Source organism: Carassius auratus, unplaced genomic scaffold (genome assembly GCF_003368295.1).
Source record: "Carassius auratus strain Wakin unplaced genomic scaffold, ASM336829v1 scaf_tig00217350, whole genome shotgun sequence".
Lineage (NCBI taxonomy): Eukaryota > Metazoa > Chordata > Actinopteri > Cypriniformes > Cyprinidae > Carassius > Carassius auratus.
Window position 1 is genome coordinate 7,546 of NW_020529019.1, and position 72,089 is coordinate 79,634.

Here is a 72,089-nt window from a genome sequence, read left to right on the forward strand (position 1 = left end):
CAAAATGGGCGCCAATTTATTTGGATTATCCATCCCTAAACTTTTCTCCTGTTTATGTCTTGTTAGTCAGGGAGAGAGGTAAGATGACTGTCTTTATTTTTCTTTTCTTTTGTTAGGTAATTTATCTGGGTTTAAACTTTAGAAAGCCCCCGTTTTGTTTATTTTGGCCTGGCCCTCTCCTGATGATTTGGTTATTCAAACTTGTTTTGTTTGTTTGTTGATCATTTGTCTGCTTTATAAATATTTGGATACTTTTTATTTAAATAAAAGAGACGTTTAGTAAGCGTATTTTTCTTCAGTTTTCTTTTGTTATAAGGTGTGAAGCAAAAGGTGTTGTGTAGCCTTCTGGATCTAACTTGATGAGAGGTATTTAGAGCTGGGATAGACGGAAAGGAGTTTTCTCACATTTATTTATGTTACAACACTTGTTACTCCCCCTTGAAACCCCCTAGACCAAAAAAAAGAAGGGGAACGTAACACTAGCATTTGTAAAACTGCATTTTTCCATCTCAAAAATATATCTAAATTACGGCCTATGTTCTCAATGTCAAATGCAGAAATGTTAATTCATGCATTTATGACCTCAAGGTTAGATTATTGTAATGCTTTATTGGGTGGTTGTTCTGCACGCTTAGTAAACAAACTACAGCTAGTCCAAAATGCAGCAGCAAGAGTTCTTACTAGAACCAGGAAGTATGACCATATTAGCCCGGTCCTGTCAACACTGCACTGGCTCCCTATCAAACATCGTATAGATTTTAAAATATTGCTTATTACTTATAAAGCCCTGAATGGTTTAGCACCTCAGTATTTGAATGAGCTCCTTTTACATTATAATCCTCTACGTCCACTAGGTTCTCAAAACTCAGGCAATTTGATAATACCTAGAATATCAAAATCAACTGCGGGCGGCAGATCATTTTCCTATTTGGCGCCTAAACTCTGGAATAACCTTCCTAACACTGATCGGGAGGCAGACACACTCCTGCAGTTTAAATCTAGATTAAAGACCCATCTCTTTAACAAGGCCACAGGACACAATCAGGACAAGACCACAGCAGACGGATGATTCTTCAGCCTTGAATTGAACTACTGGTTTCGTCTAGTCATAGGAGAACTGTCCCCCCAACTGAGCCTGGTTTCTCCCAAGGTTTTTTTCTCCATTCTGTTACCGATGGAGTTTTGGTTCCTTGCCGCTGTCGCCTCTGGCTTGCTTAGCTGGGGTCACTTCATCTACAGCGATATCATTGACTTGATTGCAAATAAATACATATTTATTAAACTGAACAGAGATGACATCACTGAATTCAATGATGAACTGCCTTTAACTGTCATTTTGCATTATTGACACACTGTTTTGCCAATGAATGTTGTTCAGTTTAGAGCTGCAACAAATGATTATTTTTTCTGTCGACTAATCTAACAATTATTTTTCGATTAGTCGACTAATCTAGCGATTATTTTTATTACAATAAATAATTAATATAATTTTTTTTTTTAATTAGCTAATGAATCCTTTGGATAACTTTACAAAAATATAAGTATAACTTCTAATATAATATTTCAACCTTTATTCATTTTCAACCCATGTGGTTGAGGTTTTTACAGTAATAAATAAAAGGCAAAGAAAATTATTTCACTATGGTAAATATGAGTTTATGATAGCGTTTATAATTAAACCACAGTAGCCATGAATTTACAGTTGTCTGAGACGTCATGAAATGTTCTTTAGCATCACAAACCATAAAATGTAGTCAGGGTTCTGCTATGGTTTAGCATGGTTTCCAGAGATATGGAGCTGATTCGGGGTAACTTAGCTCGGTGGTTTGTGACTGTTGTCTCGCGGCGCGCTGTCTTTTAAGGGGCCGTTCACATATCACGTCTTTTGCACGCTCAAGTTCGTTATTTCCAATGTAGGCACGCGATAAGCGAGCTCATAATGGAAGCGACGCAGTCGCGACGCACACATTTTTTCAGGCGCGTCCGCACTGCATCGAGTTAAAAACATCTCAACTTTTCAGAATGCCGCAAGCGCAAGAATATCAGACCTGAACCAGGAAGTTGGTCACCAGATCACACGGTAACCAGTTAAACCGTAACACCGGAGATCGCCAAGATGTTTTCATCTGAGGTGCTCGCGCATTGCAGCTGTGCTGCCGTGGTACACCTACATCGGTTTTGCAAAGGGAACAAAGGGCCATTTTATTTGTCCTCTGTTTAAAGTATTCCCATACTTTTGATAACAGTGGTCTCTGTTTTTGTGATAGAATGCAGCTTTCTCCATTCCCAGTATGCCATTACGCGAGATGTAAACAAACAGTGTGATGCGTCAACGTATTTTTGTAGTCGACGTAATCTATGACGTCGACGCGTCGTTGCAGCACTAGTTCAGTTGCTTTGACGCAATGTATTTTGGTTTAAAGCGCTATATAAATAAAGGTGACTTGACTTTAATCAAGCTAGCTAGCTTCTTGCCTTGTTATCATACGTAAACATGCTGTATAATTTAGGGAAACGATAATTTGACTTTTATTCATTTTATTTTTTTGCAGCAACCATGTGTGTCTCCTTAGAGGAACTCTGTCAGATGCAGCCTTTATTCAGACCACTTGAAGATCAAAGAGCTGAAATTCAAACACCTCCACTTTCACAGCTTTTATGACAATTTACTTCACTAGATTAATATAAGATGCAGTATTAACAGTCAGTATGATGCCAATGTTACCTGTGTTACTTATTATGCTTATTATGCATGTGCATTGAAGTTTTAAAATGTATCTAATATTATATTTGAATTAAATTGGATGTTTTGGATACCACCATTAAATTGTTGTTTTTATTATTACTGACTTTAAGTTCAATTGTTAGGCCTACTTATAGACTATGGCCCAATCCCAATTCCAATAAACTTGTCAACGCTGCCCCACGACTTTTATTAAATACAGTTTAAATACTGAATCACTACATTATATTTTCCAGCGACGAGAGGATACAAACGTATTTTTTAAGTAAACTAACTCGAAAAAGATAAACGCACAGACGTGAATACATGCAACTTCCATTTCTCTCTCTCTCTCTCTCTTTTTCGAATAGGCAATATTTGAGAAAATGGTTTAGCGATTTCTAATTATTGGGGGGATTAGCCCCCATCAAAGTCTATGGTGGTTATCGCCCTGATCGGACATATGCTGTGGCACTATCATGCAGTCTGTAATGATATGAGATTAGCAAATAGCGATTTTTTGCAAACATTTATTTGAGTAACATGACCGTTAATATTAACTCACAATTAAATCTAACATAAAACAAATGATTACTTTTCGTTAAAATCTTTATTTATGCCAAAAAAGCTTACATTTATGTGTCTTTTTGTTCGCTGTAGCAGCCATGTTGCCAAGATAATTCATACCCCTTAGTTTGAAGTGTGATCCCGAAAAATCTTTGTTTGAAGGGCTTTCTGGCCATTCCCCTTACCCCTCCAACCAAAAGAGAATTGAGACACCCCTACCCCTTCATGTGAACGCGCGAAATGGAGGGATAGGGGATAGGGGATAGGGGATAGGGGAAAGGGGAAAGGGGAAGGGCTAAGGGGTACAATTGGGATTGGGCCTATGCCTCTCTTGGCACTGTGCATGTAAAACACCCCAAGTAGCAAGGTTTTTATTTATGGGCTGTCTACTGGCACCAAGTAAGCCTATTTGGATACAATAACGAGTGAAAATAGTTAGGCTAGATACAATTTGACTAGACCTTTTGTGTTAAAAATCAATCGCTGTAATGCTTCAGTGCAGAAGGAAGCCCGTGAGCATCGAAGGTAAATTTGCGAGCAGATAAGACTAATTTCTACCTAATAGACATCAGAGGTGTCAAGTAACAAAGTAAAAATACTTTGTTACCTTACTTAAGTAGAAATTTGGGGTATCTATACTTTACTTGAGTAATTATTTTTCAGCCGACTTTTTACTTCTACTCCTTTACATTTTCACGCAAGTATCTGTACTTTCTACTCCTTACATTTTAAAAACAGCTTCGTTATTGCTATTTCATTCCGGTTTGTCATCATTAAAAAAAAAAAAACCTATCCAGATAATAGCGCCATCTGGATGACGTGAATTTGATTGTGGTTGGATGAGAAGTATTAACATATACCATTCCGACACCCTATTGGTTTGTATGCAATCCATCGCACCTGCACATTACACAAATCACATCACACTCCAGCAAGGACATAGCCAGTTTTGGGTTAGTTTATCAAAAAATATATTTCTTAAAAGTAGGGTTGGGTATAGAACCGGTATCCGATCGCCTCAGAGTCAGCCCCGTTAAATTTCATATGAAACCGGTGTCAGACCGGTCTCCTCTCCGTCTTTCAGCGCACTCTTCAATCTGCAGAACGCAAGTGGTGCAGCGCAAGCGCACTTAAACACAAGCAGAGGACACAAGGTATGTGTTTATCGATAGATTGTTAGAATATCTGTATCTGTGCAGTTCTTTGTCATAAATACAGTTTACAAAAGGTCACGAGGGAGCAGTCGGTTTCTCATCTACAGTAAAGTTTTCACTTGTCACCGCTCATCACACAGCATCTGTTTCCTCGAGCGAAAATCTAGCCCTTAACACATATGAACGAACACATACTTTAATTACACTTATTTAAATATACTTAATTTAATCATACGTACTTTATACCAGTGTTTGGAATAACGGTGTTTCAAAGAACGGCGTTAGGTAACGACGTTATTTTTTCAGTAACGGGGTAATCTAACTAATTACTTTTCCTGTCGTTACAACGCCGTTACCATTACTGAAAGTTAAATGCGGTGCGTTACTATGCATTGATTTAATAAACGATGTAATCCGAACGCACCCCTGGCTCACACAGCGAGTGTGGAGGTGGGTTAAAAACGGGATAAGCGATTATGATTGGCTAAGGCAGACTCATGTGTTTCATGGTAGCCAATCAGAGCCAGTGTTTTTACACATATGCCAAACACACACACATGCAACAGCTACACAGATTCGCAGTAGCAGCAGAAATGGCGAGTCAGGAGCAATCCGATGAAAAGTTGGCATTTTCAAGGTGGAGATATAAGCACTACTTCAAATTCATTGTGGTCAAAGCCAAGAACGTGCATTTAATGTGTACATGTAATGTATGACACACGCATCTACAAATCTAGTGGCCCAAAACACTTTTCTTACAAAGATAATACTTGAAGTGCAGGATTAAAACTCTTGCTGTCTGTTGACGTGCAATAAATATTGAAAGTTACGTACAAACACCTGTCTGTTCTACTCATTTCAACTGACTTGTGAAATGTGTGTGTTTGCCAAAAGGCAGTTTTTGAACCTGGGTGGATCGCATTATCACTTTATCATCTACTCCGCTGAATCTGACGAGTGATGATCATCTTTTGTAATGTTGACTAATCCAATCACACTTTGGTGGATGAAGCATCTGCCAATGAGGTGACATATTTGCACTTAATGTAAATAGACACTCAGATTTTTATTATTATTACTTCCAACAGTTATACAGTTGCCCACAGGGGGAAAAAAATGTGGTGCTGAAGCTACACCTACGACTCTCTGTTAAATTTGGTGTAACATCAGGAATGGACTTGAACAGGTTTTTCTCTCTTATGCAGAAGACAATAAAGACACTAGAACAGAATCATTCATGATTCTGCTCATAAAAATACAGTTTTAAGCTTTAAACTGCACTTGGATCCAACACTGTTTCACTGAAACAGAACAACAGACACTCACAGATCCAGCGGTCACATTAATTCAGCTTCACTAAGAAACTCATTCACTCGAGGACCATCGAAGACTTGCTGGACGTTTCTAATCTAACTGACCTGCCTGACTTTGCTCTCATTGATTTCTTCATGGAATCAACAGCCGTTACAATCCACACTGATCTGTGATGATCCTCGAGGATCTCGGAGTGAGTTTCTACATTATTATACTCTTACGCTCTTTGTGTGACACTGATGTTAAAGAGGAGAGATGTGGAGAGGAGACTGATGCTCTCTCTTTTGTCTGATTCACTACAGGTTTAATGTGATTCAACATCAGATCATCTCAAACATTCATCAGACGAACAGTGAACAAGTAATATTTTAAGTTTTATATGTTATGATGAGATGGCAGCAGCTTGTAGATTGATGTAATGGTGACTATAACTAAATTCATTAATTGTACATTTATAATGCATCTTTATTTTGTGTTTAAAATTTTATTTCATGGTTTGTAAGTGCATCATTGTATCATGGCTTTAAGGTGCTCATCATTATTATTCATGTACCTTTTACTCTAATGTTACCTAGAGAGAGTTCAGGAGGACAATGATATTCAACTCACCCTTCACAGAGAGATGAACAGATCTTGATTGTGATGAGTTTGGTCTCTCATCTCTCCGTCCTCTACACCAGTACTGACCCTGATCAGATGTAATTACTCCTCTGATAGTGAGAGTGTCTCTGTTTACAGTGTAACGGCCAGACGTCTGTAACATTACACTGTCTGTGTCTTTATACCACTCATATCTCCAGTTACTGTGAGACTCAATCACACACTTCAGATTGACTGTCTCTCCAGTGAATACAGTTCTGTCTGGAGTCACAGTCAGTGTAGATCTGGGGGAATCTGTGAACAGAAGAAAAAGTCTCTGAACTGAAAATCTGACTTAATGTAGCTGATAGTGATGTTATAATGATTAAAAACAGATATGTTAAGATAAAAGTTCAAGTGAATGTAAAATGTTTTAATCATTTATTTGAGTAGTTTTTCAGGCTTGATTTTTTTTTATGGAATCTACCTGAATAAATCATGTGTAATCTCCTAAATTAATTAATCTATGACAGAATGAATTTAATATAATTAGGGAAATTTGCTCAATTGTTTTAAGTTTATTTTCAAAAGTCTGTGAATGTGAGTGAGGTATGTTTGTATTTTGTTCTTTTTTACATTTACAAGACTGTATTCAGCCAATCAGCTCAAGTAGAAAACTGCTTGAGAAATGCTGTAAAGTACTGCCCTAGAACTAGCAAAGCTATCTGCTCATTAAACAAGACTTAAAGCCTCAGAGGAGTAGAAACCATATCCACAAGCTCTGCTTTTCTGCACTGTGGTAACGATTACACTGTGCAATGTAACATAAACTCTTACAAATGTCAAACAAAACTGAACATTAAACATTAATAGATGTTTCCTTTCACTCAAAAACCTAACATAGCATTTCATTTAAAATTTACTCTCCATATATAGCCATATGCAAAGCATGCTGGGATCTAACAATCACCTCTAAAATAAAACTGTAAAATTGAGCTAATTCTCTTAAAATAAATAGGCAGCCTTTTTTCATTAATTATTTTAGTTTAATCAGTTCCCCAATTCAATCACCAAAACTGCTTTAAAAAATGAGGAAAACACATCTCTTGGTTTTATTAGTAAAAATTCTTCATTATTTTCTATACAACACTGAATCACAATTTCTTTAATGCAATCCACACATTATTTTTTAGTTATAACCTTATTTTTTCATGAAAGTTACAAGGCCCATGATTATTTTTTTTTACAGTGTTGTTGTGTAATTAGTATTTTGAAATAAGAAATTGGTTAAAACATCATTGATCAGTTCCTGTTCTGGCCGGTAGATGAGACTGTTTTCAGTCAGAGGTTTCAATAAAGCATCTGCTGTATTGACCCGAATATAAGACGACCCCCTTTTTCCAGATGTACCATCTCTCTCTCTCTCTCTCTCTCTCTCTCTCTCTCTCTCTCAATGATGTTAAACATATAAATATTGACAGCCAATCAAAGCCTACTTATGAGAACAATACTGCATTCAATTAAAGTTTGTGTTGATTACATTAAAAAAAGCTTCCAATTATTGGTAAAAACTACATGAAACATTGCAATTTATACTTAGTCTACATGTTTTATTTACAGTGTTCACATACTTTAAGAGGGCTTTTACACTGGGCTCGTTTACTGCGGTCTGAACGCGATTGTTTCCGGCACCACCAGCAACGTTGGTCTGCTTTCACACTCAATAGTTGTATCAAACCCATGTGCGTTTGCAGTCACTTTTTATTTTGTTTACGTCATCGCAAACACACACGGAAAATGCATGGTAATTTTTTTGTTATTTTGGTGCTATTATGCACAGCATAATAATTCATTTTTATTAAATTTTAATTAATTTAATTTTGACTTTTGTCTGTGGAATCAACCTCGGCTCTCTAGTGTGTTGAGGAAACAATGATATCGACAGTGTTACGCATGCGCAGGATACTTCACTTCCTGAACAAGTGCGCACCTGAGTCAGTGTTGCTTGCACATTCACTCGAACCGTGCCACAGTTCGGGAGCAACCGAACTCATACCACCTTTTCCAGGTAGTCTCGGTTTTTCATGCAAACCATGCCTTGTTCCGCACTAAACTGCCAGTGTGAAAGCCCCCTAAGAGTGTCATAAACTTTCATCATGATGAGTCAAATAAGCTTAAGAGGACAAAGATATCAAACTCACCGATCACAGAGAGAGAAACAGAGCTTGTGTGTAATGAGACTGATCTTCCATCTATGTGTCCTTTACACGTGTACAAACCAGCATCAGATGTTTGAGATTGTTTAATTGTGAGAGTGTCTCTATTTACAGTGTGATGTTGAGACACTTCTGTGCTGTCTTTATACCACTCATATCTCCAGCTACTGTAATCAGACTCAATCACACACTTCAGATTGACTGTCTCTCCAGAGAATATAGGACTGTCTGGAGTCACAGTCAGTGAAGATCTGGGGGAATCTGGGAAGAAAACAATATTTGACTCAAAACATATGACACAGAAGATGTGAGTTTGCAGTGCAGAGTGACAATCATATGACAAAATGTCATAAATATGTTATAAAACAAATCCACATGAATCTAGCAGTTTAATCCAAGTCTTGAGAAGAAATATGATCACTTTATACAATAAACAGTTCGTAATTTTATTCACATCTTAACATGCTTTTTGGATCTTCTAGGTTTTGGTTTCCAGGACTTTTAATGGAGGATGCAGTAAGTGAATTTTTTCTCCTTGTTTTTTTTTTTTTTTTTTTTTTTTGCGATCGATTCTATTTACACTAAGAATGTTAAAAAAAGCTGGATATTCTGCTAATTACTTATTGCGAATGTAACCAGCAGAGTAACTGCCATAGCAAGTTTGTCCCCTTGTTCTCACCCATTTCCTCTCAGCCACGCCCCCTAGTTAGCTTGCAGGTGGCTAGTCATTCATTAGCGTTAATGGCACTTCATATAAAACCGGCACATTGGGTCGAAGACAAAGTAATCCGCAGATCTGACTGCAAAGAATGCACTGAAACTAAAGGATGAGGAAATAATGAAAGTCCCATTTGGTAAAAGTGAGGCCAAATCGTTAATTAAAACAAAAATAAGAGAATCATGGCAGAAAAAGTGGGACATGGATAGCAAAGGGCGATATTATTATAATATTCAGAAATCAATTAATGTCAAGATTTTTAAACGAAAATGCAGAAAAGAAGAAGTGATTTTATCAAGATTAAGACTTGGACATACTGGTTTAAAATCAACCCTGTTTTTAATGGGAAAATGCATATCAGATAATTGTGATTATTGTAATATTCCAGAAAATGTGGAACATATCATTATGAGGTGTAAAAAATATAATGCAGAAAGGAGGATCTTGCAAGATAAGATTTATAAGTTGGAGCAAGAATGGAGTTTGAAGGGGATTTTGGGGGCAGATGAGAAAATGTGGGAATGTAGCAAAGCTATCTTTAAGTTTCTTAAATATACAGGGTTAAAGCACAGCATATAGGGTGTTTCCACAAGTATTTATTTATTTATTTATTTATTTTTTAATGCCAAGTACGTGAAGCCTTGAAGTTGCAAACCCCGGTACAGTAGGTGGCGGTATGCACCTGAACAAGTTGGTTGCGACCCGCCAATAAAATGAGAGCAAGAGAGAGAAGACAAAGTAATCCCTTGGCTTTTATGTCCTCCTGATATTGTGTTTTCTGTGTTGTCACCTATGAAAGACACTTCCGGGTAGCATATTGTTGATCTACCGAAGTGTCTTGGCTGGAATACGCTGTGCGCGCATTGTCATCGCCTCTTGGAATATGAGTTGAAGTAACATTGGCTGTATGGCTCACAGCAATAGAGTAGTGTTCGCCATGTAACGTGTTTGTATGTGTATGTTTATAGTAAGTTGATTTACTATATGATTGTTTCACTGTAAATCCTTGGGATGTGACTAACCAATGACCTTGATGTATAATGGGCTATTTTGTATGTGAACTATGCTTGTGTGTGTGATTTTCATGTAGGTTTGTATGTGGGGGAAGTAACCAGGGAGTCCCATTTCCATTTATGTTGGGTGTTGTATTCCTAGAGGTAAAAGGAAATCTTGGTTATTGTACCTGTATTCCCTATCATTGATTGATAATGGTTAGGTTATATTTGCTGTACATAATGGATTTTAATGGTGTTTGTTTCTCCTTTTAGAATGATTGTCACTGCTGCTTTGCCTCCTGTAGTTTTAATGTAATTGTAGCTTTTGCCTTATTTTGTTTTCTTTATTTTTGTTATTTTGTTTGCCCATTTGAGCTGGCCTAAACATAAGCCTGGTTGGTTCTCTTGTTTTTTTTTTTTTTTTTTTTGGGCCGTAACTGAAGTAATATTGGCTGCCCCAGTAGGTTTAATAGTAATATCAATTTTCCTTCTCATCTTTGGGGAAGTAGAGTGTTGAAGCTAGTTTGTGGAGCAGGTTGCCGGATTTGAGTCCTCTTTTTATATCGTGTGGCACACAGTATTTGCAGTGGTAACGTGCACCTCACTATTTGCAGTGATTGCTCTTGCAGTGTCTGTGCCTATGAGTGTGTGCGAGTATGTCTGTGTGAAAAGGCAACAGAATCAGCAGCATGGGTGGTGTGCTGGTCTCATTCCTTTTCTAGGACAGGCAACCTCTCCCCAAACGGCCGATCCATCGAAACATTAATTGGTTGTATTTTTTATATTTCAGGTGGCAGCCACTATCTATCTCTGGCTGGTCTAGGGTGTCTAATCTGTATCGTCCCATATTATTCTGAGAAACAAGCCCCAGACTGTTGTTGTATTGAATTACCTCTTAATAAATGGTTTTATTTTTATTGAAATCACGTCTCTGTCATTACTTTAGTATCTGTGTGTGAGAGCCCTCTTGTCTAAATCTAGGTGTTGGAGGCAAATCTTGGTGTGAAAAGGCCCCAGGTGGCGTATTCGAGCACCCTACAGACAATACTTTTTGTCACTTAGCTCCCGTAGGTTCACACAAATAATGGCAATCATCTGCACCTCGGCATCATAATACATTATTACGCTTTTCTGATGTGACTCAAAATTTGAAAAGGGAGAAAAAAAGTTTGCCAAAAGGCAGGTTTAAACCTGGGTGGATTGCATTATCACTTTATCATCTACTCCGCTGAATCTGATGAGTGATGATCATCTTTTGTAATGTTGACTAATCCAATCACACTTTGGTGGATGAAGCATCTGACAAGTTTTGTTTTTAATTATTACATCAATGGCATATGATTAACAATTAACATAAAATAATGTTCAGTGAAATTATAAATTTGGTGTAACATCAGGAATGGACTTTAACAGGTTTTTCTCTCTCATGCAGAAGACAATAAGGACACCAGAACAGAAACATTCATGATTCTGCTCATAAAAATACAGTTTTAAGCTTTAACCCCTTAAATGTCACTCACGTTTTTGAAGATAGATTTGAATGTGCATGATACAAACCTAAATTTTTATAATTCATGACTGAAAACATGTTGTAACATGATATTGATGTACCATTTACACGGTAATGCAATGTTTGATCTTAAAATGGGTTTTAAAGGATGAATTTTAAAATTTTAAGTTTTCAGTCGATATATAACTTCTGATGATTTCTAAAATGTGATAGGGCAAAAGGCAACGAAGAAGTCTTTTTTTTTTAAACAAAGGTCAAAAGGGTGCACTCTTGTCATAAATAAATCTATTACTTTTCCTACATCATTTTTAACAAAAAACATTGGCAAATATATACAAATATTAGTGGTGGGCCGTTATCGGCGTTAACGTGAGACTCTTATCGGGCGATAAAAAAAAATATCGCTGTTAATCTATTCTCAAAGTTGGGTTGGGAGCTGGGTCTATACTAAGCAAGCTATGATGACTTTCACCTTGATATTTTATATAACTGACTCGCTGAGGACAGCCTAAAAAGATGCTCAGGACAGTTGACGGGCCATTGCTGTGCATCGTCACGAAAGCTTATCTTTTTCAAGTGTTTTAAGCCTTACTGCTTGTCGATTTAAACATTAAAGCATCCAAACACAAGACGCGGAAAAGCTGAACAGAGTAGCTGGTCACTCGCACGCTGTGTTTGGTGCGGAGAGAGAGAGAGAGCCGCGTATCACGGACAGCGACACTGAACCGAGCTCTCTTCTGCGAAGTTCACCTCGAAGTCCCTCCTGCACCTGAACGAACAAATACAAATCACAGTTTGAAGAAACAAAAAGATGTGAAAGAGCCCAATTCAGTACTCGCGGTGTTTTGTTGTTCAGGGCTCATGCAGAGAAAGACGTCTCAAAACACTTGAACATCAAATTTGCTTATTTTTGCTCTTTTGCCGACAAATACATACAAAATGTGTCAAAATATCAACCTTGGAAATTATGCTCTAAAAAACTGTCAGTTATTTCTTAAGTGAAAGTAAACAGTTGAGGAAAAAAATGGGATGTGTATTATATTGGATGCGTTCATCGTCTCTTAAAGTGACCGCGCCTAATTTAGCTACTGGCTGCTGTAATGTTAATCCAAGAAAATGAAAGAAAATCACTCACTGCTCTTGACTCAATTACTTTGTAGTTTTAACAGTCAAACCAAAAATTATTCAGACACCAGATATAATTTTTGATATATATAGCAAAACTGTAAAAATGTGAGAAATTTTGAAGGTGTCTGAATAAATGTAGGTTTGATTGTATATTTCATTTTTACATTGAAGACTATCCAGTGCTATTTTACATTTAATTATTTGGTTTCTGTACCTTGACACCTACAAACTTGAAAAAAACTTAAACATTGTGTAAATAGCACAAATAAATAAAAATAAACTAACATACAAATTAAACAATTTCAAACAGGGCCTACTTTTTCAAGGACATTGTGATGCATTTTGGAAACAGGAGATGAGCCCCTTTTCTAATGCACCACCTAGCTTGATAAACCCCTTCTCAAAGACTTACTGTTTGTCAAATTTATTTGGGTAACACACATATTCAGAATGCCTTCGGCAGAATTCGAATGAGCCATTTTAATCTAGATTAATCTAGATTAATTTCAAGATCACAGTGAGATTACTCTAGATTAAAAAAATAATCTATGCCCACCACTAATAAATATATATAATAAATATAAATAATATATATATTTGGGAGTCTTAGACCTTTCCAATGATATATAGTTTGTCTAGATTAGATTAGATTTGATTGTAGTATAGTGAAGTAACCGTAGGCATCCCGTATTCAGGACGGGGTGACAGTTAAGGGGTTAAACTGCACTTGGATCCAACACTGTGTTTCACTGAAACAGAACAACAGACACTCACAGATCCAGCAGACACATTAATTCAGCTTCACCAAGAAACTCATTCACTCGAGGACCAGCGAAGAATTGCTGGACGTTTCTAATCTAACTGACCTGTCTGACTTTGATCTCATTGATTTCTTCTGTCATGGAATCAACAGCCGTTACAATCCACACTGATCTGTGATGATCCTCGAGGATCTCGGAGTGAGTTTCTACATCATTACACTCTTACGCCCTTTGTGTGACACTGATGTTAAAGAGGAGAGATGTGGAGAGGAGAGTGATGCTCTCTCTTTCATCTGATTCACTACAGCTTTAATGTGATTCAACATCAGATCATCTCAAACAATCACCAGACGAACAATGAACAAGTGATATTTTGTTTTATATGTTATGACAACACAGCGTGTAGATTCATGTAATAGAGTGAAGGTAATTAAATTAATTAATTATACATTTATAATTTATCTTTATTGTGTGTTGTTTAATAATTTAGTTCATGGTTTGTAAGTGCATCATTGTATCATGACTTTAAGGCGCTCATCATTATTATTCATGTACCTTTTATTGTAGTGTTAAGACCAAAAAAAATATTATTTTAATATTATTTATATGTATTTGTAAAGTTTTAGTGCACAAAGTTATATATACTGCATGAGTCTGCATGAACATGTTAGATCATATGACAGACACAGGGAGAAGAGCTCATTTTGACCATACCAGAATGTGTACATGAAGGAACGTGTGTACATGTAACATGTTCCACTGATGCCTAGGGTGGTTTGTTCTTTACACCAATGTATGTATGTATAAATATATCAACTGATGTAAGCATGAAGTATACATTCTATTTTAAACAAACCAACATGTTTCCGTACCTTGTAAGGAACTTTAGTCAGTGATATATAGGCTATGGTCACTGTTAAAGCCTCAGAGAAATGAACATACAGCTGGCAAAGACAACAAGTTTCTCTCCTATGCCTGATAAATATGACAATAAAGAGTTTTGACAAGGCAACTGGTATGCGGCCCTGTGATTGAATTGTAAAGGGGACAAGGAATGATTTTAGATCATCATTTGGCATCACGAACATGATCTCCATTCCAGACATTTGTCTCAATTATCACGATTCATCAGGTAAGATATTTTTATTTTTCCTAAAAATAAATCAAGTCTGTCTGATGATATATGTGATGTTGAGATAATGACTAAAACTGCTGAAAAGAACTGTGTAATTTTAAAATACTAGTTGTGTTGCCAATAAATGTGTCAGACATAGTTAAATTTAAGTAATTTAATTTGATGTAACTTATTGAGTTGTTCTGATCAGTGGACCTCCAAAATATTTGAATGAAGCTGGGGTAAAAGTGGATCTTTTAGAGGAAAAGAAAAATTTTCAGGAGAATAAGATGTAATGCGATTTAACAATTAGCTCATGTGACTGTAAAGTGGTGGAATGTGGCGAGTCTGCAAAAAGGGGCAGGTTAAACTCTAATGGCGCTTTTCCACTGCATGGTACGGCTCGGTTCGGCTCGGTACGGTTCGACTCGGTGCGGAACGGTTCGGCTCGCTTAGCTTTTCCACTGCTTGGTACGACTCGACTTGGTACGGCACGGTTCGGTTCGCTTTAGCTCGGTTGCTTTTCCACTGCAGTTAGTACCGTTTCAAAGTGGGTGGGACTGATCATTAATAGTTGACGCCTCTACTGTCATGACATCATCCTAAACGCGCCATATTTCAATCGCACAACACAGGAACAATGGAGCCTATCGAGGGGATGGTGTTCTTGATTCTCGGCATGTGGATGTTTTTAACTTCAAGACGGCGCACGAGGGTAAGCTAATTTTGTTTAGGGTCTCAATCGCTATATTGTCACAAAGCGTATAATGGATTTAGCTGACAATTGTAGGTATTAAAATGTGTACTCTGTGTATTTCAGATGTATCATATTTTGCAAAGTCGCCGTCACAGACCATCTGTTTGGACATTTAACAGAGCTTCTGAGTGGTGGGGTGTGATTGTTCCTGGGTTTACAAACACGCAGTAGTTGGAGAACTTTAGAATGTCGGAAGAAACGTTTATTTACTTGTGCAACAAACTGAGTCCTGCGATGGAGAGAAGGGACACAAACTTCCGCGTGTGTGTACCTCTAAAGAAGAGAGTAACCATTGCACTGTGGAAGCTTGCTACCGGCTCTGAGTACAGAAGTGTTGGACATCTTTTTGGAGCAAGCATTTCAACTGTGTGTTGGTTTGTTCAGGAGTTCTGTGCTGCAGCAGATACATTGTTGATACTAGAACAAATTCATTTTCCAGATCAGGAGAGGTTTAAAGAAATGGCTGCCTACATTGAGAACAGATGGGGACTTCCACAGTGTATTGGTGCTATTGATGGATACCCATAATAGCACCACAAGACTATCACTGTGACTATTTAAACCGTATAGGCTGGCACTCCATCATCCTTCAAGGTGTTGTGGATGGAAAGGGACTTTTCTGGAATGTGTTCACAGGACTGCCTGGAAGCCTGCATGATGCTCGGGTTTTGAGACTGTCCATACTGTGGGAGGTGGCAAGCCGTGGAAACCACATACCAGCTAGCACCAAAAACATTGCTGGGGTGAATGTTGGCTACTACATCCTTGGAGACTCTGCCTATCCCTTGCAGAACTGGCTATTAAAACCATTCATTGACACTGGACGAATAACAGCGAATCAGCGGGTCTACAACATGAAAATCTCCAGAGCACGTGTAGTGGTTGAAAATGCTTTTGGTAGATTAAAAGGAAGATGGCGCTGCCTTATGAAAAGAAATGACTGTGCGGTCGACCTTGTGAAATCTATGGTGCTGACATGCTGTGCTCTACATAACCTTTGTGAGAGTCATGGAGAGGCCTATGAGAGTGCATGGGATCCACCTTCAGCAGCAGAGCCTGTGCTGGGACTGGCACAGCCTGTAGAGGAGGAGGGCAGGGATGTCCGTGAGGCTCTGATGTGTTACTTGAATAGTTGACTCTGTCTGTTCTGTAAAGTGTATTGTAAATAAACTTTTGTGTAGTATTTGAAAAAGTTTCCCTTGCATATTTATTTACCCATTTATTATAAATATAATATTAATAATAAATAGCATCATTATAAAGAAGTAAGACTCCAGCTTTGATATTTGACCACTGTTTATCATAAATCTGCTTTGCAGTGACATTCAATTCTTAATTTATTCCAGGAGTGCAAAATTATTAATCTGTAACATTTGATATTTTGAATAGGAATTATCACTCATAATGCACTCAATCATGTTTTCTCAGGTTTGTGTTCTCTTACATGCAATATACAGCATTCATCAGGGCTCTTATCCAATTGTGTGCACATTTGGAGAAATAATTATCACATGTTCTTTTAAATATTTTGTCATACAGAATAGCATTTTTGTTCATTTTATGCCCAAACACTATTTTAAACCACAAGCAGAATATGATACAAATATTCAATAGCGGTTTAAAGTGAGTTTTAAGTAAAAGTGTACTATTAATCTTTTAAATTGTGACATTTAGCTTTATGATACCTGTTGCTCTAATCCACATGCACCATTAAAAAGGAAAGTACACATTTGACCAGTATATTTTATTGAAGAAAAATGTAAACAGATCAAACGTTAAACAAAGTACTAATGTATGTAGTGCAAAAACTGTATATAAAGAAAACATAAAGACATATATAAAGACAAATTTAAAAGTAAAGAATGTACACCAAGCAAACTTTAAATGTGTAAATGTATGTAGTGCAAAAAAATAAAAATATAAGACATATAAACATTTAAAAGTAAAAAAATTACACTAAACAAACTTTAAATGTTCTGCACAGACGTATGCAGTAGAAAAAAATTCACAGGAAAAACAAGTTAAAAAAATAACTTTCTGTGAGGTATGGACTAGGGAGGTTTTAGTCGGGCAGAGAGTTCTGTTCTTGTCGGTTCTGTCACTGTTCAGGGCCTGGTTCCCCAAAACGTTCTTATCGCTAAGTAGTTCTTAACCTATTCCTTAACCTCTCTCTTAACGTTATGGCACGATTCCCGACACGTTCGTACGCTAAGTATATCTTCTGTAAGTCACACTTTCGTAAGGTTGGTCTGGACCATTCGTAAGCTCTCTCTTAGCGTTGTTTGAGCTCACGACGCTACTGTACAGCAGTCTTTAGAAACCAGCGCAGCGAAGTACAAGTCAAACTATGGCATGTTGACAATGTTGTCGCTCAACAAAGATTTTATGTTTTTTTTTATGGCAGCGATCCAACGTGTCCTTGTATTGAATCAAAGACGGAGCCGGACGCGGAGCCGTTTAGTTCATGTCAATTTTTTTATTCGGCAAAACTTAAGCCCTTTTGACATTTTGCCTGACGTGGCTATATTAAAAAAAATTTGCCTCCCATGACAGCTCATTATGGAGCTGCTAGACCTTCTCAGACCTGCGATTGCCAGGATAACGCGGCGGAATTTTGCTTTAAGCCCTGAAGTCCAGCGCTACGTTTATTGCTACAGAGAGATTCATTGAGGTCGTGGGAGAGGGCTACGGCCTAATCAAGACCTCGGTGTGGAGGTGCGTCCACACTGTCACCAACGCCCTTCTGTGCCATGATGGGGATTACATCCTGGTGGATGGCACACTCATCCCTATCGCTAATTCAGTGATTAATCAGGCGCGAATACAATACATATCGCGAAAGGGAGATGCGGCCATAAACGTGCAGGTTATAGTGGACCATAGGGGTGTGATATCTGACCTGGTGGCAAGGTCCAGCAAAACTTCAAGTGCCTCTGACGAGAGGCTTGGTGCCCTTTTTTACGTTGCTTCCCCAGCATATTCTGTATCTAACTCTCTCTCTTTCTGTTCATTGTAGATAGGTTGCTTTTTATTAAAAACATAAACCAATTGCAATCAATACCGCATTAAACAGAAGTAACTGCAGCTGCTTGCCAATCAATTCTGATTGTAAAGTACCTTACCATTAATATAAAAGTGTATTATATAATTTTTATAAGTCATTAAACCCATGTCAAGAAGCGGCACAAGTGGCACAACAGGATAAGGAGGGTGGAAGATTAGCGAGGGATACCCGGTTCATCTAACCGTCACAACATATCGTGTGAACATATTAGGCCTACTGACCATTTGATAATTTCATTTATATTCTATATTCTGCTGATAACTTAAACTATGTTAAAATAAATTTTACTGTAATAATTTGAGGAATGTTTCATTTGCATAGAACGTGTTGTCTTTCTTAACGCTGTATTGCACCTTCGCGTGAAGTGGAATATATATGCATGAGCAATCGATGCCAACTAATTCAGCACCCTGACTTTGGACATCGCTCTCAAATGTAGCTTCCTCTGTGCCCGATTCAGTTCCTGCTGTTGAATATCAGCCACCTGCATCTCTCTTAAAACAGCAAGATGCTCCTGATGGTGCATGTTCCTTTTCCTCTTGCCTGGACACAGAGAAAGAAAATTTCTAATTGTGATTTTTTTTTTTTTCTAAAATAAAAAAATATATATTGACAGTTAAAATAAAGCTTTTCACATATCATTGATTAATTTATATCAAAGTTACATTAGCTAGCAATAATGTATTTATGGTGAGCAACAGGATTTCATGATATATCCAATTTTAATGCAGGCTTTCAAAACGACATAAGAAAAGGATTAGGTAAGCTTAGTCTAAATATATGATCTGTAACATTAAGTGTGTCAGTCATTTTCATCAGTGGTGGACCAAGTACACAAATCAAGTACTTGAGTAAAAGTACAGATACATATAATAAAATATTACTCCAGTAAATGTACTCCTTTTTCAATGTTACTCAAGTGAAAGTACAAAAGTACTCAATTTTTTATGTACTTAAGTAAAAAGTACTGAAAGATTGATGTTTGCAATTTTATATAGGCTACCTAATTTAATTTTATATTAGCACATATTTTTTTTTTATAATCCTACTGCTCAAAATACCTGGTATTTTTTCCAAAATAACCACTATATGGAGTCAAGATATATTTTTGTTGTTGATATAGAATATGTTGATGAGAGTAATGTTCACTGTGAAGCTTACACTGTGATGTACCTGAGAGAAAACAGAGATGACCATCTGATTTTCACCAGTAAGAAAAAAGTATTTTAAAGTTTGTTGTTTTACAGAACATCACAGTTATATATGACATGATAATAAGGCCTGAAGTTAGTATAATATAATTCAAAAACACCCATGGCCAAACGGGCTGCATCTCTTTCCACTTTGATAATTAATGTAGTTACCATATTCTGAACATCACATCCTTTCACATTTTTTTCTCCCCAGATGTAATATATATATATATATATATATATATATATATATATATATATATATATATATATATATATATATATATATATATATATATATATGTATGTGTGTGTGTGTGTGTGTGTGTGTGTGGGTGGGTGAATAAAAATATTTGGACTTTATTTTAAAAATTACCTCAACTTAGCACCAGCAAGGTTGTTAGCTATACAGTTAGCATCAGCTAACAATATTTACTTTTTTTCAGTACTGTTATGAATAAACATTCATGTCTGTCTACTCGTCAATTTAATCCACCACTGTATTCATACCTGTTACCACACGCTCTGGTGTCCTGCTGGTGCTGCTGGAGGTTGCTTGTGTCGATGGTCGTGCTGGTGGCGACGCTGCTATCACCAGTTGGGACGTTGAGGCATCACTGCACGGAGAAAGTGCTAATGAGTCAATCGTAGACAGTGCATCTGAAACAAAAAGTTTGTACAATGTTTGTTAATGCACAACTTACAGCAACACAAATCAAACTAGCAACAATAAAAAATCCAGAACATTTAAATAATAATTGAATAGGCATAACAAATAAATAAATAAATAAATAAATAAATAAAGCTTTACAGTATAGATGGTCAATAAAGTGAAGCTTTCAAACTTAATATATTGTACACAACTTTACATACCATCCTCGATTGTGTTGTCCAACAACGAGGTGGCTGAGTCCAGGGCACCCTCTGTCCCATTGCTCGCAGGTCGACTTCCGTAGATAGCGTCCATTTGGTCGAACCACTTCCATGTTCTTCTGTTTGCACCACTCTGGCCGTTGTGATCCTTTATGGCTTGGTAGTCACTTTTTAGTTTTTTTTATTTGTCCCTACACTGTTTGTAACCGTACCGTACCATGCAGTGGAAAAGCGCCATAAAACATGTCTATACACTAAAAAGCCACACTTAGAAGAAGTGTTGGGAAGTTATGAGTTGAAAGATTAGAGGCGGTTTACAGTGGCAAGTCCGCGCTAAAGGTAGTGCTGTTTTGAGAACCCTAAAACGTTTAAACACGCTAAAGTAAATGAATTATAGTGAATTATAGTGGCTAGCATCGTGGGCCTTCTGATTTTGACAGTAAAGCTGTTCAGTGTTTGGGAAAGAGACGGATCAGCTCAACTAAAAAGAAAAAAAGGGAATTATAAGAATATTAAGGATTTAACTTTGTTTTCTTTATCTTTTTTTATTTTTATTTTGAGTTGTCAGCTAGAGAGAGAGAAAGAGAGGGGAGGGGAGGACCCAGCCCTTCAGCATACACACACACACACACACACACACACACACACAGAATTAAATATATCCCTGCTGCTGAGAGCCTGAGACACAGATCCTCTGCAGAAATGACAGAGACTGGCTGCAACAGCAGAACCATTGCTGCTTGGTACTTGGAAAAGAAGAAGCAAGCCATGTTTTTTAAGAAAGGACTGAATGTTGATGCTTCTTTGGATGAACAGTTTAAATGGTTCATGATCCAAAAAGACTCTGTCAAGTTGAAAGCCTTTCCAATTTTGGCTGCCCACTGGATTGTAAAACAAGGTGGGATTTGTTGCAGTTCAGATGGGAGTCCAGTTCCACTTCTTGAAGCAATGAAGCCTCAGATTGAAGCACATAACAAGTTGAATAAAATAATTTCCATTACATGTTCAGAAAAAGATAACACAATGATCCAGATTGGACAAATATAATAGCCGAGTATGAAAAGAAAATATTTGCAAGCCATTCTTACAGCTCCTCTGAAGAGACCATAGATCCAAACACAGAGTTTTGGCGAGAATTAGATTGCTTGGTTGAAGCACATCAAATGTCACTAAAAGACATACACACCATTGTTAAAGCTAAAATCCCAAGAGACAGATGGGAATGCTTGCCAGCATCAATAACGTCAGCCCAATGGATAGACTTGTGGGTTGATGGCCAGGGACAACCCCTGGGTCTTTGGAGAGCCTTAGATGAGTTCTGAAAAGAAATCCAGGATAGCCTGGGCAGCGGTAAGATTCCTTTCACATCAGTTACATTGATTAAGCAAAAAGATGATGAATCTCCAGATAAATATGCCCTGCGTAAATGGAATGCTTATGAAAGATGGTCTCGCTGTGCTAAGAAAGAACCAGACATAGATGATGCACAGTTTACTGACACACTTGTGGATGGTTTTAGCATAAAATATCAACAAGCCTTATTACTTGGAGTCAATCCAGGAGAAGCATTTGACCAAATTATGCAATGGGCTGGTAATTTAGAGATGGCTATTACATCAAACAAGGATGAAGGAAACAGGCCAAATCGAAGAGGAGTGGCATTTGTTTAATCCAACAGTGATGCAGATAAAATGTTGAAGGTATGCCACAATTGTGTAAAGCCTGGCCACATCATAAAAGACTTTTGGGATAAAGGAGGTGGAGCAGAAGGTAAAGGCCCATCATTTAAACAGGTGTAGCACCCTCTTCCCTCTCAGTAATGACGTACTTGAGCGCGGGTACTTGGGTTCAAACTTTGCAGTCTCTCGACTAATTATAAGGGAACTCTCTTAACACCCTTCAGCACAAACACTATTCGCTATGTTTAGCTATAACCCTGACTTTCTATGTGAATGTAAATTAACACAATAGGAATATTCAGATTAACCTTCAACCCAACCAATTAGTGAAACTCGATGAAATCACTTCAAGTAAAACGATTACAATAAACGATGTTTATTAAAACAAATATGAATTTAAATGAAAAATAGAGAATATGAAACAAAAGGCAAAATAAATAAACAGTAAACTACAATGAACTGCCTCTTTTAAAATGAGCACAATTTGGCAGTTAGAATATTAAATGATACACAATCTCAGATAAATGTACTTTTAGAATTGTATGTCAATCTACAGAGGAATATAAAGTTGGCTGTTGAGTATGATTCTTTTTACCAAATAATAAATCAAATGTCTCTCAATATGGTTCTTACACGGTTTTAAAGGCCCATCTATTTACATGTAGAATATATGAAACTTCCCTTTAACAGAAAATGAATAAGAATAAATCAAACCCCTCGTAGGAAATACAACAGCAGTTATAATTTGACAGCTAAACACATTAACTCACATGGCCCCACACACGCACACACACATACAATCACGCTCACCCCTCGTTGCAGGCCTGTAACCGTTGCTCGCGTGCGTTGTGGCCGCAAACAAAAAAATAATTGGCCGCTTCACTCCGAAGAGCCAAATAAATATTAAATGGGATACCTTAACCGTGGTGAAGAGTCCTCCCTTGTTAGGAAATTTAATCCATCAGGTTCTCACTGATATGCAAGTCCTGGTGATCATCGCGATCCCTCGTTGCCATGGGAACCCTGAATCTCTCTGTAATTCAGGGCGCTACCTGGATGTCCAGTCGCTAAGCTTCTTCTTATCACCGTTATTCACGTTGATATTAAAAGTTCACTTTAGTATTCAGCTACTCAGTCACTATTTCGTTTGTAGTAAGCACTAACTCGTCTGGAACTCACACAAGTGTACTGACAAACAGAAAGTTAACTCAGCTTTCAGCTTACATCCAGCGAACCTTGTGAAAACAAAACAAATACTGACAAAATAAACTATTTCAATACTTTTCGTTGCTTAAATAAATAAAATCAACCAATCCTATTTGGATTAATCGCGATTCTCTCACACATACAACGGCGCGCTTTGACACACACCTATTCCATTCGCTTTCTCTCTTCTTCTCTCCTTTTCCCCCTCTAGTCTCAAGAACCAATTAAACTTCACATTACGTAGATATCAGGCGGGTTTATCCAATTATTCACCAATGAATAACAGACAAACACTAACTTGTTAGTAAAATCCACGTTTTGCACATGTACATTACAACGAAACTATAACAAAAACGATGCTCTTAAAGGGGTAGATGCCCATATACACATTTTAAAGAACTAAACATTATTATTAAGGGTCCTAAATACTTTTTATTTAACTTTGAGGGGAATATACCTGGGTTACACCCCCCCCCCCCCTTTAAAATTCTCATGTCCCCATGAGATTACAGGAAAAGTCAAACTCAAGTCTGTATTGTGGCCATTAAAGCTGAATTAGAGTTTACTTTGTTACACTTAGCACACTGGGCCAGTGGATGACACCAGAAGGTACCACAAACGTTCTCCCCAGAGTTCCCAAGATGTATGACCATACCCTTGTATACAATAGCTAAAGGTCTGTCTGAAGGCTTGCTGAGATTATCATATCTTAGCTTTATGACCGGTTTCACAGTTCTCCTTGAACGTCTATCCGTAGATGCTCTCTCCACTGTTGGAAGGTTGCTGACTTGAAATTTCTCTTTTGGTAACTCCTCCACTTCCATTTCAGGGTTTGAATATGAATTCTCTCTCATATTCTCTCTATATTCTCTCTCATATTCTCTCATATTCTCCAGACTTTCCTCAGACACACTGTCTTTTAAAGTTCTACTTCCATCAGCACTGTGCACAACTTCCTCACCAACAAGTTCAGGCAATAATGTGTGCAGTGGCTTGGTCTGCATTCTACTTCGGTCTCGTATATGGTAGCAAATATCATCCTCGCTCTCAGAAGACGTTTCCACTCTGTTCGGTTCATTAGTAGTAGCTACTTTTTCTCTTGATTGTTTTTTCTTCACACTTTGTGCCCTAGTTACTGGAGGTCTTATGTCTTCTCCACCACTCAGAGCAGGAATTCTGACACTGTCTCCAATTGGCAACAGATGATCTCTGTGGAGAGTCCTCAATCGTCCAGTTCCTGTCTCCGGTCTTAGCTTATATACAGGTAAGTGTCTTAACCTCTCCACTACTATGTAAGGCACAGAATTCCACCTGTCCTCCAATTTATGCTTTCCTGTTTGAGCCAGGTTTTGAATGAAAACACAATCTCCTTTTTCTAACATTTGATGTTTCACTCTCTTGTCATAATGTTGTTTATTCCTTTGATGATTTTTCAAAGAAGCCTCCTCTGCTAATTGGTAAGCTTTTTGAAGTTCATGTCTCATTCTTTCCACATACTGCTGATATGTACCTTCATTATCTCCATTTGGTGAAGTGGCAAAACAAAGATCCACAGGTAGGCGTGCCTCCCGTCCAAACAATAGATAGTACGGCGAGTAACCAGTCGATTCGTTCTTGGTACAATTATAAGCATGTACCAGCTGGCTAATATGTTGGCTCCATTTTGCTTTCTATGCAGGATCAAGGGTACCCAACATTGAAAGAAGGGTGCGATTGAATCGCTCAGGTTGAGGGTCACCCTGAGGATGGTAAGGTGAGGTACGAGATTTTCGGATCCCCAACATTCCCAGAAGCTCTCTAATGAGACGGCTCTCAAAGTCTCGGCCTTGATCAGAATGTATTCTTGCGGGCAATCCATAGTGGACAAAAAAATTATCATACAGAACCTTGGCCACGGTCACAGCTCTTTGATCCTTTGTAGGGAAGGCTTGAGCATAACGTGTAAAATAATCTGTTATGACCAGTATATTTGCAATCCCTTTTTAATCAGGTTCTATGGAGAGGAAATCCATACATGCAAGATCTAAAAGCCCAGTGCTTGTGATGCGATTCAGTGGGGATGACCTCTGTGGCAAAGTTTTCCTGACCACACACTTTCCAGTGTCTTCACATACCGCTCAATGTCCTGGTGCATTTTAGGCCAGTAGAACCTATCTCTTAGCAGTTTAAAAGTACGCTCAACCCCCAAGTGACCTGCATCATCATGCAAGGATTTCATTACCTGAAGATGGAACTTCTCAGGTAAAACCATTTGCCATGTTTCTTTTGCATCTTGATCAGTGGTTACTCTATATAGAATATTGTCTCTGATGGTTAATTTTTGGTTTTGACGCTGTAATAGTGCCACAGCTGGATTTGAGCTTTTGGGCATGGTAAGCACCTTGTTTGAAGCCACTTCGTTTTTTACTGCGTAATTATGGGGTCTTGGTCCTGAGCTGACCTCAGATCTTTGTGTGTCCACCACTCCATTTGACCAGTTTCAAGCTGGGCAGGACAAGCATACATTGTTGGAATACTTTGTGGAGAGACACAGATTTGGTCTATCAACCTTGAAGGAGACTCGCCACCTAAAGTCGAGCTGGGTAGTTGACATACAGCCTTCACTGCTGTTTGTGGTATTTCTGCCCACTCTTCAGACTCCATACTGGAAGGATATCGAGACAGTACGTCCGCATCCACATTTTGTTTTCCTGGCTTGTACTGTAAGCTAAAATCATAAGTGGCTAATGCAGCAAGCCATCAATGTCCAGTGGCATTCAACTTGGCACTGGTCAAGATGTGAGTGGATTATTATCAGTTCTCACAACAAACTTGACGCCATACAAGTAGTCATGGAACTTATCAACTACTACCCACTTGAGAGCCAGGAACTCAAGTTGGTGTGTGGGATAACGCTGCTCAGTAGAACTCAACTTTCGGCTTGCATAAGCCACTGGACGCAACCCCTCCGGGTATTCTTGATTCAGGACTGAACCTAAACCATTCAAACTGGCATCAACATGAAGCACATATGGCTTAGTGGAATCTGCAAAAGCCAAGACTGGGGCATTAGTAAGGCAGTGAACAATCTTCCTGTACATCCTCTGTACATGCTTGATTCCAGCTCTCACCAAAGGGTTCCGTCTCCTTGAAATACTTCCCTGTTGAAGCAGTGTCTCTTTTCCCTTTTACTGGTAGATAACCTTTGGTGAGGTCTGTCAGTGGTCTCACAATTGCGGAATAATCCTTAATAAAGCGCCGGTAAAACCTGCAAAATCCTAGGAAAGACCGCAAGGACTTGAGATCAGTCTGCATTTTCCAGCGAGTGACTGCTTCCACCTTCTCTGGGTCCGTGGCAATTCCAGAAGCAGAAACAATATGTCCCACATACTTAAAGCTGCAGTCTGTAACTTTTGACGCTCTAGCGGTTAATAAACAGAACTGCTTGTGACTTGCGGAAGAATACTGTAGCCGGATCTACTTCTCTCTGTTTATGTCTATGAAGAATCATAAAGGTACTGGGTTACTCCGCCGCGGTGCCCCCGAAGCAATCTAAAATAGTCTGAATATAAACACTTATTATAGGTGTACCCTAGTGATTCAGGACAGGCTAAAAACACTGTTTGGAAAATGGATTCATGGTGTACTCACTTATTATATACATTTTGTAAATTTTGAACAAATAAAAAAGTTACGGACCGCAGCTCTGATTGGTTGTTTCTAAATCATTTTTGTTGTTTCTGGGGTCATTTAATTGAATGTAATGTTTCACACCCTTTGCCAATCCAACATCCCACTCCTCAAGGGAGAACACATTTATCCTTGCAGACAGCTTTTGCCGTAACCTTTTTTCCCATTCAACAGGAATGACAGATGTGCCAAAATTAAACAAATCTGGGTCAATCTTCTTTGATTTGCTTCTCTCTCTGCAAGTCTCTGTGACAGTATCAGTTGGAAACATGTGAGCAAGAACAGTGCCAGGAGGCACAGTAACCTCTTTGGATGTTTCGTTATGCACAGGCAGCTGAAAGGTGTCCCTGTTTATAGCTGAGAAAGGCAGCACCACGGGGGGAATGAATAGTCCCGCAGGTAATTAATCATCATCGTTGGCCTCAACTACAAGAATGTCCTTCTTCAATGGTTTTTCATATTTTTCATATACCTCACCTCTCGGAAGAACAATAAGAGAGCGGGGCCCCACCCATTTGACCTTCGCTTCTGGCTCTTCGGTTAAGCAAACATCAGGGTAGTTGGACTGGATTCGTAGTGCATGCAACACATGAGGAGTATTAGGGTCTCCACTCAATGCAGCTAGTCTTCCAAAAAAACTGGAATTTGTCCCAATTATCACAGGGACTTGCTGAAAACCTTGGGGCTCAGGACAAACCAATGCTAGAATGGAGATTGGTTCTTCCACTCCAGTAAAAGGAACAGGAAATGAGACATCAATCACTATGTACCCATGTACAGATAGCTTGAGGAGCTCAGTCCCCAAATTGAAAGTCCATGAAGAGGCTGTAAAGGCACCTCAGATAGGTAATTGGAATACCAGGAGTCAAAAACAATTGTTACCTGAGACCCACTGTCTAGCAGCGCTTTGCACGGATGTCAATTTATCGTCAATGAAACAGTGGATGAAGGACCCACTAGCCCTTTTGGAAGGCAGTTTGCTCCTGAGACATCAACCTGACTTCTTGCAGAATAGCAATCACGGTTACTACCCTTAGAACTGTCTCCTGAGGCATCATTCCTTCCACTTTTCGCCTTTCTTAGCGAACGGACCAGTTCCTGAATAACCAATGAAAGATTCTCAGGAGCTTTACATTTTGTGGCAATGTGCCCATCTTCCCCACACCGGTAACAGAAGAAATCCTCCCTATCAGTGGAAGATCTGGTCCTTGACTGAGCAGAAACAGGTTTTGATTGCTGTTGCGGAGCATGGGTTACTGGCAAACCATAGCCTTCCTCCATTACTCCTAACTTCTGCTGCAGCTGTTGTATTTGTTGTTTCAGGTCTTCGACTTCATCTGGTGGTGTCTCTACACTTTTCTTAGTGGGCTTAGATTTTGACTCCAGCATCCTGTGAGCATTTGAAAGAGATTCATCACTTAATCGGGTTTTCAAGGCCTGGATCTCTGCTCTTAACTCACTTACAACTGCAAAGCTGAGTTTTTGTTCCTGACTCTGTACTGTCTTTACAGTAGTTCTGATTTTCTGTCTGGCGGCTTCACTCTCTTCTGCTTCTCGGATCTCATTTAACAGAGCTAAGAAGGTAGGTGGTTGCATTTTTCTCTCTCGCAGCCTTAACTGTAGAAGCATCAGATCTGACTCTACTGTTCCTCTAATCAATTGCTCTACTCTTACTCTATCTACCATCTGTGGGGAGAGTCCACCTCTTTGTACCACTTTAGTTAATGATTTCTCTACTCTGCGGAGGAAATCAAGAGCAGGCCCCTTTAAGCTCTCCACAATTCTTCTTCTTTTCTCTTTTTCAGAGCACTCGCACTGTGTGATCATCATGCGAGCTTGGTCCATCCAGTTCTCCATATTTTCTTCTCCTGTCGGTTTTGGAACAGAACCAGAAAGTTCGTAACCGTCTATATGCACTACTGTCAGTGGTTTGTCTGCCCGTTTTGTCCAAGAGATCCCCCACAGCCCGGATGATTGACTCAGGAGAACCAGCACTGTGACTGGAAGGAGAAACTAAGGATTGCAAATCCTGCATGGACTTCCCTTCTTTATTCTAAATTCCAAAAACAATGATAAAACATATTGAGGAAAAACATGGACCGAAGCACAAGTTCGTCTGCTCATTGAGGGAATTTTGCACCTACAATAGGAATAAGCGCCCCTCTGTGAGAGTAAGAAAAAAGAGACAATCGATCCATGTGACTGTCTAAAAGTTAAGAAGATATCTCACTATGCTGGACAGAGCTACCAAAGAAAACATCCAGAAGGTGCGAGAAGCTCAGCAGCAATGGGATGAAAAACACACCACTACTGACATGCCCCACATTCCCGAGTTAGGTAGTTTTGTTATGGTCAAACGAATTGCTAGGAAAGGTTTAGAGCATTGGTGTGAAGGACCATATAACAGATACAAGTGTGTGCCTTAAAGGGAAGGGTGTAGGAACAGATAGATATTAGCATTGGTCACAAGTTAAGCCTTGTTTAGTGAATAAACAAAATGACAGTGACAGCTTATGGCCTGAAATTGAGCAATGTTCATCCATTACTTTTAAAGATGGGGTAACAAAGAGTGATGTTTAATGATTTCCCTGCTTCCATTTCACAAATCAATGCCATTGACCATGATTAGGGATGGTTGCAATCGATCCATGTGACTGTCTAAAAGTTAAAAAGATATCTCACTATGCTGGACAGAACTACCAAAGAAAACATCCAGAAGGTGCGAGAAGCTCAGCAGCAATGGGATGAAAAACACACCACTACAGACATGCCCCACATTCCCGAGTTATGGAGTTGCAAGTTATAGAGTAAAATAGGATATTTCATACATTGCACACTTATAAACACAACCCCACAAACGATCAACACCTGCTTACTGATTTACAACCCCAAGGCATAGGTGTCTTTAACATGAACATTTATGTTAGTTTGTTATTTTGGCCAGGAACTGGAGGAGTCCAGGCACTGGTGAAGATTTATTATTTTCCCCTTTCCTTTAGATAACTGGGGTTCATTTTAAATACATACACATAGATGTAATTACACACATAGTATGCGGGAACATATCATGGATTGGGGTTATTTTGTTTTGTTTTGTTCTATTCCCGATTCCTTATGTTTCTATTCTTTTGTCCTTTGTGTTTTTTTGTTTGCTTTTTCTCTCCTTACTATCACTCCATTAGGTGGCGATGATGGTGTGAAACTGATGGCTGTAGTTTCAGGTGGGGGAGATGTAGACCAAAAATGTATTATTTTAATATTATTTATATGTATTTGTAAAGTTTTAGTGCATAATGAAGTTATAAATACTGCATGAGTCTGCATGAACATGTTAGATCATATGACAGACACAGGGAGAAGAGCTCATTTTGACCATACCAGAATGTGTACATGAAGGAACGTGTGTACATGTAACATGTTCCACTGATGCCTAGGGTGGTTTGTTCTTTCCACCAATGTATGTATGTATAAATATATCAACTGATGTAAGCATGAAGTATACATTCTATTTTAAACAAACCAACATGTTTCCGTACCTTGTAAGGAACTTTAGTCAGTGGTATATAAGCTATGGTCACTGTTAAAGCCTCAGAGAAACGAACATACAGCTGGCAAAGACAACAAGTTTCTCTCCTATGCCTGATAAATATGACAGTAAAAAGTTTTGACAAGGCAACTGGTATGTGGCCCTTTGATTGAATTGTAAAGGGGACAAAGCCTCATTTTAGATAAACAAGTGTTAACTAGAAAGAGTTCAGGAGGACAATGATATTTAACTCACCCTTCACAGAGAGAGAAATAGAGCTCCATTGTGATGAGTTTGGTCTCTCATCTCTCTGTCCTCTACACCAGTACTGACCCTGATCAGATGTAATTACTCCTCTGATAGTGAGAGTGTCTCTGTTTACAGTGTAATGACCAGACGTCTGTAACATTACACTGTATCTGTTTTCATATCTCCACTCATATCTCCAGCTAATGTAATCAGACACAATCACACACTTCATAGTGACTGTCTCTCCGGTGAATACTGTATTGTCTGGAGTCACAGTCAGTGAAGATCTGGGTGGATCTGTGAACAGAAGAAAAAAAACGTATTTTTACCTTATAGCTCATATACAGTGGGGCTCGAAAGTTTGGGCACCCCTTGCAGAATTTGTGAAAATGTAATTTTCTCAGTCTGAAAAGATGCATCTCAAAATCATAAAGTCACTGCTGGAAAGGGTTCAAATATGCAAAGATGCTGGAGAACTGAAGAATCAGCACAACCTTAAAGATTTTTTTCTGAAGAACGCTGCTCAGTTTAACTGTTCAGAACAAACAAGGGACTCATGCACAACCAACACAAAATAGAAAGACAGTCGAGGATCATCCAGGTAACAGCACACAGCATTAAAAACCAAGGGTTCCCAAACTTTTGAGTGGGGTTATTTTAATAATTTCAGCATTTTTTTTTTTTTTTGTCTTGTAGACTAACTGTTAACATCTTTTATGTATAATATCTTACTCAGGACAGTACTAAATAAAATATAACATGCATTTAGTATGATCTCTCTTATTTTTTGAAAATTACTCACATTTTCACAGATTCTGCAAGGGGTGCCCAAACTTTCGAGCCCCCCTGTGTGTATATATATATATATATATATATATATATATATATATATATATATATATATGAAATAAGGTAACAATACTACACAATATTTTTGAGTAGTTTTCAGGCTTGATTTTTTTTTTATGGAATCTACCTGAATAAATCATGTGAAATCTCCTAAATTAATTAATCTATGACACAATGAATTTAATATAATTATGGAAATCTGCTCATTTGTTTTAAGTTTATTCTCAAAATTCTGTGATTTTGAGTGAGGTCTGTTTGTGTTTTGTTATTTTATACATTTACAAGACTGTATACAACCAATCAGCTCAAGTAGAAAACTACTTGAGAAATCCTGGAAAGTACTGCACAAGCACGAGCAAAGCTATCTGCTCATTAAACAAGACTTAAAGCCTCAGAGGAGTAGAAACCATATCCACAAGCTCTGCTCTTCTGCACTGTGGTAACGATTACACTGTGCAATGTAACATAAACTCTTACAAATGTCAAACATAACTGAACATTAAACATTAATAGATATTTCCTTTCACTCAAAAACCTAACATAGCATTTCATTAAAAATTTACTCTCTATATATAGCCATATGCAAAGCATGCTGGGATCTAACAATCACCTCTAAAATAAAACTGCAAAATTGAGCTAATTCTCTTAAAATAAATAGGCAGCCCTCTTTCCTTCATTATTTTAGTTTAATCAGTTCCCCAATTCAATCACCAAAACTGCTTTAAAAAATGAGGCAAACACATCTCTTGGTTTTATTAGTAAAAAGTCCTCATTATTTTCTATACAACACTGAATCACAATTTCTTTAATGCAATCCACACATTTGTGTTTTTTAATTATCACCTTATTTGTTTAAACTAAAATGACAAGACCCATGATTCGTTGTGTTCAGTGTTGTTGTGTGATTTGTATTTTGAAATTAGAAAGTAGTTAAAACATCATTGATCAGTTCCTGTTCTGGCCGGTAGATGAGACTGTTTTTAGTCAGAGGTGTCAATAAAGCATCTGCCGTATTGACCCGAATATAAGACGACCCCCTTTTTGCAGATGTACCATCTCTGTCTATCTCACTATCTCTCTCTCTCTCTCTCTCTCTCTCTCTCTCTCTCTCTCTCTCTCTCTGTCTGTCTTTTAATGATGTTAAACATATAAATATTGACAGCCAATCAAAACCTACTTATGAGAACAATACTGCATTCAATTAAAGATCTACTTTGCTTGCAAGTTTGTGTTGATTACATAAAAAAGACTGAGCATGAAAGGAGAGTCAAACGAAGATCACATTTACCTGGTTCTGGACTCAATCTGTTTGTTTTGAGATGATGTAATGAGAAATGAACAGCCTCACCTAATACTGTCAGTGTAACTCCGTCACTCATCTGTGTGTGTGTTGGTGCTTGTGTCTGAGTTCCTCTACAGCTGTACACACCACTATGAGACGGATCCACAGATGGGATTTTATAGTTCTGGTCTCGTCCTATGATATAATCTTGTTTGTTGTCTTTATACCAGCTGTACTGCCAGACTCCTGTCTGCTGTATGTCACATGTGAGAGTGACCGTCTCTCCTCTGAACACACGTCTATCAGGATCAACACCAACTACAGGTTTGGGTCTCACTGTTAAACGAGCAAAAAAAAACACTTCACACACCTGAAAACATTTCAGATGATCTGTGATACCAAAATTATTATTATTTTATTTGACATGTAGTTTAACTGACAGCACATTGCTAATGTATGACAGTTTTTATCATGTTTTATGACAAACACATCAAGTTGTCTTCCACAGAATAAATAAGCGAGCACTGACCTGTTACTGTAATCTTAACTGTATTACTGAACTCGCTGTAGTAGTTTCCTCGTCGTGCTCTGCACCTGTATTCTCCTTCATCAGAGTCTCTCACAGACTTGATTGTTTTAGTTGCATCAGTCGTGGATTCAGGGTTTGAGTCTTTTCTCCAGTGAATTGTCCATCCAGTTAACTGTCCCACATCACAGCTCAGAGTAACTGTGTCTCCAGTGAACACTGAACTCTGGGGTTTTACAGTCAGAGTCGGCATCGGTTTATCTGTGAGTGTACAGTAATGCAGTCTTGAGTTCACTTTATTGGTTACTCCAATATAAATTAATTAATCCACTTTATTGATTAAACCAATATTAACTAACTGAGTAATGTCCATAAAAAACTTTAAACACTGTAAATTTCTTTAAACAATTTAGGTTTAAACTAATATTTACAATAATATTTACATCACATTACGACTGTGAATATTTTTCAATTTTAGTTCATGAAACAAAGGATATTTCTTGATATAAAATTAAACTAAACACTGCTGAAATACTTTGTTTATCTGGAACTGAATTAAGTGAAATAATTCAATCGTTAGCAAAAGAACACTCACACGAACATCACTGCATCAGCAAATACACACTTACTGACTTTTAATTAAAGCAACATTCAGCAAACAATGAACATGTTTTAGTCCGTCCTCAACCTAAACACAGACTTTATTCCACACAGCACAACTGTAACCACAAAACTCAACAGAAACTCTATTCAATACCTGCATTAAACACTAACAGATCTTCCTCATAATCAAAACAAACAAACAATAATATTATAAAATTACAAAAACAAAAAAGAAAGAGGCATTTTAACATTCATTATCTGTTCACACAATTTTCTTATGAGTTCGATTAACTTTCATTAATAGTTGAGTCAAATTAATTAATTTCATTTGGTAAATTTAGCTTTCACAGGAAATTACTGCATTATTTCTTTTTTTTTTTTTTAGGTATCATAAACTTAATTTACAGTGTGTTCAGTTGTTCAGAGTGCTTAATATAAAGGCTAATTTAAAGTTTCAACAGATTAATTTCCCTCCTGAAATCAACTCTACTGAATCATATTACTATAATATAGTGTGTTCCTGATTTTTTTTCTTTTTTTTTTACTAACATTTTTTGAACAACATAAACAATTTTAAATGTTTTAAATATGTTATGTTTTATATGTTATGATGATAATTGCAGCAGCTTGTAGATTCATGTAATAGAGTGAGGGTAACTAAAGTCATTAATGGTACATTTATAATGCATCTTTATTGTGTGTTGATTGATATTTTAGTTCATGGTTTGTAAGTGCATCATTTTATCATGACTTTAAGGTGCTCATCATTATTATTAATGTACCTTTTACTCTAATGTTACCTAGAGAGAGTTCAGGAGGACAATGATATTCAACTCACCCTTCACAGAGAGATGAACAGATCTTGATTGTGATGAGTTTGGTCTCTGATCTCTCCGTCCTCTACACCAGTACTGACCCTGATCAGATGTAATTACTCCTCTGATAGTGAGAGTGTCTCTGTTTACAGTGTAACGACCAGACGTCTGTAACATTACACTGTCTGTGTCTTTATACCACTCATATCTCCAGTTACTGTAAGACTCAATCACACACTTCAGATTGACTGTCTCTCCAGTGAATACAGGACTGTCTGGAGTCACAGTCAGTGAAGATCTGGGGGGATCTGTGAACAGAAGAAAAAGTCTGACTTAATGTAGCTGATAGTGATGTCATTATGATTAAAAACAGATATGTTAAGATAAAAGTTAAAATTAATGTAAAATGTTTTATTCACTTATTCACTGTAAAAAAAATAATAATAATGAGCTATTTACTTAAAAAAAAAAAAAAGATGTCAATATTACACAATATTTTTGAGTAGTTTTTCAGGCTTGTTTATTTTTTTTATGGAATCTACCTGAATAAATCATGTGAAATCTCCTAAATTAATTAATCTATGACACAATGAATTTAATATAATTATGGAAATGTGCTCATTTATTTTAAGTTTATTCTCAAAATTCTGTGATTTTGAGTGAGGTCTGTTTGTGTTTTGTTATTTTATACATTTACAAGACTGTATACAACCAATCAGCTCAAGTAGAAAACTACTTGAGAAATCCTGGAAAGTACTGCACAAGCACGAGCAAAGCTATCTGCTCATTAAACAAGACTTAAAGCCTCAGAGGAGTAGAAACCATATCCACAAGCTCTGCTCTTCTGCACTGTGGTAACGATTACACTGTGCAATGTAACATAAACTCTTACAAATGTCAAACATAACTGAACATTAAACATTAATAGATATTTCCTTTCACTCAAAAAACCTAACATAGCATTTCATTTCAAAATTGATTCTCCATATATAGCCATATGCAAAGCATGGTGGGAACCAACAATTACCTCTAAAATAAAACTGCAAAATTGAGCTAATTCTCTTAAAATAAATAGGTAGCCTTCTTTACTTAATTATTTTAGTTTAATCAGTTCCCCAATTCAATCACCAAAACTGCTTTGAAAAATGAGGAAACCACATCTCTTGGTTTTATTAGTAAAAAGTCCTCATTATTTTCTATACAACACTGAATCACAATTTCTTTAATGCAATCCACACATTTGTGTTTTTTAATTATCACCTTATTTGTTTAAACTAAAATGACAAGACCCATGATTCGTTGTGTTCAGTGTTGTTGTGTGATTTGTATTTTGAAATTAGAAAGTAGTTAAAACATCATTGATCAATTCCTGTTCTGGTCGGTAGATGAGACTGTTTTCAATCAGAGATTTCAAACAAAGCATCTGCCGTAATCACCCGAATATAAGACGACCCCCTTTTTCCAGATGTACCTTCTCTCTCTCTCTCTCTCTCTTGCTCTCTCAGGCCGGGTTCAAACCGCAAGCTGCAGCAGAGCAGAAGCAGCGCAAATTTTTTTTGGTGCCTATGTTAATAGACGAGAGCGTTCACACCGCACGCAGAGGCTGCGCGGCAGAGCGTTGCAGAAGCAGCAGTGCCTCGATCGTTCGGCACTGGGTCTATTTTTGCTGCGCTGCTGATGCTGTCACGGTTCATGAATGCACCGCCTCCTGCTCGTCTCATGTTACGTCATGTTGATTGATTCATGTGTGTCATCTGATCAGCGGCAGCTCATTCCACCAGCCTACTTAATGCCATGTCTTTCATCTGTTTTTTGTCAGATCATTGTTTGAGATCCTCCGTGGTTCATGTCTGTTCGTTCTCCAGCTCTACTGCTTCGTGCCTTGTTTACTGTTCAGTCTACCTTGGATTACTGCCATCACCTTGGATCTATCACCACCATCACCTCCACCAGCGCACTCAAAACACCAACTCACCTGTCTGTGCTGCTGTCAAGGTCCCTGTGTCACCCTCCAACATCTCCTCATCAATTACTTTCCACCAATAAACATTCTTACTTACATTTGCCTCCTGTCCTCCATTGTATCGTGACAGAATGATCTGACCAACTATGGAGGCAGCAATCAACCATCCGCCCTTGAAGAGTTTCTCAGCGCCAGTGTTAGGAGGATGGACTCCCAGGAGAGGAATCTTAACAACACTGGTCGCGAGGTTCAGGCTTTGGTGACGCAGGTGTCCTAGCTCACCCAACAACTACAGCTACTACGAGTTCCCACTGCGCCACTCACACCGCCCGTTCCTCCAGCACCATCGGAAGCCCCCTCCCAGCCGGAACCACGTCTCCCCATTCCGGAGTCCTACTCGGGTGAGCCCAACTTTTGTAGAGCTTTCTTAACCCGATGCGATATGCATTTTTCTCTCCAACCCTGAACCTTCGCCAACCAACGAGCCAAGGTGGCCTTCGTATTAACCCTGCTCACTGGGAGGGTGGCATTATGGGGAACAGCAGTGTGGGAGAACCAGGATCCATGCTGCGCCTCGTTCCAGACACTCTGCGCCGAGATGAGATGGGTCTTTGATCGGGCCGTCGCCGGGAGGGAGGCGGCGAGGATGCTCGCTGAACTAAGTCAGCATTAGAGATCCGTCTCGGATTATTCCATCGAGTTCCGAACACTGGCGGTGGACTGTCAATGGAATGAGGAGGCGCAGTGGGACATGTTCCAGCATGGGCTGGCTGACCGCGTCCAGAAGGAGATCTACGCCCTGGATCCTGTGCCTCTACTGCGGGGGAACCGGACATCACGCTTACACCTGTCCAGTAAAAGGCCAAGCCCGGTAGTACGTATGAGGCTACTATCGGGTGGGATCTCCGCCGAGAAGACCTCATCATCATCAACGCTCCTCCCGGTAAGACTAAGATGGTCAGCACAGATTCACGACTGTCAAAAACTACTGGACTCAGGGGCGCAAGGTAATTTCATGGACAGTACACTGGCACACAGACTACACATTTCCCTCAGAACCCTCCCGCATCACATCACGGTTCACGCCCTCAATAGACAGAACCTACCGGCAGATAAAACAGGCGAGGCTTTTAAAACCATAAATTTTCCCTTTGATGACCACCCATCCGGATGTCGCAAAAAAAAAAAACACAACAACAACGGATGCCGGCCATTGCCTCCCGGCCAGATAACCTTATCTTTTTTATCCTATGGACGGCGAGGCTTCTCTCTTCGATACCAGGAGCTCGAGCTCCCATCGGATGCTGACGAGAGCCTCCCGGCCAGACAACCACACCTTTTCCATTCTGCGGCCAGCAGGACATAGGTGAAAATTTTTGTTTAATTATGTTGCCCCCATAGTGTCTTTAACACCTTTATTACTGCCGACAAAAAAATTCAGTTTTAGCTCTTTCTCTGTTGCTGATGTTCATAAAGCCTTGAAACAATTGAATCCTCGAAAACCCTCCGGGCCCCGATCACTTAGAAGCTTTCTTTTTGAAATTGGCTGCAGATATACTAGCTGAACCTCTGACTCATCTTTTTAATCTTTCACTGGTCACAAACAAAATTCCCAAGGTATGGAAGTCTGTTTATGTTTTACCACTTTTGAAAGGAGATGACCCTACTTTGGCAAATAATTACAGACCCATCTCCAAACTTTCAGCTTGGGCTAAAGTGTTGGAATCTTTGGTTGGTGAACAAGTGAAAGAGTATTTAAATGCTCAATCAGTTTTATCTAAGCATCAATCTGGTTTTAGGAACAAACACAGCACTACCACTGTGGCTATAAAAGTAATTAATGATATAGTCAAAGCGCTTGATGATAAGAAACCCTGTGTGTCTATGTTCATTGATTTGTCCAAAGCATTTGACACTGTTGACCATAGTATACTAGTTCAGAGACTGATCAGTATAGGTATGTCTCAGCACTCTGTGGGCTGGTTTATCAACTACCTCGCTGATAGGACTCAAGCTACACAAGTTGATGGCCTAACGTCAAAATATACATCTATCTGTAAAGGGGTCCCGCAGGACTCCATTCTTGGGCCACTTTTATTTACTATTTATATAAACTGTCTTGGGGAAAATGTCCAACATGCATTTCCATTTTTATGCAGATGATACAGTCATTTATTGTTGTGCGGCTACCATTAGGAAGGCCTATGAATACTTGCAAACTGCTTTCGATAGAATGCAAGCACAGCTTTGTCATTTAAAGCTTGTGCTTAATGCAGAGAAGATCAAAGTAATGGTCTTTTCAAACTCAAGGAAAAATGAGTTAGACCTGAATATTGTTACTTATCAGGGTAAAACAATTGAGGTAGTTTCATCTTATAATTATTTAGGATTAAAACCTAATAAGCAAGCCGTCTGATGCCGCAAGCACCAAACACACAATAAACCCTCCTTCCTTCCTACGGTCGTCGAGGCTTACCTGTCTCATGCCGTGAGTAGCAAACTCCCATAAGACGTCGACAAGAGCCTCATGACTACACAAACTTACCTTTTCCATCCTATGGCCTGCGAGGCTTACCAAGTTGTTTCCGGGAACAGGAAGTTCCCGTTGGATGCTGGCGAGAGCCTCCTGGCCACTTAACGTTGCCTTTTCTGTCTCACATCCGGAGAGGCTTACCCGTTCGATGCGAGTGCTCCCTTCGGACACTGGCAAGAGCCTCCCGGTTACAGAACCTTACCTTTTCCTTTTCTATGGTCAGCGAGGCTTACCCGTTCGATGCGTGTGCTCCCTTCGGACGCCGGCAAGAGCCTCCTGGACAGACAACCTTTACCTTTCCACTCTACGGTCGGCGAGTCTTAACCCGTTCGATGCGTGTGCTCCCTTCGGACGCCGGTAAAAGTCTCTCGGCCACGCAACTTACCTTTCCATTTGACGGTAGGCGAGGCTTAACCATCCGACGCTACGAGTTTCGACCTCTCATCAAATCCTGCAAAAAAAACTAAAAAAAAACTCTTAGCTATCCTCACATTTTTTAACCCTGCCTGGCGAGGCTTACCCGTTCGATGTTCTGAGTTTATTGCCCCATCAGATGCCATGAGAGTCTTCCCAGTCGGGTTTTCCTTTCCACTCTCCCCGTCTGGCAAGGCTTACCCGTCTGATGCGTGCGCTCCCTTCAGACGTCTGGCGAGAGTTCTCCCGGTCGTGTCTATGCTTGCCTGCCGCAAGCAAGCCTCATCCATCGGATGCCGTGAGTCGGGATCTCCCTTCGGATGTCGCCAGAGTCCTCCTTGCTTTTTATCAGTCAAAGCGAGAGGACCCAGACGGCCTTCATCCTGAGTCTCATTCTCCTGTCAGAGGATTCATGGGCCCTCACGGTCAACATTAGGCCCTTTGCCCACTGAATAGCAGGGGCTATCAGCCAGTAGGGCCCATACGCCAACACCGTGACCTATTCCGGTCAAGGCAACTCGCGTCCTCCCGGTCAGGCACCACAACCATGCTGCTCCTCCTCATCGGCCGGTAGGGCTCACCGTTCCAATGCCACAAGCTCCCATTGAGCATCGGCTTGAGCCCTACCGACTGGGCGCCAACAACCACGTAGTTCACTATCTGCAGCCGGTAGGGCCTACACTTCCAACGCCTAAGTCGCTCCCACCGGAGTACGTAGGCCCTTTCGGCCTACCAACGAGACGACTTCTCAGAATATCAAAATCAGCCCGCCAGTACTCTATGCTATTTTGGGGGGGGGCGTTCTTTAAACTGGCGGCTGTCCTCTTGTATATTTGCTTTTTGGGGGGTACACTAGGTTCTGGCCATTCCCGAGCTCGGAGCCCTTCCCCGGAAAAGCACGCCAAATACGCATACCATACCTCAGCTAATTATATGTAAGCGTGAACTAGTGAAATGATGTTTTTATAAACAAGATTCGGGAGGAGCGCGTCAGATACTTAGCCTAATCAACACAGGTGGACCATAATCAAGTAATCAGTCCCATAGTATAAATATCGCTGACTTACCTCTATCCATTGACGGTTTATCAGCATCCCACTTCCACCCCATCTCCTCACTTTGAGTTCACTTTATAAATAGATGGGGAAGGGGGGGTAAGCTAAGTTCGGGCCATTCCCGAGCTCGGAAGCCTTCCCCGGACAGCACGCCAAATACGCATACCATACCTCAGCTAATTATATATAAGCGTTAACTAGTGAAATGGGTGTGAGTAATAAAGAAGTTATCCAGAGGTAAAAGAGGAAAAACCACACCCTCAAGATATCCTTTCATAAATTTATTCATACCATGTCTTACACAGACACATTTCAGCCTAAGCTATCATCACTGATAATATAATTTTGTATGTATTTATTTATTTATTTGCTCACAGCTGATTGGTCCAATATTTGTTGCAAACTCTTAACTAGATCATAATAACATAATCTGACTGTGAGCATGAAAGTAGAGTCAAACTAAGATCAAATTTACCTGGTTATGGACTCAATCTGTTTGTTGAGATGATGTAATGAGAAATTAACAGCCTCACCTAATACTGTCAGTGTAACTCCATCACTCATCTGTGTTTGTGTTGTTGCTAGTGTCTGAGTTCCACTACAGCTGTACACACCACGATGAGACGGATCCACAGATGGGATTTTATAGTTCTGGTCTCGTCCTATGATATAATCTTGTTTGTTGTCTTTATACCAGCTGTACTGCCAGACTCCTGTCTGCTGTATGTCACATGTGAGGGTGACCATCTCTCCTCTGAACACACGTCTATTAGGATCAACACCAACTACAGGTTTGGGTCTCGCTGTGAAACGAGCAAAAAACAGACTTCACACGTCTGAAAACATTTCAGATGATCTGTGATACCAAAATTATTATTATTTTATTTGACATTTAGTTTAACTGACAACACATTGTTAATGTATGACACTATTTATCATGTTTTATAACAAACACATCAAGTTGTCTTCCATTAAAAATTTATAGAAATTAAAATAGCACTGACCTGTTACTGTAATCTTAACTGTATTACTGAACTCGCTGTAGTAGTTTCCTCGTTGTGCTCTGCACCTGTATTCTCCTTCATCAGAGTATCTCACAGACTTGATTGTTTAGTTGCATCAGTCATGGATTCAGGGTTTGAGTCTTTTGTCCAATGAATTGTCCATCCAGTTAACTGTCCCACATCACAGCTCAGAGTAACTGTGTCTCCAGTGAACACTGAACTCTGGGGTTTTACAGTCAGAGTCGGCTTCGGTTTATCTGTGAGTGTACAGTGATGCAGTCTTGAGTTCACTTTATTGGTTACTCCAATATAAATTAATTAATCCACTTTATTGGTTAAACCAATATTAACTAACTGATCAATTTCCATAAACTCTAAAACTGTAAATTTCTTTAAACAATTTAAGTTTAAACTAATATTTACAATAATATTTACATCACATTATTACTGTGAACATTTTTCCATTTTAGTTCATTAAACAAAGGATATTTCTTGATATAAAAGTAAACTAAACACTGCTGAAATACTTTTTGTATCTGGAACTGAATTAAGTCAAATAATCCAACCATTAGCAACAGCACACACACATGAACATCACTGCATCAGCAAATACACACTTACTGACTTTTAATTAAAGCAACATGCAGCAAACAATGAACATGTTTTAGTCCGTCCTCAACCGAAACACACACTTTATTCCACCAAGCACAACTGTAACCACAAAACTCAACATAAACTCTATTCAATACCTGCATTACACACTAACAGATCTTCCTCATAATCAAAACAAACAAACAATAACTTTATAAAATTACAAAAAACAAAAATAAAGAGACATTTTAACATTTACTATCTGTTCACACAATTATCTTATGAGTTCAATTAACTTTCATTAATAGTTGAGTCAAATTATTACTTTCATTTGGTAGATTTAGCTTTCACATGAAATTACTGCATTATTTCTTTTTTTTTTTTTTTTAAGTATCATAAACTTAATTTACAGTGTGTTCAGTTGTTCAGAGTGCTTAATATGAAGGCTAATTTAAAGTTTCAAAAGATTAATTTCCTCCTGAAATCAACTCTACTGAATCATATTATTATAATATAGTGTATTCCTAATTTTTACTTTTTTTTTTTTTACTAAAAGTTTTTGAACAACACAAACTATTTTAAATGTTTTAAATATTCTATTTTATTAAAATATTGCATTCTATTTAAGTGATTGATAATAAATTAATAAACATGGAAACACAAATGTGTGACCTTCTGTCATTACAGTTTATGCATCATATTTGGTGCTAAACTAAATCTATTAAATGTTTGTTAATCTATGAACAAAACACACTGCTGTTATTCATGATACTCTTAGATGTTTGATCTTCTGATTATTTTTCTGGATAATGTTGTTTTCTCTTCTGTTTTAATGATGTATCTTTAGTAATCAAGAGCATGTTTAATGAAATCATAAAATGTGTACTTTACAATTTTTTTTTTTTTTTTTTTGGCACTTAGGTTTTATTAATTAATTATTAACCTTTTAATGTTAATTTTAACTTTGATTCATGGATATATCATGGATGAGGTGCTGGATTTGGTGGTGGATTGCAGCCATAAAATAAAAATAACATGAAATATTAACTAAAGTCACAAGATGGCAGAAATGATCACCTGCTCATGTTGAGCCATTACACAATCATTATTGTATCAATAATAATAAAAAAAAGACTCTTCATGTACTAAAGTACTACTTTTGTAATCAGGGCCGGCCCTGACCAATTTGCTGCCCTAGGCAAGATTTTACCTGGTGCCCCATGCATCACAGCCCATTTCACCCTGTCATTGTGTTCATGATTTAGCATATATATACACACATATATATATATATATACACACACACAAACACACACACACACACACACACACATTACAGCAGAACTGTTTCCAACACTCATAATAAATCATCATATTAGAATGATTTCTAAAGGATCATGTGATAGACTGGATGTCACATGTGACACTGAAGAATGGAGTAATGATGCTGAAAATTCAGCTTTGCATCACAGAAATAAATGATAATTTAAAGTATAATAAATTGAAAACAAATTATTTAAAATTGTAATAATAGATCACAATATTAATTTTTTTTTTCTGTATTTTTGGATCAAATAAATGCAGGCTTGATGAGCAGAAGAAACTTCTTTCAAAAACATTAAAAATAGTAATGTTTCCAAACTTTTGGCCTGTACTGTATGCCCCCAAAACTGCACAACTGTAGAGTAAAACATTACTAAAAAGGTGATAATAAAAAATGCGTCTTAAAACTGACATGATTGTACAAAATCACAGTCTGGGGACTCAGAACTCAGAACAACTGCTAACATTAATTTTAAGGTAAAAATACTCCTATGCAATAAATTGTTCTTTCACTACATCTCTTTACCTCAGTCTTTATCCTCTTCTCTTCTTTTTGGCACTGTATCTATCGCAGACTATGCTCATTTATAATGTGTCATGTAAATTCGGCCTTCCGTCACATTCAGGAAACTTTCACCGTGTCTAGAACTGGCGCGAGCTGCCAGGCCCGTTTCTACGAGCTGTGTGTTAACAAAAGCAGTGCTGTCTACATTGGATGCGGCGTCGGGCACGCTACACAACAAATTACCAGCAACTGATCGTGCGCGCGCTCTGTTTCTGACGCACTTCAAGCACTCGATGGGCGGGGGAAGATTGAAGAGCCGGACTTTTTTTTTTTTTTGCTTTATTTGGTAGTATTTCGAATTAATGGTTTTTAAATGGTAGCCCTATTATAAAAATAAAAAAATATGCAAAAAAAAAAAAAAAAAAAAAAATTCACTCGTTCACTCATTCTGGCGCCCCTATGGATGAGTGGCGCCCTTAGCATTTGCCTATACCGCCTATGCCGCGGGCCGGCCCTGTTTGTAATTATGTTACAATATTTAGACAAATTATGAAAGTATGAATTATTTTGTCATTTTTTATACATTTAATTTATGTTGTCATTATAAACATCTGTGTCTTATTAAATAAATAAATAAAAATTTACAACAAAATTGTCTGGCTTAAATGCTAATCATTTAGAATTATCTGATATGATTTATATAATTATTATGTGATATATATTAGTATTTAACCATTGCGCACAAGCAATTTTAGCACAACACTCAACTGTACAAGCGTGTGTGTCACATTCTTTAATGTTCTCTCCAGAAACAAAGATATTACCATGACACTAAACCCCCTAATGAAAGAAGAAATCCATCATGTTTACAACTGTGGTGACGAGCACTTATCAGGATCAGCTAAACACTGGAGTTTCAAAAGTATGTGAAATTATTACAATTTGCTTCATGGAGTCTTTTAAAAACGTCCGAGAGTTTTTTTTTTTTTTTTTTTTTTTTTTAGTAGAATTCAATTAACAATCATACAAACATCACAGTAATTCAAATTACAAACATACAGGCATCACAGTTCGTAAACAAATATTACACATAAAAAACAAAAACAGACTTACAGACTTCATTTTTTAATAAAAATAAAAGTAATTTCTATTTTCAGTTGAAAAGTTTTGAGTGAATATCAATTACTGACACAGCTTTCTTATTTTTTACAAATTTAAGAGACTCAAAATATATATCAGTTTCAATTTGGAAAAATTTAAAACATGGTCTTGATTGGGAAAATTTAGCTTTATGAATATGGAACTTACCTAGTAAAATAAAGAGATTTACAATATAAGTGTAGGCCGGTAGGGCCTACACTTCCAACGCCTAAGTCGCTCCGACTGGAGTATGTAGGCCCTTCCGGCCTGCCAACGAGATGACTTCTCAGAATATCAAAATCAGCCCCCGCCAGTACTCTATGCTATTTTGGTGGGGGGGGGGGGGCGTTCTTTAAACTGGCGTCTGCCCTCTTGTACATTTGCTTTTTGGGGGGTACGCTAGGTTCTGGCCATTCCCGAGCTCGGAGCCCTTCCCCGGAAAAGCACACCAAATACGCATACCATACCTCAGCTAATTATATGTAAGCGTGAACTAGTGAAATGATGTTTTTATAAACAAGATTCGGGGGGAGCGTGTCAGATACTTAGCCTAATCAACACAGGTGGACCATAATCAAGTAATCAGTCCCATAGTATAAATATCGCTGACTTACCTCTATCCATTGACGGTTTATCAGCATCCCACCTCCACCCCATCTCCTCACTTTGAGTTCACTTTATAAATAGACGGGGAAGGGGGGTACGCTAGGTTCGGGCCATTCCCGAGCTCGGAAGCCTTCCCCCGGAAAAGCACGCCAAATACGCATACCATACCTCAGCTAATTATATATAAGTGTTAACTAGTGAAATGGGTGTGAGTAATAAAGAAGTTATCCAGAGGTAAAAGAGGAAAAACCGCACCCTCAAGATATCCTTTCATAAATTTATTTATACCATGTCTTACACAGACACATTTCGGCCTAAGCTATCATCACTGATAATATAATTTTGTATTTATTTATTTATTTATTTGCTCACAGCTGATTGGTCCAATATTTGTTGCAAACTCTTAAATAGATCATTATAACATAATCTGACTGTGAGCATGAAAGTAGAGTCAAACTAAGATCAGATTTATCTGGTTATGGACTCAATCTGTTTGTTTTGAGATGATGTGATGAGAAATGAACAGCCTCACCTAATACTGTCAGTGTAACTCCGTCACTCATCTGTGTGTGTGTTGCTGCTTGTGTCTGAGTTCCTCTACAGCTGTACACACCACGATGAGACGGATCCACAGATGGGATTTTATAGTTCTGGTCTCGTCCTATGATATAATCTTGTTTGTTGTCTTTATACCATCTGTACTGCCAGACTCCTGTCTGCTGTATATCACATGTGAGAGTGACTGTCTCTCCTCTGAACACACGTCTATCAGGATCAACACCAACTACAGGTTTGGGTCTCACTGTGAAATGAGCAAAAAACACACTTCACACGTCTGAAAACATTTCAGATGATCTGTGATACCAAAATTATTATTATTTTATTTGACATGTAGTTTAAAGGGGGGGGTGAAATGCTATTTCATGCATACTGAGTTTTTTACACTGTTAAAGAGTTGGATTCCCATGCTAAACATGGACAAAGTTTCAAAAATTAAGTTGTACGTTTGAAGGAGTATTTTTGTTCCCAAAATACTCCTTCCGGTTTGTCACAAGTTTCGGAATTTTTTTTTTTTTCGAGTATGGGTCTGTGTGACGTTAGATGGAGCGGAATTTTCTTATATGGGTCCTGAGGGCACTTCTCCCGGAAGAGCGCGGGCTCCCGTATAGCAGAGCAATGAGAGCACAACAGACATTCACTGATCAGAGCGAGAGCGTCGCGAAAAGTCACAAAAGAAGTGTGTTTTTGGTTGCCAGGGCAAGACAACCCTGCACAGAATACCAAAAAAAAAAAACAGCATTAAGGGACCAGTGGATGGAGTTTATTTTTACAGAGCATCAACGGAGTTGTGCAAGTGTTTGTGTTTGTTCCCTGCATTTCGAAGATGCTTGTTTTACAAACATGGCCCAGTTTGACGACAGATTTGCACATAGTTTATTTCTTAAGGATGATGCTATCCCAACGAAAAAGGGTCACGATCATGTGTTGGAACCGCAGGCGGTGAGTAAAACTGCTTAAAATATCTCTGCCTCCTTGTTAGTGCGTCCGCCTCCCATGCCGGAGACCCGGGTTCGAGCCCCGCTCGGAGCGAGTCGTTGCTGCTGTTGCTCTCGTTCAGTTTCAGCCTCGGGATCTGATTCTGGATCATAAATATATGCTGAATCTGACTGTTAGCCATGGTTTGTTTTGGATGATGTTTTTTTTTTTTCTCACGGTAATGTCACAACTCCCAAACGGTCTCAACGCAAAAGCCTACTGGCGCTCGTGATTCTTTAGCTCCGCCCACACGTCACGCCTCCAGCCGGTCGTGTTTTTCTGGGAAAAATCGGTACAGACCATCTTTCTCTTATGAATATAATAAAACTAAAGACTTTTTAGAGTTATGAAGGATGCAGTCCTACTCTATAGGTACTCAAGATTAACAGGATAATGAGTGAAAACAAGCATTTCACCCCCCCCTCCCCCCCCCCCCCCCTTTAACTGATAACACATTGTTAATATATGACAGTATTTATCATGTTTTATAACAAACACATCATGTTGTCTTCAATTATGAATGTATAGAAAGTAAAATAGCGCTGACCTGTTACTGTAATCTTAACTGTATTACTGAACTCGCTGTAGTAGTTTCCTCGTTGTGCTCTGCACCTGTATTCTCCTTCATCAGAGTATCTCACAGACTTGATTGTTTTAGTTGCATCAGTCGTGGATTCAGGGTTTGAGTCTTTTCTCCAGTGAATTGTCCATCCAGTTAACTGTCCCACATCACAGCTCAGAGTAACTGTGTCTCCAGTGAACACTGAACTCTGGGGTTTTACAGTCAGAGTCGGCTTCGGTTTATCTGTGAGTGTACAGTAATGCAGTCTTGAGTTCACTTTATTGGTTACTCCAATATAAATTAATTAATCCACTTTATTGGTTAAACCAATATTAACTAACTGATTAATGTCCATAAACTCTAAAACTGTAAATTTCTTTAAACAATTTAAGTTTAAACTAATATTTACAATAATATTTACATCACATTATTACTGTGAACATTTTTCCATTTTAGTTCATTAAACAAAGGATATTTCTTGATATAAAAGTAAACTAAACACTGCTGAAATACTTTTTGTATCTGGAACTGAATTAAGTCAAATAATCCAACCATTAGCAACAGCACACACACATGAACATCACTGCATCAGCAAATACACACTTACTGACTTTTAATTAAAGCAACATGCAGCAAACAATGAACATGTTTTAGTCCGTCCTCAACCGAAACACACACTTTATTCCACCAAGCACAACTGTAACCACAAAACTCAACATAAACTCTATTCAATACCTGCATTACACACTAACAGATCTTCCTCATAATCAAAACAAACAAACAATAACTTTATAAAATTACAAAAACCAAAAATAAAGAGACATTTTAACATTTACTATCTGTTCACACAATTATCTTATGAGTTCAATTAACTTTCATTAATAGTTGAGTCAAATTATTACTTTCATTTGGTAGATTTAGCTTTCACATGAAATTACTGCATTATTTCTTTTTTTTTTTTTTTTAAGTATCATAAACTTAATTTACAGTGTGTTCAGTTGTTCAGAGTGCTTAATATGAAGGCTAATTTAAAGTTTCAAAAGATGAATTTCCTCCTGAAATCAACTCTACTGAATCATATTATTATAATATAGTGTATTCCTAATTTTTTTTTTTTTTTTACTAAAAGTTTTTGAACAACACAAACTATTTTAAATGTTTTAAATATTCTATTTTATTAAAATATTGCATTCTATTTAAGTGATTGATAATAAATTAATAAACATGGAAACACAAATGTGTGACCTTCTGTCATTACAGTTTATGCATCATATTTGGTGCTAAACTAAATCTATTAAATGTTTGTTAATCTATGAACAAAACACACTGCTGTTATTCATGATACTCTTAGATGTTTGATCTTCTGATTATTTTTCTGGATAATGTTGTTTTCTCTTCTGTTTTAATGATGTATCTTTAGTAATCAAGAGCATGTTTAATGAAATCATAAAATGTGTACTTTACAATTTTTTTTTTTTTTTTTTTTTGGCACTTAGGTTTTATTAATTAATTATTAACCTTTTAATGTTAATTTTAACTTTGATTCATGGATATATCATGGATGAGGTGCTGGATTTGGTGGTGGATTGCAGCCATAAAATAAAAATAACATGAAATATTAACTAAAGTCACAAGATGGCAGAAATGATCACCTGCTCATGTTGAGCCATTACACAATCATTATTGTATCAATAATAATAAAAAAAAGACTCTTCATGTACTAAAGTACTACTTTTGTAATCAGGGCCGGCCCTGACCAATTTGCTGCCCTAGGCAAGATTTTACCTGGTGCCCCATGCATCACAGCCCATTTCACCCTGTCATTGTGTTCATGATTTAGCATATATATATATATATATATATATATATACACACACACACACACACACACACACACACACACACATTACAGCAGAACTGTTTCCAACACTCATAATAAATCATCATATTAGAATGATTTCTAAAGGATCATGTGATAGACTGGATGTCACATGTGACACTGAAGAATGGAGTAATGATGCTGAAAATTCAGCTTTGCATCACAGAAATAAATGATAATTTAAAGTATAATAAATTGAAAACAAATTATTTTAAATTGTAATAATAGATCACAATATTACATTTTTTTTCTGTATTTTTGGATCAAATAAATGCAGGCTTGATGAGCAGAAGAAACTTCTTTCAAAAACATTAAAAATAGTAATGTTTCCAAACTTTTGGCCTGTACTGTATGCCCCCAAAACTGCACAACTGTAGAGTAAAACATTACTAAAAAGGTGATAATAAAAAATGCGTCTTAAAACTGACATGATTGTACAAAATCACAGTCTGGGGACTCAGAACTCAGAACAACTGCTAACATTAAGTTTAAGGTAAAAATACTCCTATGCAATAAATTGTTCTTTCACTACATCTCTTTACCTCAGTCTTTATCCTCTTCTCTTCTTTTGGGCACTGTATCTATCGCAGACTATACTCATTTATAATGTGTCATGTAAATTCGGCCTTCCGTCATAATCAGGAAACTTTCACCGTGTCTAGAACTGGCGCGAGCTGCCAGGCCCGTTTCTACGAGCTGTGTGTTAACAAAAGCAGTGCTGTCTACATTGGATGCGGCGTCGGGCACGCTACACAACAAATTACCAGCAACTGATCGTGCGCGCGCTCTGTTTCTGACGCACTTCAAGCACTCGATGGGCGGGGGAAGATTGAAGAGCCGGACTTTTTTTTTTTTTTTTTGCTTTATTTGGTAGTATTTCGAATTAATGGTTTTTAAATAGTAGCCCTATTATATAAAAAAAAAGAATATGTAAAAAAAAAAAAAAAAAAAAAAAAAAAAAAAATTCACTCGTTCACTCATTCTGGCGCCCCTATGGATGAGTGGCGCCCTTAGCATTTGCCTATACCGCCTATGCCGCGGGCCGGCCCTGTTTGTAATTATGTTACAATATTTAGACAAATTATGAAAGTATGAATTATTTTGTCATTTTTTATACATTTAATTTATGTTGTCATTATAAACATCTGTGTCTTATTAAATAAATAATAAATAACAATAACAACAAAATTGTCTGGCTTAAATGCTAATCATTTAGAATTATCTGATATGATTTATATAATTATTATGTGATATATATTAGTATTTAGCCATTGCGCACAAGCAATTTTAGCCCAACACTCAACTGTACAAGCGTGTGTGTCACATTCTTTAATGTTCTCTCCAGAAACAAAGATATTACCATGACACTAAACCCCCTAATGAAAGAAGAAATCCATCATGTTTACAACTGTGGTGACGAGCGCTTATCAGGATCAGCTAAACACTGGAGTTTCAAAAGTATGTGAAATTATTACAATTTGCTTCATGGAGTCTTAAATACGTCCGAGAGTTTTTTTTTTTTTTTTAGTAGAATTCAATTAACAATCATACAAACATCACAGTAATTCAAATTACAAACATACAGGCATCACAGTTCGTAAACAAATATTACACATAAAAAACAAAAACAGACTTACAGACTTCATTTTTTAATAAAAATAAAAGTAATTTCTATTTTCAGTTGAAAAAGTTTTGAGTGAATATCAATTACTGACACAGCTTTCTTATTTTTTACAAATTTAAGAGACTCAAAATATATATCAGTTTCAATTTGGAAAAATTTAAAACATGGTCTTGATTGGGAAAATTTAGCTTTATGAATATGGAACTTACCTAGTAAAATAAAGAGATTTACAATATAAGTGTAGGCCGGTAGGGCCTACACTTCCAACGCCTAAGTCGCTCCGACTGGAGTATGTAGGCCCTTCCGGCCTGCCAACGAGATGACTTCTCAGAATATCAAAATCAGCCCCCGCCAGTACTCTATGCTATTTTGGGGGGGGGGGGGGGGGGGGGGGCTTCTTTAAACTGGCGTCTGCCCTCTTGTACATTTGCTTTTTGGGGGGAACGCTAGGTTCTGGCCATTCCCGAGCTCGGAACCCTTCCCCGGAAAAGCACACCAAATACGCATACCATACCTCAGCTAATTATATGTAAGCGTTAATTAGTGAAATGGGTGTGAGTAATAAAGAAGTTATCCAGAGGTAAAAGAGGAAAAACCGCACCCTCAAGATATCCTTTCATAAATTTATTTATACCATGTCTTACACAGACACATTTCGGCCTAAGCTATCATCACTGATAATATAATTTTGTATTTATTTATTTATTTATTTATTTGCTCACAGCTGATTGGTCCAATATTTGTTGCAAACTCTTAAATAGATAATTATAACATAATCTGACTGTGAGCATGAAAGTAGAGTCAAACTAAGATCAGATTTATCTGGTTATGGACTCAATCTGTTTGTTTTGAGATGATGTGATGAGAAATGAACAGCCTCACCTAATACTGTCAGTGTAACTCCGTCACTCATCTGTGTGTGTGTTGCTGCTTGTGTCTGAGTTCCTCTACAGCTGTACACACCACGATGAGACGGATCCACAGATGGGATTTTATAGTTCTGGTCTCGTCCTATGATATAATCTTGTTTGTTGTCTTTATACCAGCTGTACTGCCAGACTCCTGTCTGCTGTATGTCACATGTGAGAGTGACCGTCTCTCCTCTGAACACACGTCTATCAGGATCAACACCAACTACAGGTTTGGGTCTCACTGTGAAACGAGCAAAAAACACACTTCACACGTCTGAAAACATTTCAGATGATCTGTGATACCACAATTATTATTATTTTATTTGACATGTAGTTTAACTGACAACACATTGTTAATATATGACACTATTTATCATGTTTTATAACAAACACATCATGTTGGCTTCCATTATAAATGTATAGAGAGTAAAATAGCACTGACCTGTTACTGTAATCTTAACTGTATTACTGAACTCGCTGTAGTAGTTTCCTCGTTGTGCTCTGCATCTGTATTCTCCTTCATCAGAGTCTCTCACAGACTTGATTGTTTTAGTTGCATCAGTCGTGGATTCAGGGTTTGAGTCTTTTCTCCAATGAATTGTCCATCCAGTTAACTGTCCCACATCACAGCTCAGAGTAACTGTGTCTCCAGTGAACACTGAACTCTGGGGTTTTACAGTCAGAGTCGGCTTCGGTTTATCTGTGAGTGTACAGTAATGCAGTCTTGAGTTCACTTTATTGGTTACTCCAATATAAATTAATTAATCCACTTTATTGGTTAAACCAATATTAACTAACTGATTAATGTCCATAAACTCTAAAACTGTAAATTTCTTTAAACAATTTAAGTTTAAACTAATATTTACAATAATATTTACATTATTACTGTGAACATTTTTCCATTTTAGTTCATTAAACAAAGGATATTTCTTGATATAAAAGTAAACTAAACACTGCTGAAATACTTTTTGTATCTGGAACTGAATTAAGTGAAATAATCCAACCATTAGCAATATTAAAAATTAGATTTACAATATTACATAAACTTCTATTTCTACAATCAAAATATGTAATAATCTGCTTCCCTTCAAGCGTTATTGTATGTTTTGTTTTAAATGCCACATAACTTTCAACATTTTTTCAAAATGTAATACAAAATGAACAACCATAAAAGAGATGAGATAAAGATTCTTGTTCAGTCTTACAAAAACTACAAAGATCATCAACATGTTTGAATTTTGAAATAAACAACTTCGTGGGATATATATTGTGTAATATTTTCAAATGTAATTCCCTAACTTTGTTTGTGATACAAAATTTAAAAGGAACAAGCCACGCCTCATGCCAATTGATCTCAGAAAAATGAGAATTCCAGAAAATTTTTCCACGAAGTGTTATTTTCTTTAAACTTAAAAAATATTTTTTGATATGCTTATTAGTACAATTGCTACTCAGAATATTCATACCGTTTATTTAAAGAGAAGTATTTAAACCAGAAACTTCGTTTTGTTTTTTATAACTTTTCATTAGTTCTAATATGCCATTAGGTATAGACTTGAAAACAGAGTTATATTCTTTGAATGTTATTGGAAATGCCTTCTCTCTGAGAAAACATTCAAACTTAAATAATTGATTATTACCATCAAAAAGATATTTTAAAAATATAATATCTCTATCAATCCATTTTCTTAGTAATGCATTCATTATTCCAAATGATGAGAGAAGTTGTGAGAATGACAGAGCTTCCAAGCCAAAAGAGCTTGTTGATAAAATTGGGATAGTTTTAGCGGCAATCTTGTAATATTATAGTTACATTTCAATAAAAATTTTAGGCCTCCTACACTATAAAAAATGTTATTGGGGATAAAATACCGTAATGATTCAGGTGTTCTCAAACATTCCTTTCACCTTAAAGGTATAATCTAAGTCACCGAAGTCCAAAAGTTCAAATCCGCCTTCATCCTTTGAACCAAAAAGCACCGCTTTTTTAAGGTGATGGTGTCTGTTTTTCCACACAAAATTTGTAAATATGGTATTTATATCTTTACATATTGAATCATGAACATTAAGAGAGAGAGCAGGATAAACAAATCTTGAAATCCCTTCTGCTTTAATCAAAATAATCCTTCCTAAAATAGAAATATATCTTTGAAGCCATAAATTTTAAATTGTTTTAGATTTCTTCAATTTAGATGAAAAATGTAGTTGTTGACGTTCTTTGTGATCCTTGCAGATATGAATACCTAAATATTTTACACATTTCTTAACAGGTAAATTAAACATTTTTTTTCTGTTCAGTCTGATACAGGCATAGTATTTCACATTTAGATTTGTTAAGCATTAAACCCGAAGCAGCAGAGAATTGGTCAATTAGGGTTATAGCATTATCAATTTGATGTTTGTCATTCAAAAAGAGAGCTGTATCATCCGCTAGTTGAGTTACTCTAATTTCCCTACCAAAAGTAGACAAGCCCTTAATAATAGGACTATGTTTAATATATACAGGGAATCTTTTGGTTGTGTTGGGATATAATATCACAGAACTATCAATATTTTTATAAAGCATTTCAACTATAGATATAAAATTTTGTCCAAAATCAAAAATCTGAAGTGCTTTAAATAAAAAATAGTGTTCTACCGTATCAAATGCTTTACAAAAATCAAGAAATACTATTAGTGCATCAGTATTGATGTTATCAGAATAATCCAGCAGGTCTAGAACAAGTCTTATATTGGAGCTAATGTGACGTCTAGACATAAATCCTGTTTGTGTTTCACTTATTATCTCATGAAGACCTCTTTTTAATCTTTTAGCAAAATTTAATGATACAATTTTGTAGTCAATATTTAAGAGTGTAATAGGTCTCCAATTTTCTATCAATAAATGATCTTCATCAGGCTTAGGGAGAAGACATATTAAACCTTGCTTCGTGCTCGAAGACATTTCCTTTTTTAAGATACATTATTTAAATAACTCAAATAAAGGATTTTCAATCATTTCCAAAAAATGCTAATAAAATTCAACTGAAAGCCCATCATTACATGGTAATTTAACTTTTTTCATTGAACTAAAGGCTTCTGACATTTCCGCTTTAGTAATAGGACGATCGCAATTTAACTTCAATTGTTCAGATATATTTGGTGTAAATGCTTTAACTGATTCAATGAATTTATCACACTCAATGAATTGAATATTATACTTATATATTGCTATAAAATGTACCAACTTATCTTGAAATATCTAAAGAATTAGAGGTAATGTTATTATCAATTTTAAGAGTAGTTAAATTATTTCTCTTGCGATTTTGTTTCTCTAAAGCAAAGAAATAACTCAAATTTTTTTTCTCCTTGCTCTAGCCATTTTGCTCGTGACCTTACAAAAGCTCCTTTAGCCATATCAATATACATATCATCTATTTCCTCTTTTAATTTTTTTATTATAGTTTCTTCTTCCTCTGAAAGATTATTCTTCATCATTAAAATATTTAAATTATCCATAATGCTTATTTATTTTGCTATGTTCTTTTTTAACTGCTTTACTTCGTTTAATAGCTATTTCTCTAATTTTCAATTTTTGTATGTGATTCACATCTTTATTATCAAATATACTTTTTGCTGTTATTTTGACTAAATCACAAAACTCCTTATCTTTTAATAAATTATTATTTAGTTTCCAATAACCACGTATATTACCATTTTGTTGTTTTGTTCCTGCTAAATGGATTGCAATTAATTTATGATTAGAAAATGGAGCATAACTATGTGATGATTCTGCCACAAATTGCAGACAAGAGGGAAATATAAGCCATAGATCAATTCTAGACTGAGAGGATCTACTAACATTGCTCCAGGTAAATACGTTAATATCAGGGTTTAAAAAAACGCCAAACATCTATAATTGCTAGTTGTTCACAAATGTATGCAGTACTTCTGGATCTCGAATGTGGAGTTTATCTTACAGGTACTCTATCTACAAGATCATCTGGAGCATCATTATAGTCACCTCCAATAATTAAATGTGCCCCTTTATATTTGTTTTTAAAGACTTCAAGTTTCAAACAAAGTTGTAAAAACATTATTGTTGCTTGAGCTGTATTGTTATAGTTGTATAAATTTCAAACTATATATAAAACAAGAATTGTCTAATTTGAGAACCAAGATTATCCATCTACCCTCATTTGAGGTCATTGATTCAATGATTTCTCCTTTAAATTTATTAAGTAAAATGGCGACACCTGCAGATTGTTGGGAGGCATGACAGAAATAACATATATCTCCCCATTGGGCTTTCCAAAACTTCACATCATCGTCCACCGAATGAGTCTCTTGTAAAAAAATTAATTCATTTTTTCGTCTACTAAATAAAAAGATTGATTTCCTCTTGGTGCTATCGCGAATACCTCATACTAATCGTGTGACATTAACTTGAAAATATTACCTCGCATTAAGGGAAGTTTAACAAGTTATGCGGTGTGTCTCACACCTTTAATGATGACAGCAGACCCCTGCCATTTCGTTTTCTTTCCATCAGCACGCGCTTTCTGAACAAGAGGCCAGAGTTTATTTCTGCATTGTCTCTCCAGTTGGGTTAAATCTTCCGTCATTCGAAGATTTTTTCTCTTCATGACATCAGCGTTGAGAGAAGCTCTCCATCTGAAGGTGCGCATGGTGAACTGAATGATGATTGGACGTGTGCTTTTATCCTCTCTCGGGCGTCCAACCCTGTGCACAGTGTCCACCATGAACCCAAGCTTGCTCTTTTCCTCTGGAATGATTTCTGCAATAATCTCCAGCCCCTCCTTCCTCACATCCTCGTTGCTGCTCTCTGGAAGATTCAGAAGACGAAGATTCCATCTCCTACTGTACCGCTCCGACTCCTCTTGTTTCTCCCTCAGGATAGTCATCTGGTCACTCATCTTTTTTACTGCATCCTCAGTACCTTTACATTGAATCTCCAGCCCTTTCACATTTTCTTGCACTTTAGCAATCTCGGCTGTATTTTTCATGGTCATTTCTTCAAACTTCAAAAAATGGTCGTTTAAGCCCTTAATGGCTTTTAGGATGTCAGCATTTGAAACTGCTTCTTCTTCTTCTTTAGTACAGACTTTCTTAAGATTTGGGCTTTTTGTGGGAGTATCAGGAAGAGGTTTACACAAAACCGAGAATGAACTTTCAGCATCTATGTCCATTAACAAGCCTCCCTTTCTCACCTTCTTAGCATCTCTCTTTGACATCGTAGCACACTTGTCCTGGCTCATTAGCAAAACTTTAGCTTACAACACAGTGCGCACGTGTCCTCATTTAGCAAGACTTTTAGGCAAAGGGCCTTTTATTCGAGTGAAAAAAACGTACTGGATGCAAGATCAACGCTCCACTCCTTTATTTGTCAATAATACAGTCTCAAAAATTCAATCTAAATCATTGGTACTCGTTTAGAGTCTCGGAGCTCAGAATAAGACATCTGCACCGGTCGCCATCTTGGACCAACCCCCACGTCAGAGAGTTTTGCACACCGGTCTGTTATTGTGGTGACGTTTCCATTCTCTGAAACATGACGCTGAACGGAACGAACTGTGATTGGTTATTTGACAGGTCAGTCACATGACCTCATGGGCAGGCCTTGATCAGTGAAAGCAGCCATGAATTCCAGATCTTCATCTGAAGGTCGCAAAGAAAATACGGCTTTCTTCTTTCGTGAGGGGGTTTAGCGTCATGGCATCTTTGTTTCAGTCATTTAAATTTTCACAAAGAAAATAGTATAATTGAATGAACTTGCATTCAATTAACTCGCGCATTTACAGTAAGTGATTTTTTTTTTTTTTTCTTTGCGATAGATGCTATTTACACTAAGCATGTTAAAGAAGCAGGATATTCTGCTAATTACTTATGGCAAATAATGGCAATCATCTGCACCTCAGCATCATAAAACATTAATACACTTTTCTGATGTGACTAGAAATTTGAAAAGGGAGAAAAAAAAGTTCACCAAAAGGCAGGTTTGAACCCGGGTGGATCGCATTAAAAAGAGTATGACTCACACTTTATCATCTACTCCACTGAATCTGACGAGTGATGATCATCTTTTGTAATGTTGACTAATCCAATCACACTTTGGTGGATGAAGCATCTGCCAATGAGGTGACCTATTTGCACTTAATGTAAATAGACACTCCGATTTTTATTATTATTATTATTATTATTATTATTATTATTTCCAACAGTTAAACAGTTGCACACAGAAAAAATAAAATAAATAAAACAAATAAAATAAACATTAAAAAAAAAATGGGGTGCTGCAGCTACACCTATGACTCTTGGTGATCTCAATCTGGGACATTTGCATGCACAATAAAAGCTGTAGTCTACTTTCAAAATATTATAACTTTTATTTCTACATTTTAAATTCTCAAAACATTTCGACTTTATTTTTGTAATATTTATACTTTATTCTCAAAATATTACGACTCTGTTCTCGTAATTTCATGTCATGGTTTGATACACGAAAAAAAAGTCAAGTTTTGTTTTTTATTATTACGTCAATGGCATATGATTAACAATTAACATAAAATAATGTTCAGTGAAATTATAAATTTAGTTTAACATCAGGAATGAACAGGTTTGTCTCTCTCATGCACAGGACAATAAAGACACCAGAACAGAAACATTCATGATTCTGCTCATAAAAATACAGTTTTAAGCTTTAAACTGCACTTGGATCCAACACTGTGTTTCACTGAAACAGAACAACAGACACTCACAGATCCAGCGGTCACATTAATTCAGCTTCACTAAGAAACTCATTCACTCGAGGACCATCGAAGACTTGCTGGACGTTTCTAATCTAACTGACCTGCCTGACTTTGCTCTCATTGATTTCTTCATGGAATCAACAGCCGTTACAATCCACACTGATCTGTGATGATCCTCGAGGATCTCGGAGTGAGTTTCTACATTATTACACTCTTACGCTCTTTGTGTGACACTGATGTTAAAGAGGAGAGATGTGGAGAGGAGAGTGCTGCTCTCTCTTTCGTCTGATTCACTACAGGTTTAATGTGATTCAACATCAGATCATCTCAAACATTCATCAGACGAACAGTGAACAAGTGATATTTGATGTTTTATATGTTATGATGAGATGGCAGCAGCTTGTAGATTCATGTAATAAAGTGAGGGTAATATTCATTAATGGTACATTTATAATCCATCTTTATTGTGTGTTGATTGATATTTTAGTTTATGGTTTGTAAGTGCATCATTGTCTCATGACTTTATGGCGCTCATCATTATTGCTCGTGTACCTTTTACTGTAGTGTTACCTAGAGAGAGTTCAGGAGGACAATGATATTCAACTCACCCTTCACAGAGAGAGAAACAGATCTTGATTGTGATGAGATTGTTCCTCCGTCTCTCCCTCCTTTACACCAGTACTGACCCTGATCAGATGTAATTACTCCTCTGATAGTGAGAGTGTCTCTGTTTACAGTGTAACGACCAGACGTCTGTAACATTACACTGTCTGTGTCTTTATACCACTCATATCTCAACTCATATCTGCACTCATCTATCCAGCTACTGTAATCAGAGTCAATCTCACAGGTCAGAGTAACTGTCTGTCCAGTGAATACTGTATTGTCTGAAGTCACGGTCAGTGAAGATCTGGAGAAACCTGTGAACAGAAGAAAACAGACTCTGAACATATGACTTAATGTAGCTGATAGTGATGTCATTATGATTAAAAACAGATTTGTTCAGATAAAAGTTAAAATGAATGTAAAATGTTTTATTCATTTATTCACTGTAAAAAATGTAATGAGCTATTTACTTAAAAATAATTATGGTAACAATATTACACAATATCTTTGAGTAGTTTTTCAGGCTTGATTTTTTTTTTTTTTTTTTTTTTTATGGAATCTACCTGAATAAATCATGTGAAATCTCCTAAATTAAATAATTTAATGACATTAATTTATGACAGTTTATTTTATTTTATTTTTTTATTATCACCTTATTTTTTAATGAAAATTACAAGACCCATGATTCATTTTTTTTATATATATATTTTTTTTTAGTGTTGTTGTGTAATTAGTATTTTGAAATAAGAAAGTAGTTAAAACATCATTGATCAGTTCCTGTTCTGGCCGGTAGATGAGACTGTTTTCAGTCAGAGGTTTCAATAAAGCATCTGCTGTATTGACCCGAATATAAGACGACCCCCTTTTTCCAAACGTACCCTCTCTCTCTCTCTCTCTCTCTCTCTCTCTCTCACTCTCTCTCTCTCTCTCTCTCTCTGTAAAACCTTTTTTTCCCTAAATTATTTTCATACAGCAATATTTTCCTATTTTATTTTTTGTTTCAAAAATATGGTAAATGCTGCTAAAATGTAACAACAATAATCAAATTTCAAAATATACACTTTTTGATTTACCTTAAAAATAACAGGTAGCCCATTTGCATTATATAACATTTAGTCCATCCATCTTATAGTAGCCTACCAACATTTCTATTAACAGTAGAAGTGAAATCTTATTGTAGTCTTCAAATCTGGGTACTGTTTAATGTTTTAAAATCACTTACAGAGAAAGTTTGGTCCCATCATGCCGCTGTAAGTATTTTATTTTATTTTGTTTTCACTTAAGATCTTAGTGAGTGATACAGCACATTACTATTATTATTTCATGGCACACTCATGTATGTGTTTTTGGCGCCACCTGTTGTCGTGGGTGTATTATTGACATGTCAAGGTCTAGACCTGAATGTAAAGCTTGAGACACACCAAGATGACTGCGTTTGTTCAGATGTATTTCCAAGAAAATTGGCTTATATTCGAGTCAATACATCACATGAACATTTAATTATTTAGCAGACGTTTTTGTCCAAAGCCACTTTCAGATGAGAACAACAGAAGCAATCGAAGCAAAAACAGCATCAACGTAAGAGATGTGACAAATCCTGGGGCCGGTTTCAGAAAGGAGGTTAAGTGAAAACTCTGAGTATGTTAACCCTGAAATGAGGGAAACTCTAGGTTTTCTGTTTCAGAATGGGAGGTTTGTCAAACCCGAGAAAGCAGGGTAAGTCAAGCCTGTTTCTGAAAGAGAGCTAACTAAAGCCCTATTCGGATGGGAATAGTTTTACAGGGGGTCGTTAGAGAAATATGTGTTTCACAGATGTACTTGGTGATTTTAATCCCGTCCGAATCTGCTACGTCTGTGTTTTTCTCACATAACCTTTGTGATAATTCCAGAGGAAATTACCTACTGTTTTTCAGCAAACACAGTGATCCTCTGAGAAAACTAATCCCGTCTGAATCCGAATGTCTGTGATTGCTGGTGATATTTTATTTCACAACGCATTTCCTTGTGTGTTTTGGCCAACGTGAATTACCGTAGATGCTCTTACTACGCACATGTTTGATAAATTTGTAATAAAATAAAAAAATAAAAAAATAAAGAACAAGATGTATTGTAATATCAGCATCATGTAAGATTACTCATGTTCATTCATGCACTCAGTTACATAATGTTTTAATTACATATGTACCTTTATGAAAATTAAACATACAGTAGGTTTAGCCTACTACACACACACACACACACACACAAAAAAGGAAACCAAGTTAAACTAAAGATACCACACATTAACATGGTTTTGCTATACTAGCCATTTAGTATTTATTGTGTAATAATACTAATGGCAATCATTCTTAATGAATGCAATGCACGCATACAGAGCGCGTGGTCTCTGTGACGCCCAGATGCACAAATCAGACCCTCCCACCTCTGTAATAAACACAGAGATGTTAGTGTTATTGTTTCCTGGGGGAATCTAAATTAAGTGCATTTTACTTAAGTAAAATTATATAAACCAGTGTGGTAATAAAAATAATCTTAATGCAAATGGCGAACAAGATTATTCGGAGTGTCCATTACTAAGTGCAAATCTGTAGCTACTGTTGGGTTAGAGTCCGGCTTTTGTCAAACTCATTCTTCTCACTTTCCCCATTACATGTCACATTAGAATTTATTTTCAATAAAAATGTAGAAATGTTCTAAAAGTGGAAGTAAAGTGCCTAACGAGTTTTTAATAATGATTCAACTATTTATAATTGTAATAAATATAATCATTTACAATCTGTTATTATTGCATCCTGTTAATGTATAACAATACTGATGTGCAAATGTATCTGCCAGAATAAAGTATAACTAGCATCTAATTATTATATATATATTTCTTGCTCTATTGGCAGATCATTTGTAAAATAAGAAAATTGCACTTAAAATAGTATTTTCAATATTGTTATTTTATTTATTTATTTTTTTGCCCATGAGATTTTACATTTACATTTAATCATTTAGCAGACGCTTTTATCCAAAGCGACTTACAAATGAGAACAATAGAAGGAGTCAGGTCAACTAGAGAACATCAACAACAGTATACAAGTGCCATGACAAGTCTCAGTTAGTCTAGTACAGAACGCATAGCCAGGTTTTTTTTTTTTCTTTTTTTTTTAATTGTATTATATATATATATATATATATATATATATATATATATATATATATATATATATATATATATATATGAAACGACGGAAAAGTGCTAGTATTAGTTGGTTAAGTGCTGGTGAAAAAGATGAGTCTTTAGATGTTTCTTGAAAATGAGTAAAGACTCAGCTTTATGAATTGAGATTGGGAGGTCACTCCACCAGCTGGGCACAGTCCAGGAAAAGGTCCGTGAGAGTGATTTTGAATTTCTTTGGGATGGCACCACAAGGCGTTGTTCCCTTGCAGAGCACAAACTTCTGGAGGGCACATAAGATTTAACCAGTGAGTTTAGGTATGTTGGTGCCGTGCCAGTGGTCGTCTTGTAGGCAAGCATCAGTACCTTGAATTTGATGCGAGCGGCTACTGGTAGCCAGTGTAACCTGATGAGGAGAGGAGTAACGTGAGCTTTTTTTGGCTCATTGAAGACAATCCTCGCTGCTGCATTCTGGATCAATTGCAGAGGCTTGACAGTACATGCAGGAAGAGCCAGGAGAGCATTACAATAGTCCAGTCTGGAGAGAACAAGAGCTTGGACAAGAAGTTGGGTGGCTTGCTCTGTTAGGAAGGGTCTAATATCTAATCTGCTTGAATGCTGAGGGAAATGTTCCAGAGTGAAGTGAGGAATTGATAACGTGAGTAAGCGAAGGTATGACAGAAGGAGGAGACTGCTTGATCGGATCAAGTGAACAAGTAGTAGGATGATTGGACAGAAGAAGTTTGGAGACGTCCATCTCTGAGACTGGGGAGAAGGAGAAGAAAGAGTGTGCATCATTCAATGTGAAGTTGTCCTCAGTCTGTGGTGTGGAGAATTGGTCACTGATGGTTCTTGTCTTATTTGTGAAGAAAACTGTGAAGAAAAAGAAAGTCGTCCACTGTAAGAGTCGATGGAGGAGGTGGTAGAGGCGGATTAAGAAGAGAAGAGAAATTCTTGAAGAGTTTCAGAGCATTACAACAGCTTTTAATTCTGTTGTGGTAGTAGGATGTTTTAGCCGTGAAGACATTTGCAGTGAAGGAAGAGAGGAGAGACTGATACACACTGAGGTCGGTAGAGTTTCTTGATTTCTGCCATTTCCTCTCTGCAGCCCTGAGTTTAGAGCAATGTTCACGGAGAACCTTGTACAGCCAGGGGGCAGATGGGGCGGTGCGTGCTGGTCTAGACAACAGTGAGCAAAAGTTGTCCAAGCAAGATGTTAAAGTGGAGAAAAGAGTGTCCGTAGTGCTGTTCGTGTCCAGAGCTGAAAACTGAGAGAGTGCAGGAAGCGAGGATGAAACCACAGCAGATAGGCGAGATGGAGAGAGCAAGCGTAGGTTCAGTCGAAAGGTGACCTGCGTTGGAGTGTGTGCTGCTTCAGGAGTAAGTGCTAGGTTAACAGTAATAAGGAAGTGGTCTGAGGTGTGCAGTGGAGCAACTAAGAGTTGAGCAACAGCGCGTGTAGATGAGGTCCAGTTGGTTGCCTGATTTGTGAGTCCCTTTAGTAGACACTTGCTTGAGAAGTTTTGAAGTCAGTAGCCTGGGGTTTATCTAGGTGGATGTTGAAGTCACCAAGCAGTACCAGAGGAGTACCATCTTCAGGGAAGTTTGATAGCAGCACATCCAACTCCTCCAATAAGTTTCCCAATTGACCTGGGGGACGATAAATGACCACAAAGTGGATTTTATCAGGGTGGGTTACGGTAATGGTATGTGATTCAAATTAACCATTACCTGTAGGTCAGGGGTCATCAACTATATTTGTCAAAGGGCCAGAATTCTTCTCTGCAGACACTGTAAGGGCCAAATACTCGTAATATAAAATAAAATTTTAATTGTATCCTTTAATTGTATTGTGTACTGCAGCAAGCCACCAGGGGGCGATAGCGATATTTTAGGCTTCATATTTGTGAGGCTGTCAAGTGGTCCATCTCTGTCACATGCAGGTCGTAGTTTGTGGAGAACACTGGAAGAAAGGCCTTCTGAATATATTTGAATGAAAATGGCACTCTCAAAGAGCTTTAAGCAAAAAGTTGATTCAGAGAACTGTAGCTTTAATGAAGATTGGACTGATAAGTACGTATTCATAGTGCCTACTGTTAGAAAATGCTGTACCTGTGTGCCTCATTTGCTTTTTTTTTTTTTTTTTTCTTGGTAGATTTAAAAATAAATAAATATGGAACGGACCAGAATATTTGTTCGGTGGGTTGGTATTCGATTTGGAAATTTGACATTCGAATATTCGTTTTTTTCTTTTAGTTTTTTTTGCACACCTGGGATCCCCGTGAAACGTTTCTCATTCTCCCTTGAGTAAGGCCGGCGACACACTGGCTGCGTGAGCGTCTCAGCTGCGTGGCGTGTCTGTTTTTATTTCGGCTCCCATATTTAACAGGTTGGAGTTTGCACACTGAGACACGTGTCTCAGGCGCGCTCGAGCCACGAGGAAAACGTGCGCATGCTAGAAATAGAATGGACGCGTGTTCCAGCAACGGGAGTGTTCTCTGGCTAGAGCGAAGAACAGAGGAGTTTGTGTGAACCGAAGTGCATGTCTGAGCTTGTGTTTTGTTGCTTTGACATTGTGGAAAATAGAATAATAGAAACAAAATGTATTAGCATTTTTACCCGTTATTATCAATCTAAATTAATCTTGTTTTTTCTTTATTTAAATTTCATTTTTTCTTTATTTAAATTTCGTTTTTCTTTATTTAAATCTACCCTTACTGTGCCAATTTGTTAGGCAGAAAAATATTAGACTACCTTAAAAGTATTGCTTAATTTAACTGGCCAGTGTGTGTGCGTTTTATATCACTAGTGCAGTGTCCGTTCTTGGAGCATAAGCTATGTCCGCGTGAGGTGCGCTGCTTCCCGCTCAAGCTGTATAGTTTACTAAAAGTTTATTAATTCTGAATGTGTCCCGTCTCACGTGTCCATCTATATTGCACCAAATGCTACACTGCACTCCCTTGTGAAGTCGATTGGATGAACGGTTCTCGAAATAATAAAGATGCAAATGGACATACAGACACAGATTCCTGCCTTTATTATAGAGAAAAATATGTTCAGCTCCTCTCGCCGAAGCTTCGAATAGTCGATGTTCATTATTACCGAAGCTTCGAAGCTCTAAACTCATTTCCTCTTACAAAGCTATTCCTGAATTTAGTATTATTCTGGGGGCCGGATATAAATCTCTGGCGGGCCGTCAGTTGACGTTGCATGCTGAAGGCGATGGCTGAAGATCAAATTTCGATTCTTTTGATATAAGGAGACCAGTACCTCCTCCCCCCCCAGTTGTACAAGGAGTGTGGGAACAAGTGAAATCTTCAGGTTTGATCCAACTCTCAGTCAGTGCCATGAGGTTGAGACTGGAATGAGTAGCAATAGAAGAAATGAAGTGTGCTTTGTTAACTGCAGACTGCCATTTCCAGAGACCAACTGGAATAGAGAGCGTAGTAGTAGAGGTCAGAAGGACAGGCCGTAGGTTTGTCAGACAGGCCTTCCTGTGATGTACATAGCATGCTCTTCGAGTGTTAGTAGTGATAGTAGAGATCTGAAAGCAAATAGTGACTACAAGTGTGAGAAATATTTGAGAAGAAGCTATACAAAAAGTAAAGAAAGGGGAGAAAAGCAATACTCAAGTGCCCTGTCGGTGTCCTTGCTCGTTGGAGTCGCGCAGGTAGAGTTGATGGTCTTTACACTCGGTCTTCGCACAAGGAGGATTCACACGAGGGCTGCTGCAACCGCTGCCGCGGTGAAACCTACCGCTTTTGTATTTGCCTGATTACCTGTGATTGAAGTCAGCTGGCCAAGCCTCACTATTTAGCAGATTGAAACTGGGCAGTCCTGCGATAGGCAAACGCAAAACCAAGCGCCACTTTCAGCACGTATTTACCAGGGCAAGACAGACACAATTTAAACCAAAAAAACTTTCCTAGCAATGACGATCACACAGTAGTCTAATGAGAAAACGAGACAAAACACTTTCAAGCTTCTGTCCTTCTCTGTTTTTCGGCCGTTTCTTCTATAAGGTGATTAGTTATTAGTTTATTAATCTAACGTTCTGCCAGTTTTCACCTGTGATATTATAACACTGATAAGAATTACATTTGTATCCAGTCTGAAGAATGCAGACAGCTTTTTGGCGGGAGCTGTTGCCATGGTGAATCGTAATATCGGTGCTCCATTGATAATGGCTTTTCACAGTTGTGGTGCACACGCTTAACTCAAAGTCAGTCAATTTAGAGTTGATTAAACCAACTAATTTCAGCTGTTCTGTAACTGAAAACTCAGAGTTTCCCTTCTCAGGATAAGTCAACTCAAGAGTTCAAGTTTAAACTCAGAGTTGGTTGAAAAAGGCTCCTGGTTAGTCTAACAAGACAAGTCTAAGTAGAAAAACAAGGAGACAGAATAGAAAAAAAAAAAAAGCAAGAACAAGTTTTAATCATGGACTTTTATTTGGTTTTTGTTTTGTTTGCTGTTGTCTGTTGTTGTTTATGTTAAAGTGTACACTGTTGCATATCCTTAAAACAACAACAACAACTAAATTTTGTGTTGAAACCTTGAGACTGTGACAGAGAAAAAATATTTATTTATTTATCCACCCATCAATTTAGCGTCTAAAATGACCTTGATCTGTACTAGCCTTAATAACACACAGTCATTAATTACAGTCTACATTTTTACAGCAAACTAACATTTCAACCTATTGTATATATATATATATCAGTGTTTTAGCAGCATAAGGAACTACACAGACAAATGATTCTGTGAGAAGGTAAATGACAGCAAAATATAGACATAAATCATCAGCAAAGACACAAATGTGTAATCCTCATATGACCCATGTAGACAAATAAATGTAGTCCAGAACAGCACAGTACCTTGAGTGAGTCCAGCGTGGATGAAGGACATCAGCACTAAAAACAGAAGAAACACAGATATGAAGCATTTCCATTCATTCAACACAATGCAGATCACTGAAACATGTCTAGAGTTTGAACTGAAAGTGTTTTTCTGTGTTTTGAAGCTCATCATGAGAACTGATGCTGGAGATTCTCCATCATTTAACATCAACACACACAATGACGTCACAGGACTCATGAACCGATACGAGAGTCGATTCACTGATGATTCACTGCTGCCCAGAGAAGCACTTTCAACCTCTGAGATTCACAACATACAACACATGAGTATATTCTCATCAACCAGTGTGACGTCTGTCAGTCAAGCTCTGTCTCTTTAAGTGTTTCTGCTGGTTTTGAGTTTTCTTTATTAATGAAACCTGAGCAATTTTCTATTTGGTTTCTGACCGCATCACAGCACAGAGAGAGCGCTCATGAAGATAATTAATGAAGATAATTCTAGACTTCTGGGGTCCTATATCTTCAATGCCTTAACCTTTTCTTTCAGAGCAGATTCACTGTCAAAACAACAGTGAGATAAAACATATAAATTAAACATTTATTAATTCGTAAATTTATGAACAATGTAATCATTATCTTTATTTATTTGAGCATCTGGGTTCTACAAAGTTCTACATAGTAACAAGGTTCAGCACAGTAGGCAAAACTAAAGAAGGATACATGCACACGTGCAGTAAGTAAATAAACAAAAGAATGTGGATATGACAATCAAAAGTAGGCAGAAGCTTAAGTTATTGACACCTACCCCCTTTTATACATTTAAACAGTGTTTAAATGTATAATAAAAAATAAAAACACACACAGGAAACAAGAGATCAAATCGCAGTATTTAATGGGTAATCCAAAAATCACATCCAAAAACAGGCAAGAGGTCATAACAACAAAATCAGTCCAAAAACAAGAAACATTAGAAAAAACAAAAATAAAAAACACAAGGAACACAAGAAAGCCGGGTGACGTAATACAGATAGAGAAAGGCTGGTTTATATGGACAGGTGAAAACGATAAAAGTGGAGACAGCTGAGTGCAATTAACAGATGTGGAATTAACCGTGATGAATGGGACAAAGGCTGTTGGGAAATGTAGTGCCTGCAGTGGGGTGACTATGGGGAAGTGAGACCACTAGTGGACACCCAGGGAAACACAGACTAGACATTGTGACAGACAGCTGATGCATTTACTATAATCAAGAAGACAATTGACACATATTTATGTTGTCCTATTCCAGTAACTATACAATCAACAATATTGACAACCATTCTGTTGATTCCAAGACAAGGAAAGAGGACTCCTCAATAAGGACAAAAAACCCATCATTGCCTGTAACAACTTTTCACCAATCTTTTAATTTGATCTTTGTTCATTATTGTTATGAATTCAATGCATTTAATGGCCACAATTGTTTATAATTAAAGATAGTTTAATTATATTATCTTTATTATCTTATATTATCTCTTTAATTTGCCAGTCACAAAAATACAACATAAATAGATTGCTCCGCAGCTAATTCCATTTCCACACTTAAGGACATTCTTCCATCCTATACTTAGACAATATGACTTGTTTATACTTTGATTTGAATTAATAAATGGATGAAATACTTTAAGTTGACCATAGCCTCTCAAATTGTAGCAGCTATCTCTTAATATGAATACATTTTTAATATTTGCTGGTAGGACCCGATTTGCTTTATATACTAATTGTGCAGTATAAAAATCAATTAAGTCCATAAATTTATGCAGTGTATTTGTATGTTCAAGATATCCTACCTTTATGGATAGCTCTGATTGCCCGTTTTTTGAGTATTAGAAGGGGATATAGGGAACGTTTATAATTATTACCCCAGACCTCAATTCCATAAGTTAAGTATGACAAAATAAGACAGGAATACAATATATTATATCTTCCTTTGTATGTGTCCAATGTGTGATTTCCAGCTCAGTTTGTTGTCTGTAGTGATTCCCAAGAATTTGATTTCTTTTACTTTTTCTATTTTAATTCCATTTATACTTAACAGTAGTTCAGGATTTTCCTTATAATTTCCAAACATGATAATTTTTGTTTTCTTTAGATAATTTGTTTAAATCCAGCCATGTTTTAAACTGAGCTAATTCCTGATTTACATCCTTTTAGGTCTATAATAGTTATCATTAGAATAAAATATGTTGGTATTGTCAGCAAATAACATTTTTTTTTATAAATCTGATACATTAAATATATCATTGATGTATAAATTGAATAGCAAAGGTGCCAGTATAGATCCTTGAGGCAACCCACAAACAATGCTCATATATTTTGATAGTGTCCCCCATTTGAACAAATTGTTGTCTCTCCTCTAAATAGCTTTTAATCCAGTTCCCTGCAACTCCCTTAATACCAAATTTTTCTAATTTTTGTACAAGGATAGAGTGATTGATGGTATTGAATACTTTTCTTAGGTCTTTAAAGATTCCTGCTGTCTACAGCACTAGTGATTTCTTCCAAAGCATCAGTAATAACCATAGTGGTCGATCTTTTGGGTCTAAATTCCTATTGCCCTTCATTAATTAACTCATGCTTCACAAAAAAATTTAACCAGTCTGCTGTAGAACGTTGTCTCCAATATTTTTGAGAATTGTGGCAGCAGAGAGACAAGCCTATAATATGTAAATATATGTAATATATAAACCATGTTTCTGATATTGCTACTATATTAAATGGAGTAATGAATTGTTGCAAATACTCTTTGATACTACTGAAGTTTGTGTACATGCTTCTGCTATTACAATGAATTATCTATACTTTTCCTTTGTTTTGTTTTTTTGTTTTTTTCATTTGGTGTGTTTTCATTTTCAGAATAGTAGCAGAAGTCAATGTTAGTATCAGACAAAAACATAGTGTCAGGATCTATGTTATTCTCTGGGTCATAATCACTGTGTACAGTGACCACAAACACACACACACACAAAAAAAAATCCTGACACAAAATGAGCAGCTAGCATTAATGGACTAACCATATACGCAGCGGATGTGAAAGTGTGAAGCTCATCATGAGAACTGATGCTGGAGATAAGATTGTAAGAGAAGACTAATTGCAATAAAAAGAGGGAAGAAGCACTTCAATCTTTGTCAAGTCAAGTCTGCTTTATTGTCAGTTCTTCCACATGCACAGTACATACATAGGCCCTACAGAGAATCGAAACTGTGTTACTCTCAGACCCTCAGCGCATACAGATAACATTAACAGTAGAGTCTAAAAAGCAAGATCAAATATAAAATATAAGATACAACTAATGAAAAAATACATATAATAAAATTCAAAGTTAAATAAAGCAGTGCAAGGCACATGGCAGATAAGAGTGCAAACCAGTGAAGTGAACAAACAGTGCAGATACAAAGCTTTTTAGTGCAAAAAAGAAGCTTATTCAGTCTGATTAACTTGACAAAGGGCTCAAGAGCAGTTATTCTATAGACTGATTGGGTAGTAGAATGACGTCAGTTCCATGCTGAATGAGGTAGTAAGCAGACCAGTGCTGCACAAAGTGACTGGTGCATGTCATCGTATGTAAGTGGGCAGAGGGGGTGGATTGGAATGACCTGGGTATGTGGGATCTGGCAGGGCGTTTCATAGTTCGGTGGTGCTTGGGGCAGAAGAGGGACGGGGAGCAAGTTCAGGTGTGAGTTCAGCTTTCTACAGCCTGATGCATGAAGCTGTCTTTCAGTCTGCTGGTCCTGGCCTGGAGACACAGCAGTCTGAGTTGCAGAGTCTTCCGGCAGGACGCGTTGCAGGCACCATACCACACAGTGATGCAGCTCATCAGGATGCTCTTGATGGTGCCTCTGTAGAAGGTGTACATGATGGGGGGGTGGGGGTGTCTCTGGTTCTCCTCAGTTTGGGGAGGAAGTAGAGACGCTGTTGTGATTTTTTGGCCAGTGCTGCGGTGTTTTCAGTCCAGGAGAG

The 72,089-nt window shown here is 37.4% G+C and overlaps 2 protein-coding genes across 2 annotated transcripts; both read right to left on the reverse strand.

Annotated features, from left to right (window-relative positions):
• Nucleotides 1–8,235: 8,235 nt before the first annotated feature.
• On the reverse strand, nt 8,236–37,087 carry LOC113100764 (basement membrane-specific heparan sulfate proteoglycan core protein-like). Its single transcript, XM_026265358.1, has 5 exons — nt 37,045–37,087; nt 35,093–35,377; nt 33,655–33,912; nt 33,192–33,461; nt 8,236–8,813 (listed from the first exon to the last, which is right to left on the reverse strand). The coding sequence occupies exons 1-5, from the start codon at nt 37,085–37,087 to the stop codon at nt 8,491–8,493; spliced, it is 1,179 nt and encodes a 392-aa protein (XP_026121143.1). The 3' UTR covers nt 8,236–8,490.
• Nucleotides 37,088–46,890: 9,803 nt separating this feature from the next.
• LOC113100765 (B-cell receptor CD22-like) lies at nt 46,891–60,265 on the reverse strand. Its single transcript, XM_026265359.1, has 6 exons — nt 60,073–60,265; nt 53,158–53,415; nt 52,687–52,956; nt 48,287–48,544; nt 46,947–47,005; nt 46,891–46,899 (listed from the first exon to the last, which is right to left on the reverse strand). The coding sequence occupies exons 1-6, from the start codon at nt 60,224–60,226 to the stop codon at nt 46,891–46,893; spliced, it is 1,008 nt and encodes a 335-aa protein (XP_026121144.1). The 5' UTR covers nt 60,227–60,265.
• Nucleotides 60,266–72,089: the final 11,824 nt, after the last annotated feature.

Excerpts from the sequence above, each read along its gene's own strand:
- LOC113100764 (XM_026265358.1), bottom strand. The coding sequence starts at position 37,087 with ATGTTGGAGGGTGACACAGGGACCTTGACAGCAGCACAGACAG. Across the intron at positions 35,378-37,044 it reads CTTGACAGCAGCACAGACAG|ATCCCCCCAGATCTTCACTG; the intron begins GTGAGTTGGTGT and ends TTCTGTTCACAG. Across the intron at positions 33,462-33,654 it reads AGTTAAGATTACAGTAACAG|TGAGACCCAAACCTGTAGTT; the intron begins GTCAGTGCTCGC and ends CTCGTTTAACAG.
- LOC113100765 (XM_026265359.1), bottom strand. The coding sequence starts at position 60,226 with ATGTTACAGACGTCTGGTCGTTACACTGTAAACAGAGACACTCTCACT. Across the intron at positions 52,957-53,157 it reads AGTTAAGATTACAGTAACAG|TGAGACCCAAACCTGTAGTT; the intron begins GTCAGTGCTATT and ends CTCGTTTCACAG. Across the intron at positions 47,006-48,286 it reads AGTTAAGATTACAGTAACAG|TGAGACCCAAACCTGTAGTT; the intron begins GTCAGCGCTATT and ends CTCATTTCACAG.